Source organism: Pan paniscus, chromosome 18 (assembly GCF_029289425.2).
Source record: "Pan paniscus chromosome 18, NHGRI_mPanPan1-v2.0_pri, whole genome shotgun sequence".
Classification (NCBI taxonomy): Eukaryota; Metazoa; Chordata; class Mammalia; order Primates; family Hominidae; genus Pan; species Pan paniscus.
Genome location: NC_073267.2, coordinates 71,894,227 through 71,966,315, shown reverse-complemented (window position 1 = coordinate 71,966,315; position 72,089 = coordinate 71,894,227).

Here is a 72,089-nt window from a genome sequence, read left to right as displayed (position 1 = left end):
GGAATAGCCAAACTAACTCTTTTATTTTATATTTCACAGACCTAGAGACAAATTTCTACAGTGTTAGGTCCTCAGCAGTAAATCTGCAGATTCTTTAGCTTTGCCCTGATTTGATGTCTTGATTTTAAAAATAAGAGGATATTAGCTAATTAATTCAGTTTGCTGGATACCAGTGAGTGTATCATCTTCATATTTGGCCACTGTAACAGGCTACATTATTAAAGACCTAAAGAGATGCATCTGAAATTGAGATGACTCGGAGCAGACCAGTAGAGACCATATTTATAGGACAAATTTAGAATGCCTTGATTTATCTAAGCTTCCTCCACTTCCAGATATAACTTGATTATGGATTGTCTTGGTGAAGAGTACTCTGGTAGACCTCACTCTTAGTTCCATACAAGAGGAAACTCAAATGCAAAAAACCTAAATAGCATATTTTTAATCATTCTGAGCAACAAAAGTAAAAACTATCTCTGCTGGACAGAGCTAGTGAGTCCTTCCAGGGAAGAAATGGTGACATTCTTACAACCATCAATGCTCATGACCCCAGGCATTAGCAGTTGCGACAACATTGATGGGTCCCAGCTGCAGGGGTGCCTTCAAATTGCATTGGAGATATAACTTCTATGTTTAGCATTAACAGTGATTTTTTTTAAAAAAAGGTCATTGTGAATAATCAGAACATAAATGAGAAACAGCTTAGCCAAAAGGAATGGTCTGTGTACAGCAGGAAAGTATAAAGCTGAGACTCACATTTTTGTGTATTTGACTGTAGAATGCAAGCCATGCTAAGGATTTTAGAAAAGTTACCAAACTGCTTTTTCTCTCAGTATTCTCACCTTTGTGTCATCAAATACATAGGGCACTAGTGAAGATTATGAAATCTCGGCTGCTGGGCTGTGTGCTTTATAAACTAGTGCTCTAAAGATAGTAGCTGTATTACTAATATTACAATAATATGTCGTACAGCCTTGAGATAAACTAGAGAAAGGCTAGAATTCCCTAGAATGGAGGGAGCCACAGAACACTAATCTGTGAATATAATTGAGTTGTCATTATTTACTCCAATTTAGATAAGCTAAGACCCACCTTTAAATAAATTGGCCTGTTTCTGCTAAAATAAGAGTTTAATCCATTGGGTTTTTCCTAGATGGTATGTCTCCAATGTCTTTTTGTTGTTGTTGTTATGCTTAATCAGGTCTGTATTCTGGGTCCTCTAATGTGAGTGAACATTTCTAGTGACTCAAACAAGGTATCTCAGTGTCAGAAACCATTATGGCATAACAGCAGTTAAGTGTAGGTTTTTTAATGAAGTGAAACTGTTTCTCCTGTTCATTAAGTGCCAAGTGAAATGGGTCCTGGCTAACCTCAAGTTAATGAAGTAGTACCCACATTATTATATACATGCTAATAAAATAGGTATGTCAGTGAAAAACAGAAATGCTGTGAAATCCTATAGAATGCCATTGATAAGATAGGTTGAATGGATTCCTTCCTTGGAATCAAGTTTCCTGTAAAGCACGAGGTCATAGTGCTCACGTGGCCTAACAGCTTGTAAAGATAAGTTTGTGATAGAAACTTGTATTAGAAAAAGCTGTGGGAAGCTTAGCTTCTGCAAACCACAGGTGGATAGAAATTTGAGATCATCTGTTACAGGGTCATTTGAAAGAAAAAAAAAATGAGAAATCAAGAAGCAGTTAAGTCAACACCAAAGCAAATTTCTGCAGTTGCCCTTGGATAAAAACGCACTGTTGTGCTAACTCTTCCAAAAATGGTTACATTCAGTATTTATCAGTGACCTCTGGGTATGTCGATGAGCTAATAGCAATTTCCTTCAGAAAACACTTCACACTTGCAAGTCTAAGTGATGTCAGAGAAGCAACACAGATATATCATAAAAAGCTATCATCCTATCAGTTGAAATTACCTCTTCAGAAGAGAAAAAGTACTCAAAGGCAATGTTTCATCTCTGAACTCTCTCTTTCCTTAATAAGAAATAGAAGATCAAACATACAATATCTGCTTTTTAGGGGTTTGATTCTTTATGTGTTCCTGTGTGTGTGTAAATAGAAGTTGTAGTATTTATCAAGTCTAAATTTAAGGCAAAAATTAAACACTTCCCTCTTCTCCATAGCCTTTTTTACAACCTCCTTTTCCTAATAAGAACAGTCAAACACCTTTCCTTATATGCTGGACCATCTCTATCTGCTGCCTGGAATTTAAAATTATTTTCCCAGCTTCTAGGAGTGCTAAGTGAAGATGTCTGTCAGTTTTCAGCACTCACTGGAGGGTCGACTTAGTTTAAAGAAAAAAATTTTGCCCACATTTATGCCTCCTTTCAGAGGCAGCCTGCATCAAAAGACTGTAATAGTCCATTTTCATACTGCTATAAAGAGCTGCCGGAGAGTGAGTAATATATAAAGGAAAGAGGTTTAATTGACTCACAGTTCAGCATGGCTGGGGAGGCCTCAGGAAACTTATAATCGTGGTGGAAGGTGAAGGTGAAGCAAGACACCCTCTTTACAAGGCAGCAGGAAGGAAAAGTGCAGAGCGAAGGGGGTTGAGCCCCCATGTAAAACTATCAGATCTCATGAGAACTCGCTCACTATCACGAGAACAGCATGGGGGAAACTGCCCCCATAATCCAATTACTCTCCACCTGGTCTCTCCCTTCACACATGGGGATTATGGAGATTATGAGGATTACAATTCAAGATGAGATTTTGGGTGGGGACACCATATTAACAACCAATCAAAATGTGGGTATAAAAAGCACCTCCTGGCTGGGCGTGGTGGCTCACGACTGCAATCCCAGCACTTTGGGAGGCCGAGGTGGGTGGATCACAAGGTCAAGAGATCGAGACCATCCTGACCAACATGGTGAAACCCCGTCTCTACTAAAAATAATAAAAAAAAATTAGCCGGGCATGGTGGTGCACACCTGTAGTCCCAGCTACTCAGGAGGCTGAGGCAGGAGAATTGCTTGAATCTGGGAGGCGGAGGTTGCAATGAGCCGAGATCACGCCACTGCACTCTAGCCTGCCAATAAAGTGAGACTCTGTCTTAAAAAAAAAAAAAAAAAAAAAAAAGCACCTCCTCACCCCAACTCTGAAGGAACATCCCAGCTCCAGACTTCCCTATGAGTTTGGTCTATGTTGGGGATGCATTGCAGCCCAGCAGCTTTAACCTGATCTGGCTTTTGCACTTTCCTTTCCACAGTCGTTAATCTTCAAAACACTCCTTAGTAAATATCCTGGGTGCTAATCTCCATCCTGTAGGCTGTCTCCTGGGAAAACTACATGAATCTGCAACACCTTCTTCGCACTTCCACACAATTTTATGTGTATTTAGGTTTCTATCACAATAATCCCCTGCATTTTTATAATGATTTATGTTTTCCTATATGTTGACTAGTTTAATTTTCCTAAAGGCCCTGTGAAGTATGGCTAGTCTTCTCATATGCCAAATGAAACTTACAGAGGTTGAGAGCTTGTACACTGGCAGAATTCAAACCGAATGTAGCATTATTCTACGCACAATGAAATCACTCATATCCCACAATATATGACCTTCTGCACATCCATTTCTCCCCTTAGGAAAAATACCACACCTTTTTCATTTTTTGTATACCCACTGCTGTGTTCAGTACCTGAACAAGATTAGGTTTTTCTCTTTCTGAATTTTGGGAACTTGGGAAAGTTAATAACCTTGTTCATTGAAAGTATGAAAATTAAATTTTATTAAGATTAAAAAACTACCTCAAGGTTATATACTGGGTAATTTATGAAGTGGTTGTTCGAAACAAGGTCTATCAACTACAGAGATGGAAGAGGAAAAAAAATGCAGAAAAAAATAAAAATAAATGAGGGGAGAAATAAGTTATAAAATATATATGTTTGAAAACATATCAAACCAATCTCTAAATCTTCAAACAAAAGAGAATCTTCAATCTTTAGCTGATCAAACTTCACAGAATCTTCATCACTTCAATTCTTTACCTCTTTTTGCTGAAGATGCTCATCTGTCTGGAAAACATGTTTCTTCCCAGATTTCAAGATACAAGTGTTGTGGTCTCCACTGATTGATTAAGGACACCAGAATCCAATTTGCAGGAGAGTTCTTACTTCCTCATTAAGTACACATCACCATTAAATGCTCACTGTCAAGAATTCTTATCAGGCTTTTAGAGCTTTTCTGCACTGCCTGTGAGGTACTCACAATGTTGGAGATTAACAATAAAGGCACTTTTATGTCTACAGGAGTAGTTATGGCCAACAGTAGAAATGTACTTCCCAGAATAATTAAGACAATTATCCATGAGATCAATTCTAGGTAACGTAAAGGTCATTCCCATTGCAGGTTTTCCCAGTGAGGTACCCTACGCACTCCAAGTGGGGATAAGGGACCTAATGGAAAGATTATATATCAGATCTGAAGTATCATTTATGCAGCCTTCACAGAGATAATAAACATTGGTCATTCATTAGAGATGTTTAGCTTGTGAGTACTGCTACTCTCTCTGCAGTATTCCCTATTCACGTATTCTTATTCTGCACACAGACTTTAAAGTGTGCCTACCTCCTCAAGATAATGACTAAAATGACAACTGAAATTTGAATTGTACTTAGATTACTCTGAAAGAGGATTTGAGAAAAAGTTACAATTCCCCTCACCAGGTGTTTTCAGCAAACCAAGAATAAGTCTTTCTAAAGAGAAATACTACATTTGATATTATAGGTCCTCATATTTAATCCCTAAACATCTCAAAGAATAGTGCTTGAGCATGAACGGTTATTGAGAATTCCTTAATACTTTTTCAAAAACAACAATCTACAACATCAAGAGAGTTAAACCTATATTATTACATTGAATGGATTACCAGAAAAGAAATTCACTGTTGGTGTGCTTAGGAAAGGCTCATCAATACATATCAGCAATGTCAAGTTTTATGTACAGTACAAGATTAACAAGTTCATTTTTTTATTAAGCAAGCATATATTACGAGCCTTCAAAATAACAGACACTATACTAAGCTTCAGTAATTCACAAATGGTAAGAAAGAAACTCATCCCCCATATACTCATTCACACACTCATATTAACCATTTTGTTTAGAATGAATTGAGTGACTGCTACTACAGAGGCAGGCACTATTTTGGTAAGCAAGACAAAAAGTACTACTGGAAATAGAGTTTCATTCTAATAAAAGGGGCTATAAATGAAAAATAAATATATGAAGTAAAAGTGTCTCCTCCATAGTGAATGACAATAGTTTTAATAATTATAACAACAATAATAATATATAGTTGGCTCTCTGTATCCATGGGCTTCATATCCACAGATTCAACTAATAGGGAATCAAAAATATTTTTTAAATAATAGATGATGGCTGGGTGCGGCGACTCATGCCTGTAATCCCGCCACTTTGGGAGGCCGAGGTGGGTGGATCACCTGAGGTCAGGAGTTCAAGACCAGCCTGGCCAACATGGCAAAACCCCGTCTCTACCAAAAATACAAAAATTAGCTAGGCATGGTGATGAGCACCTCTAATCCCAGCTACTGGGGAGGCTGAGGCAGGAGAATCTTTTGAACCCAGGAGGCGAATGTTGCAGTGAGCCGATATTGTGCCACCGCACTCCAGCCTGGGCAACAAGAGTGAGATGCCATCTAAAAAAATTAATTAATTAATTAAAATAATAATAATAATGGATGGTTGCATCTGTACTGAACATGTACACAGTTTTTTCTTATTGCTGGTCTCTAAACATAGACTATAACAATTATTTACATTGTTTTAGGTATTATAAATACTATATATATGATTTAAAGCTTATAGGAGGTATACATGGATTGTATGCAAATACGATGCCTTGTTATATAAGGGACTTGAGCATTCATGGATTTTGGTATCCTCAGGATGTGCTGGCACTAATGACCCAGAAATACTGAGAGTGAGGATATAATTATAATTAACATTGACTATGTATAAGAAATATATATATAATGTGATAATTACAATGAATTTTTATTATAAATGTTGTGATGAAGGAAACACAAGAGGCTGAGGGACTGTAGAAAAGCAAACAAATAAATTGTGACATTTAACCTGAGTCTTTAAGCACCACTTTTTCAAAGAAACAAGGAATTATTGCAAGGAGAAATAAATAGCAAGATTAAAGCTAAGAGGTTCAGAAAAACTGGAGAGTGAGTGGAAGTCCTAGTAGCTCAGTAAGATCTGTCATTGTATCTACTCCTTCACAAACACGGTAAACCCTTTGACTTGCTTTCTTTCTATTATACTCATTTGGTAAATATCCCTACCTAGAAGGCACCTCATGACTGCACTAAGTAATGATTTTCCCTGCAGAGAAGCACAAGTGTGATAGTCTTTCTTTAATTTTGTGATCATAAATGCCAAATGAATACAATATCGCTCAGCAATCCGACTATACACTTCTATTATTTTTTCTCATCCCCCTCTCCTTAATTACTTCAAACATTTCCATCACTCCTCAAAACTCCTACACCAATCTTCTTATCCTAACTCTCAGCTAACCATTTAAGTCATAATCCACTAATAAAATAGAGACAAAGAGAAATTTCCTTCTATTGGCACCCCATAAACAACCAACATGTTCTGTACTGGAGTGTTGCCCTCCCTTCTGTTTCTTTGAATGGAAGATCTCCATTGAAAACTTCATCAAAAGCCAACCCCTCCACGATGCTCTGAGTTTTACATTCCCATGGATTCAAAGAGAAACTCTTTATACCAAGTTGGGTGAATAGGTACTGAATATTTGCTAAATATCAGGAACCAGGCACTCAGCAGTAGTCCAAATCAACTTATAATGAAAAAAAATTAGACGTGTCTAGTTGTGTGTGGGTATTTCTGGGTGTGTGTGTGTTCGTGCATCTGTGTATTGTAATTAGTTTTCTTAATTTCCTGTATATTATGTTTTAACCTCTTAAAATACCTTTCTGGCTGGAGAGAAACTGCCATTCCTGTGGCTAATCTGTTTTTAGGGATAGCAACAGGTCCAGCTGGGAGCGTGTCTTTGATGTGCAAACTAACCAGTGCAGAGACACGGATCTTCTATTTGTCTCCTATACTTTAGGAGGCAATATTTCTCTGTCTTAATCATCCCAGGGCCAGGTGCCAGGCAACTAGAGCTTACCCTTAAAGCTCAAATTCTGCCAAAAGTATTCACTCTAGCCAATCCTATCCTGTTCATCCCATCCTCATTGCCTTTTCCACAAAAACCCCAATAAGAGCAGTTGCCTGAACCTTCCCCTCTCTGCTGTCTTCTGCCTCTGAACCATCCTGTTATCTTTTTCATGATGCCCTCTGTGTTAGTCTGTTTTGTGTTGCTATAAAGGAATATCTGAGACTGGAGAATTTATAAAGAAAAGAGGTTTATTTGGCTCACATTTCTGCAGGCTATACAAGCCCGACACCAGCATCTGCTCAGCTTCTGGTGAGGCCTCAGGAAGCTTTCACTCATGGTAGAGGACAAAGGAAGAGCAGACACATCACCTGGCAAGAGAGAGGGAGCAAGAGAGATGCCAGGCTCCTTTAAACTATCAGATCTTGTGGTAACTAATACAGTGAGGAGAGGGCGCCCAGCCATTCATGAGTGATTCACCCCCATGACCCAAACACTTCCCACCAGGTCCCACCTCCAAGATCACGGATCACAGTTCAACATGAGACTTGAAGGGGACAGACATCCAAACTGTATCACCCTTCATGGTGTGGAGTGCCTCACGTCTCTAGGACCTGTGAGTTTTATAAACTTTGTTTTCCTGAGACTCTTCTCCTGTGGCCACACCTGATGGCTGACCATTTTATAAAAAGCATACAGAAAAGTGTATGAAGAGAGATACCAACAAAAAGTAGGAATATCAATCATTTTCTCTAATACTAATATTCTTCGCACCCTCACACCTTTGTACAAATCCCTATTAGAGCAGCTTCACTTGTGGAGGTATATTTACCATTATGCTAGTGAAGATGAAGCTTCAGGACCTCTCACATGCACAGACCTTACTAGCACCCAATGGACCCTAACCTATGTACAAATTTAAATTTGTATTTACAGCTTTGCATTCATTTTTTAAAGGCAATCTCTCAACATGCATAAGCCTCAGGTCCTACAAAACCAGGATTTGCATGCTTATGTGATATACATGCTTATGTATCCACAAACCTATAACTTTGATTGAAACCAGATTGCACCATGATATTGCAATATCTTACTGGTTCAGTCAGATATTCTCTTGTGATCTGAAATAGAGACATGCTGACTTAATTAGCAAGTGTTGAATACTAGAATATTTTTAACAAAATGTAATTGTTAGAACAAGTTTGCATTTACAGAAAAATTGTAAAGATAAGTACAGATATAGTTTCCCTCAACTCCACACCTTATTTTCTGTATTATTAAAATCTTACAATATGGTATATTTATTACAATTAATGAACCAATATTGATTAATTAGTGTTAACTGTAGTCCATACTTTATTTAATTTTCCTTTGTTTTTACTTAATGTCTGTTTGCTGTTTCAGGGTCCTATTTAGGATACAACATCCCATTAGTTGTCATGCGTCCTTAGGCTTCTCTTGGCTATGAGAGTTTCTTAGATTTTTCTTGCTTATGATAAGCTTGATATTTTTGAGGTAGCACTGGCCAAGTATTTTGTGGAACGTCACTCTACTGGGATTTGTCTGATGCTTTTCTCATTAGATTGGGGTTATGGATTTTCTTTGCAGGGGAAAGACCACAGAGATAAATTGCTATTTTCATCACTTCATATCAAGGGTACATACTAGCAACGTGACTTATCACTGTTGATGTTGAACTTGATCACCTGGTTGAGACAGTGTGTGTCAGGGTTTTTCACTGCAAAGTTATTCACTTTTGCCCCTTTCTGTGCTGTACTTTTTGGAAGAAAGACACTCTCTGAAGCTCACATCTAGGAGGTATGCTTTCTTTCCTTGAGGGTAGAGTAACTACATGCACTATTCTTCTGCATTGCAATTCTCTGCATGGGATATTTGTCTCTTTCTCCCATTTGTTTATGTAATCATTTATTTATATCAGTATGGGCTCATGAATATCGATTTGATGCTTTATGTTATAATATAATACTTCTTTATTTTGTTGCCCAAATTGTTCCAGCTTTGCCCAAATTATTTTATTGCCCAAATTGTTCCTGTTTTCAATTGGTGCCTGTGTCCTGGTGGTGTACCCGCAACATTGAGTGTTGTTGGTTGGTTGGTTGGTTGATTTTGAACACATCCTTATTTCCTGACACCACAAGATGCTCTATCTTGTATATTCCCTGCCATAATTCCAGAGTCAGCCATTTCTTCAAGGATCTATGATTCCTTTTCTTGAAGAGACCAGAGTTAGTAACCACAATCCGGGCCCTAGATGGGCCCATTGTTACTGGGGTATAGTTCATTTTAGGCCCTCCCTGCTGAGAGAGAGAAAGGAGATATATGTGTGTATACTAATTCATATATACAAATATCTACAAATATTTCTATATGTATCTGTTCCTATATTCAGCTAAAAATGAGTTTATACTGATGTCTCCAACTTTAATCCATACCACATGGATCATTCTAGTCTTTTCCCCCTTCTTTACCTGTAAACTTCTACTATAACAGTGAAAATCATGGCTCTTACCATCCACCATCTGTTTGTTTAATTATTTAGCCCTAGTATGTAAGCATAGCAATATCAGAATTGTTGCCTACATCCCTGTGGGAAAATAGTTTTTATAAAGTAGGTTACAATGCTTAAGTTTACTTTATATTTAGTTTTAGAGATTCCACTCATTTCCAAAGTTACTCAGGTAAGTACCATTTTTTCCCAATCCACTCAATTAGGTTGCTTTATACATTTGAAATACTGTTAGATTGTTTTGTCATATTGTGCATTCTATCTATTTTTCAACCCCTTATATTTTAAAAAATTGCATATATTGCATTTCACTCTTTGTATTGTAAAGTTCAATGGGTTACGAGAGATGCATTGTGTCATGTATGCATAAATTAAATATAATTCAGAATAATTGCACTATCCTAAAATATCCACAGTGCTTTACCTTTTATCCCTTCTCTCCTCCCAATGAACCAATAGAACCCACTAATATTTTTGCTGTCTCTTAGATTATTCCTTTTCCAGAAGGTTATATAATAGGAATTATACAGTATGTAGCTTCTTCTTACTGCCTTTTTTTCACATAGCAATATGCATTTTAGATTAATCCAGGCCTTTTTGTAACTTGAAAGCTTACATCTTTATCACTGAATAATATTCCACTATATGAGTGTTCCAAAGTTTGTTTATTGACCATTCACCTATTGAAAAATATCTTGGTTACCTCCAAGTGTTGGCAATAATGAATAAAGATACTCTAAACATTTGTGTGCAGGGGTTTGTGGGGACATAAATTTTTTAACTACTTGGGTAAATAACTAGGAGTGTGATTGCTGGACTGTGTCATGTAATTATTTAGTGTTGTAAGAAACTGACAACTACCTTCCAAGTGGCTGTATCCAGCAACAATGAATGAGAGTTCCTGTTGCCTCGCATCCTCACCAGCGATTAACTGATAAAGTCATTTTTTTAAATTCTAGGCATTCTAATTGTTACATAATTTTATTTCACTGTTTGTTTGCCTTAAAATTCCCTAATGACAAGTCATGTTGAACATCTTTTCACATACTCATTTGCCACTTGCATATCTTTTTTGCTGAAATATCTGTTCAGATCTTTTGCTCATTTTTAAAATGGGTTGTTTTCTTATTGTTGAGTTTTAACTGTTCTTATATTTTTTGATACAAGTTTTATTGCCTTTAAATTGTCTTTTCATTGTCTTAAAAATGTCTTTCACAACATAGAAGTTTTAAATTTTAATAAATTGCAACTTATCCCTTTTTATCCCTTTCATGGATTGTGCTTTTGGTATCGCATCTGAAAACATCACCAAACCAATGGTCATGTAGATTTTCTCCTATACTGTATTCTAAAAGTGTCATTATTTCATATATTTAAGTATATGATTCATTTTACGTTAATTTTTCTGAAAAGTGTAAATCTCTGCCTAGTTAGAATTTTTGGAATTTAGACATCAATTGGTCCAACACAATTTGTTGAAAAGACTTTTATTAGTCACAGTTCTCCAGAGGGACAGAAGCATTAGGATATATGCATAAATAAAAGGGATTTTATTAGGAAGAATTGGCTCACAGTATTACAAGGTGAACTCCCACAATAGGCCATCTGCAGGCTGGGGAAAGAGAGAAGCCAGTAGTGGCTCAGTCCAAGTCGAAAGCCTCAAAACCAGGGAAGCCGAGAGTGCAGCCCTCAGTCTGAGGCCAAAGGTCTGAGAGCCCCCAGGAGGCTGCTGGTGCAAGTCCCAGAGTACAAAGGCTGAAGCTATGAGTCTGATATCCAAGGGCAGAAGAAGAAGCAAGGCTCAGGCACAGGAAAAGAGAGAGCTAGAGAAGACTCAGCAAGCAAACTTACAGCCTTTCTCATCCTTGCTTTGTTCCAGCTGTGATGGCAGCCAATTGGATGGTGCCCACCCACACTGGGTGGTGAGGGTGGGTCTGCCTCTCCCAGTCCACTGACTCAAATGTTAAAGTCCTCTGGCAACACCCTAACAGACATGTCCAGAAACAATACTTTACCAGCCATCTGCACTGCCATCTAGGCATCCCTCAATCCAGTCAAGTCGACACCTAATATTAACCATCACAGCTATCCTTTCTCTACTGAATTACCTTTGTCCTTTGTCAACGGTAAATTGACTATATATGTGTGAGTCTATTTCTCACCTCTCTATTCTGTTCCATTGATGTGTTTTTCTCTTATTTTGCCAATTACCACAGTGTCTTGATTTCTATAGTTTTATACCACCTCTTGAAATTGGGTGTGTATTGCTACCTGATTTCAAACTATACTACAAGGCTACAGTAACCAAAACAGCATGGTACTGGTACCAAAACAGAGATATAGATCAATGGAACAGAACAGAGCCCTCAGAAATAATGCTGCATATCTACAACTATCTGATCTTTGACAAACCTGAGAAAAACAAGCAATGGGGAAAGGATTCCCTATTTAATAAATGGTGCTGGGAAAACTGGCTAGCCATATGTAGAAAGCTGAAACTGGATCCCTTCCTTACACCTTATACAAAAATTAATTCAAGATGGATTAAAGACTTAAATGTTAGACCTAAAACCATAAAAACCCTAGAAGAAAACCTAGGCATTACCATTCAGGACATAGGCATGGGAAAGGACTTCATGTCTAAAACACCAAAAGCAATGGCAACTAAAGCCAAAATTGACAAATGGGATCTAATTAAACTAAAGAGCTTCTGCACAGCAAAAGAAACTACCATCAGAGTGAACAGGCAACCTACAAAATGGGAGAAAATTTTCGCAACCTACTCATCTGACAAAGGGCTAATATCCAGAATCTACAATGAACTCAAACAAATTTACAAGAAAAAAAAACAACCTCATCAAAAAGTGGGCGAAGGACATGAACAGACACTTCTCAAAAGAAGACATTTATGCAGCCAAAAAACACATGAAAAAATGCTCATCATCACTGGCCATCAGAGAAATGCAATTCAAAACCACAATGAGATACCATCTCACACCAGTTAGAATGGCAATCATTAAAAAGTCAGGAAACAACAGGTGCTGGAGAGGATGTGGAGAAATAGGAACACTTTTACACTGTTGGTGGGACTGTAAACTAGTTCAACCATTGTGGAAGTCAGTGTGGCGATTCCTTGGGGATCTAGAACTAGAAATACCATTTGACCCAGCCATCCCATTACTGGGTATATACCCAAAGGACTATAAATCATGCTGCTATAAAGACACATGCACACGTATTTTATTGCAGCTCTATTCACAATAGCAAAGACTTGGAACCAACCCAAATGTCCAACAATGATAGACTGGATTAAGAAAATGTGGCACATATACACCATGGAATACTATGCAGCCATAAAAAATGATGAGTTCATGTCCTTTGTAGGGACATGGATGAAATTGGAAATCATCATTCTCAGTAAACTATCGCAAGAACAAAAAACCAAACACTGCATATTCTCACTCATAGGTGGGAATTGAACAATGAGAACACATGGATACAGGAAGGGGAACATCACACTCTGGGGACCGTTTTGGGGTGGGGGGAGGGAGGAGGGATAGCAATAGGAGATATACCTAATGCTAAATGACGAGTTAATGGGTGCAGCACACCAGCATGGCACATGTATACATATATAACTAACCTGCACATTGTGCACATGTACCCCAAAACTTAAAGTATAATAATAATAAAATAAAAAAATAAAAAAGAAATAAAAAAGAAATTGGGTGTGTATTCTAATTTTGTTCTCCTTCAGTATTGTGCTGGATATTCTTGGTTTTTTGCCTTTCCATATAAATGTTAGAATTAGTTTATCTACAATTTACTTTTCAGGATTTTGCTTAGGATTGCATGGACTCTATAAAGTTGAGAAAAACTGATACCTTAAAAATATCTAGTAATCCAATCCTGGAATACAGAATATCTGTCTCTTTATTTTGCTCTCATTTTATTTATTTCTTCAGAGTTTTGTAGTTTTCAAAATGTTAGTATTGGTCATATTTTGTTATATTTATACCTATTTCAAATTTGTGGTACAATTTTAAATGTTATTATTAGTTTTATTTTAAATTTTAAATTATAATGATCAATTCATGCCATGCAAAAGAGGAATTAACTATTGTATATTGACCATATATTTTTTGACCTTACTATCTTCACTCATTAGTTTCAGGATTTTGCTGTTGTTGTTCTTGTAGATCCACTGCTGTGTTCTACACAGATAATTATGCCATTTTGCTAAAGAGACAGTTTTACCTCTTCATTTTATTTACATACCTTTTTTTTTAATGGATTATTTAGTCATTGTTTTCTTACTTTCCAGTCTCAGGCAGAAATATCCAGTCTCTCATCATTGAGTATGATGTTAACTGTAGAGTTTTGTTTAGATGTTCTTATCAATTGAACAAATTCTTTTCTATTCCTTATTTGCTGAGAGTTTTTATCATAGGTGGGTGTCATATTTTGTGAAATGTGTCTTCTGCATCAATTAATACAACTGTATGATTTTCTTCTTTAGCCTGTAAATGCGGCAGATTACACTGACTGTCTTTTGAATTTTGAACTAGTCTTACATATGTGAAATAAATCCCATTTGATTGTGGTATATAATTATAAATTATAATTATATAATTATCTATTTATAAATACGTGGATTTGATTTGTCAATATGAGGAGATTTGTTTTATGTTCATGAGAGATATTGGTCAGTAATGTTTCTTTCTTATAATGCCTTTATCTGGTTTTGATATTAGGATAATCTTGGCTACATAAAATGAGTTAGGAAGTGTCCACTCTGCTTCTGTTTTCTGGAACAATGATAGAGAATTGAAATTATTTCTTTCTTGTGTGTTTGGTAAAATTCATATTAGTACAACCATATGGGCCTAGTATTTTCCTTTTTGGGAGGTTATTAATTATTGATAGGTGGTGAAAATTTAAATATCAGAGAGTTAGGACCAGAGTCAGCAATATAGTACCAAGACATATTCCATAAATTGTTATGGAGAAGAGAAAATAAAGCACCTCACATTGGGATATGTTCTCCAAATAAGAGACTAGGGTATATATGCAGAAATAACATATCATGGAGGGATGGCAGGAAGGAAACGGAGAGAATGGCAGATAAAGAGAGCGTGCTACCTTATCCTTTTACAAGATCAGATAATAAGTTAAAGCGAAAAAGAAAGTGAGTGAAGGAAAGTCCTAGACCTGAATCCCTTTTTTTCCAGTTTCAACCAATTTGAGTTTGTTTCTTTTCCTTTCTTCATAAAAACAGGATAAAAATAATTATTTCATGGATTTTTGATGAAGAGTAAATGCATATATATATATATAGAGAGAGAGAGAGAGAGAAATAAACACTGAATATACTACAAGTATAAATTTTCCATGTTTGGTACCATTAAATGATGCTTTTTTGAAGAGATATTTATCAAATTTACTCTAAAAGAGATAGATGTAACTTCTTAGAATATGTTTTCAATATTCTCAGTCAAATGTCATATAATCGTGTATACAAAAAAATGTAGGCACAGTAAAATCTAAAATCAGTATTTCCAGGCAACTGTTTAGGTTCTCTGAAAGCATACCAGTGTAGTTTTATAAAAAAAAATTTTTTGTATGGATTAGCTAGTCAAATAACAGTACAGATTACATGCAATGCTTTAAAATATTTTTAGTGCATTACACGTTTTAATTTCTAACAGTATTATTTATTCATCAAAATCTAAACTCCTATGTGTTTTGTTTTTACATGCTACATTTGGAATATTTAAAATTTCCCCATTTTAAAAGCTACTTATTTATTTTGGGGGAAGGGGCTAACTATTTATAATCTAGGCAATTATAAGGATAAAGCACGAATGTATTCATATATAGAGAGAGTCTTGCTCTGTCGCTAGGCTGGAGTGCAGTGGTGTGATCTCGGCTCACTGCAACCTCTGCCTCCCTGGTTCAAGCAATTCTGCTGCCTCAGCCTTCTGAGTAGCTGGGACTACAGGCGCACACCACCACATCCAGCTAATTAGTGTATTTTTGGTAGAGACGGGGTTTCACCATGTTGGCCAGGATGGTCTCGATCTCCTGACCTCATGATCCGCCTGCCTCAGCCTCCCAAAGTGCTGGGATTACAGGTGTGAGCCACTGCACCCAGCCAGTATTCAGTTATTTAAGGTTTTTACTGTAACCTTGCATCCTAATCGTCTGATGCCCACTTAAACATTTTTAAATGGTTTGTTTGTTTGTTTATAATTTCTATTTCTATTTTAGATTCAGAAGGTGCTTGTGCAGGTTTGTTTGTGGGTATACTGTATGATGCTGAGGTTTGATGTGCAATTGATTCTATTACCCAGGTACTGAGCATAGTACCCGACAGTTAGTTTTTCAACCTTTGCCCTCTTCCCTGTCTCCTTCTTCTAGTAGCCCCCGAGGTCTATTGTTGTCATCTTTATGTCTGTATCAGCACTCAATGTTTAGCTCCCACTTATAAGAGAGAATATGCAGTATTTGGTTTTCCGTTCCTGCATTAATTCACTCAGGATAATGGCCTCCAGCTGCATCGATAAGGTGATGGTCTGTTAATCATGTCTTTCTCTCTGTATTAATCCTAATTATATTGTCAGCATATATTACCTCTGACTCCTAAATAACTTCAAGAGAGAATTTCCAAAGAATGATCAATAGTGAATTCAATCAATTTGTAAGAGTTTTATATGAAGACACTATTTAGAACTGCTTTCCCTCATTAGGCAGTAGTTATTGATAATGTATGTTTTATGTATGATTAAATTTGCTATGTGATAAGCAGTATTATAGCTACAGAATGTATTTTTTTCTTCAGAAGTACCTGTGATCCTATTACTATTCATTGGGAGAAGTTTTGAGTAAAGGCTATTAGCCTCTTTGTAGTGTGAAAATGTAGGATTATTGAGGAAGGATGACTCGTTTATGAATCCTGCTATTCAACAGACATATATTTTTACAACACTAACATCTATTATAACAGCTGTTCAGTAATTAAGACGTGGGCTTTGCTCTCATAGAGCTTTAAGATTGCTAGGTGAATGTGGCATAATAAATATATATTTGGTCTCTGCCCCTGTTGCTGACATGGAGGTCTTACATTCCTTAGAATTTCTTGGGTAATAAGGAGGATGTTTTGTTCTAGTGACGCAACTCTTGGTGAGTTCCTGGATAGCTTCAGGATGGGAGCTAGTTACCAGAAGGTTCAAGCCATGTTCAGATTGGAACTTTTGGCCTCAACTGCCACTGCCCTTTCCAGGGAGGGAAGGGGGCTGGATATTGAGTTGATAATCTGTGGTGCCTAGATGATGAAACCTCCATAAAAATCTCTAAACTATTATGGGATCCAGAGATCTTCCAGCTTGGTGAACACGTCCGTGTGCTAGGAGGCTGCACAACCCAGTTTCATAGGGACAGAAGCTATTGTGCTTGGGGCTCTTCTGGACCTTAATTTATGTCCCCCTTTATCTGGCTATGTCTTTGTATGCTTTGTAATATCCTTTATTATAAGCCAGAAAAATGTTTCCCTGAGATGTATGAGCCATTATAGCAAGTTACGGAACCTGGAGAAGAGGAATTACTAGAATTGCCAATTTGTAGCAATTTGGTCAAAAGTATAGTTGACAACCTGGGACTTGTGATTGACATCTGAAGTAGGAGGGGGGCAGTCTTATGGGACTGAGCCTTTAACTTACAGGATCTGCACTGACTCAACATGTAGTATCAGAATTTAGTTAAATTTTAGGACACTCAGTTGGTTTCCATTGAAATTTGGAGAATTGGTTAGTGTGGGAGTCTATCACACTTTGATGTCAGAAGTAAAGTGATACAAATAATATGTATGAAAAAGAGTTTTATTTTTTTCTTTAGTGATACTCATGCATGAACAGGAAACTTTGTAACATTATCAAATAAAATGAAAAAAATAGCAGTGAAATTTACTCAGAACCAGGGTGAATAAATTTCACCAGCTTAGGGGAAAAAGTTATGGAAGCTTTCCTAGAAGAGATGACATTTTAGTTGAATCTTGAAGGATAAGAAATAGAAAATAAAGAGAAAAGACAAAAATGGAAAAGAGTTAGTGAATACGGAAGCAAAAAAATGCACAGTGTGCTCAGAGTTTTTATGCAGAATGTGTGAAGCAGAATTTGGTCAATACAGGTATGTGGGAAGCAGTCAAAATGAGAACATTTGATACTTGACTGTATTATTTAGGAAATGGGTACCAGCCCAGGGTTTTCAGGATTTGGTTAGCTTAGGGAGATTTCTGTTTTTAAATTTTCAGACTTGAGGAAAATCATAAGAGAATAATGTCAAAGAATATTATAGAGTATCCAGCATGGAATATCTCTACCTAATGACTGGACAGAGAATACATAGAACCTTGTGTTGTTCAAGAAAAAAAAACAACAACAAAAAACTTCAGGCCAATATTCCTGATGAACATAGATGCAAAAATCATCAACAAAATAATGGCAAATCAAATCCAGCAGCATATCAAAAAGCTAGTCTACCTTGCTTAAGTAGCTTTTATCTCTGGGACCCAAGATTGGTTCAACATATGTAAATCAATAAATGTGATTCATCACATAAACAGAACTAAAGACAAAAACCACATGACTATCTCAATACATGCAGAAAGGCTTTGATAAAATTCAATAATGTTTCATGTTAAAAATCCTCAAAAAACTAGGCATCAAAGGTACGTACCTCAAAATAATAAGAGCCATCTATGACAAATCCACAGCCAACATCATACTGAATGAGCAAAAGCTGGAAGCATTCCCCTTGAAAACGAGAAGAAGGCAAGCATGCCCACTCTCAATCCTTCTATGCAACATAGTCCTGAAAGTCCTAGCAAGAGCCATCAGGCAAGAGAAAGAAATAAAAAGCATCCAAATAGGAAGAGAGAAGGTCAAACCATCTCTCTTCACAGACAGTATAATTCCATATCTAGGAAAACACCAAGAATGTCCAAGCTGAGAGCCAAATCAAGAATGCAATCCTGTTCACAATAGCCACAAAACAAATAAAATACCTAGAAATACAACTAACTATGGAGGTGAAAGACCCCTACAACAAAAATTACAAAACACTGCTGAAAAAAAAATCAGAGATAACACAAACAAGTGGAAATACATTCCATGCTCATGAATAGGAAGCATCAATATTGTTAAAATGGCCATAGTGCCCAAAGCAATTTATAGATTCATTGCAAACCACCAACCAAACCAAATGTTTGATATTCCTATGACCAATGACATTTTTCATAGAATTGAAAAAAAAATTCTAAAATTTATTTGAAACCAAAAACAGCCGTAATAGCCAAAGCGATCCTAAGCAAAAAGAACAAAGCTAGAGCATTACACTACCCAACTTCAAACAATATTACAAGGGAAAAGTAACTAAAACAGCATGGTATTGGTACAAAAACAGAAACATATACCAATGGAACAGGTTAGATAACCCAGAAATAAACCTCCAGATCTACAACAATCTGTTGTTTGAGAAAGCTGGAAATAACAAACAATAAGGAAAGAACTTCCTTTTCAATAAATGGTGCTGGGATAACTGGCTAGTCATATACAGAAGATTGAAACTGGACCTCTGCCTTTCAACATATGCTAAAATCAACTTAAGATGGATAAAAGATTTATGTAAAACCCAAAACTAGAAAAAACATTAGAAAAAAACCTGGGAAATACCATTCTGGACATCGGTTCTGGCAAAGTCTTCATGATGAAGACTCCAAAAGCAATTGCCACAAAACAAAAAAATAACAGATTAACCCCAATTAAACTAAAGAGTTTCTGGACAACAAAAGAAACTATCAACAGAGTAAACAGACAACCTACAGAATGGAGAGAAAATATTTGCAAACTATGCATCCAGCAAAAGCTGAATAGCCAGAATATGTAAGGACCTCAAGAAGAAATAACAACCCCATTAATAAACTGGATAAAGAACATGAAGAGACACGTCTCAAAAGGAGACATACATGAGGCCAACAAACATATAAAAAATGCTCAATATCACTAATCATGAGGGAAATTCAAATCAAAACCACAGCAAGATACCATCTCACACCAGTCAGAATGGCTATTGTGAAAAAGTAAAAATAACAGAGGCTGGTGAGGTTGAAGAGAAAAAGTAATGCTTATACACAGTTGGTAAGAATGTAAATTAGTTCTGCTGCTGCGGAAAGCAGTCTGGAGATTTCTCAAAGAACTTAAAATAGAACTACCATTTGACACAGCAATCCCATTACTAAGAATATACCCAAAGGAATATACATCGTTTGACCATAAAGATACATGCATGTGTATATTTATTACAGCATTATCACAACAGCAAAGGCATGAAATTGATATGGGATCCTTAGGATGTCCCTTTGCCAGCTGGAAACCTCTGTGGCTGGTGGCATCTCTGCTTGAATTTTGCTTGCACCCACAGGGCTCCTTCTGCCACTCAGCCCAGCAGGTTGCATCTGGCTTTTTCTACTAGTCCCAATCCCACATTTGCCAAGGAAAAGCCAGGCATGGAATGGCAAGGGATGTGAGATTGAGTGAGCATGGGGCCTGGCCACTGTGCACAGCCAAGAACTCTGGCTGCTGTGGCAGAGTGGGCAGCTTCCAGGTGCCACCATGAACCACCGCTGCCATCAATCACCCCTCAGAAGAGATACATCTTACTGCCATTAAGATAGCGATGATGACTGCTCTTAACTGCCTCATGTTGACAGGGGGCACACTGTTTTGGGAAAAAGACAGTCAGATCTCTCTCAGAGGCCTGTCAAGGGTCTCCATTAAAAGGGAGCCATTGTCCAAGGCTGTATTTGCAATACCATTTGGAGTTTGATGGCCTGAAGGCAAGAAGAGAAGACAGCGGGTTCTTAAAAGACATGTATCAAAACAAAACAAAGGGTTAAAGACAGCTTAAAAGTCCTGAGGCTGCTTACACACCCAGATAACTGGTGGCTATAGTTATGCCTGCTAAGACTTGGATGCATGGGGCTTGGCTTTGGTTAGCTCCCTTGATCTTTTTTTTTTTTTTCCAAATAAGGAACCTCTGGGTTATTGGCACCATGTTTAGGGGCCAGATGATGGGGCATCACCTGGCAGGATTTGCAGGATAATTGCTCAGAACTAAAATATTGATCCAAATTTTGGTATTATTTTTATTTTGACAATCCTATGTAACTTAACATGCGAAATAATCTTGTTTCCCTTTCTTTTGGATGCTTTGGGGGCCCTCTGTAGCATCCTAAAGTTAGGGGTCAGAAAAGACAATTTTTAGGCTGCAATTTGATTTTGGAAAGCCTATCAAATATGTTAAAGGTTTAAAACACTAGATATTAAGGAAAATAATTCCAGGTTACCATAAGTTATTTATTTAGCCAAACTGATGACTCAATTTTTTTTTTTAATCAAAAACCTTAACTCATTAAGAGGGAAGACTTAACTTTCCAAACAACCTGCCTTTTGCTTCTTTTTTCAGTAGCTTATTCAAAAGGCAAACAAAAATCTCTCATTATCCTTTACTATGACACGAAAGCCTTATTCAAGAAGACAGAAAGCAAAATTTCAACCATGCATTAGTCTGCTATTAATATCAACCCAAATTTTTAATAAAACCTTACAGAAAAATCTATCCAACCTTAATCAGTTTGACCATGAGGTGAGATTCTTATAACCCTTTTATAGGCCTTTACAAATTTTTGTTAAATAGAAGATCAGTGACTTAAGAAAACTCTGTTGTGCTTTTATTTCAATGTTCAATTTATGGAAAAACCAAATAATACCCTTTTGAATTTAGTGAGTAAGTGCATATATAGAATTTCTTTTACAAGATTAATTTCTACAAACCTTCCACAACTTATTTAAACCTTTAGCTTTATCTTAACTAATTTAAAACAATTATTTAACCCTCTAAACAAGGTAAAAATTTACCTCCCATGCCTTCTTATAAATTATGCAGGTCAAATATTAGGCTGGCTAAATGCTTTAAGGTCATAAACTGCTTCTTTGGCTTTTGAAAATTGTTTGACACATGCACTTTACAGTTTGGTAAGTCTTGGGAACATATGGAGTTAACCACAATCTTAACTACGCTGGAAAAAGTGAGACCTTATCTGCTTCTAGTGCATAATTAAAATAACTTACCAGGGTTTACACCAAAATTAAACATTGCTAATAGTTACCATTATAACATGTAATTGAGATGACTGAAAATAAGTGTACCTGCAAGGCATGTAAGGAAAGTAAAATGTGTTTTTGGTAAAAGATTTTAAGAAGGCATGGAAATGGAAATATTGGCTTTGTTCCAATCCAGTTTCCTTTCACGGAGATCCAGCTGTTGCACAGGATTGGAGTAAGGTCCTGGGGTAACTGAAGGCATCTGGCTGAGGCCACACCTTGGCATTGCGTGAAGGCTCCTAGACTGGCTCCAGTCCCCAAAAGCCCATTACGGTATAATATTGTCTCTGTGCTTTGCAACAACATCCTTAACATTGTATGTAAAGACAGGATAACACCACCACAGTCTTGAAAGACAGAAAGAAAGTGCAACGGGAAGCACTGGAGGTCCAAGTACCAACTGGATTGGAACAAAGCCAACATTTCCAACACCCAAGGGTGATGGAGGACTGCCAGTTTCCTCCCCAGCAAGCTTATTCTCTGTGTCTTAAGTTCAGCAGCTGAGATAGTTCTTTTAACAGGCCGACAGAGGCCCTGTGTTTTTCTTTCATTTTGACTATTGTGGAGTTTAGGGACTCCGAAAAAAGGACAGAGAGTGGCAAGTCTGCTTTAACTCACCCTTCTGCAGATCCCCGACGAGCCCCTCCAAATGTCACAGGACACTTAGCTTGTGGCTTTGCCAGCCAGAAACCTCTGTGGCCAGCAGCACCTCTGCTTGAGTTTTGCTCACACCCACTGGGATCATTCCACTCACTCAGTCCAGCAGGCTGCCTTTGGCTTACACTATCAGCCCCAAGCTTATGCCTGCCAATGCAAGCCAGGTGCGGAGTGGCAAGGAGTGTGTGAGTGAGCGAGCATGGGGTCTGGCCACAGCACACAGTGAGGCACACCGGCTGCTGTGGCAGGGCAGGAAGCTCCAGATGCCGACACAGGTGCCAGCTTCATGCAAGGCTGTGGCTGGACCAGACATAACTCAAGTGGCTTTCGCTGTGGCCACCAGCATCTAGATGAGGTGAACGCAGTGACACCCAAAAGTACAGAGATGCCAGGAACTGCATAACCCCAAAGAGGGTGTTAGAGTGTATCTTGGGGAGTCCCAAGGTCTAGGCTCCCAGAAGGGCCACAGCTCTTCTCTCCTTCTCATTGCCCACAGTGCTGTGAGAGGTTGGGGAGTGTTTTGGGGGGTCATGTTTCAGCCCATTTGTGTTAAGCTCCTTCAGTCCCACCACCCTGCTCCAGCCTGCAGCTCCTGGGTTGGCCCAGCCATACCACTGCTCCTGTCACATGGGGCAGCTGCCTAGCGCTGGAAAAGGGCAGGAGGGCTATGGTGTTAGAGCATCTCTGGCTTGGGAAATCCCAAGGTCTGGTGCCCCAGCAGGGTTGACACTCTTTGCTCCCACTGTGGAGTGTGTCACCACCTGCAGGTTGGCAAGCTGGCCAGGAATATGTTACAGCTCCTTTCACTCCTGCCATTTGGTGGATCCAAAGTTCTTGTCCCACGTTGAGGAAGAATGAGGTTATGTGGACAACTGCAGGGTGAGCAAGGTGGAGAGGTGCTTTACTGAGTGACAAAATGGCTCTCAGGAGACCTGAAGTTGGTAGTTACTATCTGCAGGCAAGTGTCTAAATCTGGCTGAGTCAGGGGTTTTTATGGGCTCAGAAGGGAGGAAGCGCATGCTGATTGGTCCATGGGCATCCATGGGCAGGCCTGAAAAAAGCACCATACCACTGGCTAAAAGGCATCAATGAAGTTCTTACTCCAGGTTGCAGACTCCACACAGAAGTGACAGCCCAGCCCCAAAGGCTTCAGGCTGTCTCTGGCTTGAAGGTGTGGTTTCACCAGGAACTCACCCCTTCTTGCCTAGGGACTTGTCTGTCTCCCACCACCATCAACATGCCATCCATGGTGCCCAGACTATATCTGTGCCATGGGGCACCTGCATGTTCATGCAAAGCCACCCTCAGCCCCAGGGCCTCCTTCTGCACTTGTCAGTGCCCAAAGTCTAGAGGGGGCCAAGGAGGCAGGGGGCTGGCATACAGCACTACCTTGAACATGCACACACCCGGCCAAATCACAACAGCACCTGGGCTCAGCCACAACTTTGCTCCACACCAGAGCTGGCACTGGGAGCAGGGAGAGTCCAGGGAGCAGGAGCAGGCACTTACAAGCCTGCAGGGCTTCCTGATCCCCCGAGAGCACAGGGATGCCTGGATCTGGAGCCCCAGCTGGGCAGCTGCAGCTGCAGTCAGGAGCGTAGGCTCCTGCCCCACCCAACTCAGTAGGGTGTGGGGCTCCCACTGGGATTACCTGTTTCTAGCCCCCATCAGCTCCACAGAGTGTATAGCCCTGGACACACCTACCCTGCTGCAGCTGGCATCATGGCCTCAGCCACTCCAGATGGTCAGCCAGTCCCATTGGAATCAACCTAGATGCCTATCAATGGTGGACTGGTTAAAGAAAATGTGGTATATATACACCATGAAATACTATGCAGCTGGGCTGGGCATGGTAGCTCATGCCTGTAATCTCAGAACTTTGGGAGGCCAAGGCAGGCAGATCACCTTAGGTCAGAATTTCAAGACCAGCCTGGCTAACATGGTGAAACCCTGTTTCTACTAAAAATACAAAAAAATAGTTGGGTGTGTTGGCGGTCACCTGTAATCCCAGCTGCTCAGGAGGATGAGGCAGGAGAATCGCTTGAACCCAGGAGGCAGAGGTTGCAGTGAGCCAAGGTGGCACCATTGCACTCCAGCCTGGACAACAAGAGCAAAACTCTGTCTCAAAAAAAGGAAAAGAAAAGAAATACTATGCAGCCATAAAAAAGAATGAGATTGGGAATTGACAAAGATAGTCAGCTAGAAGCAGATACTGTACCCACTCTCACAGAGAGAAATAGAGGGGGCAAGTATATACAGCACCTTCAACTGAAACATCCAGGTATGCACATTGGGATTCATCAAAAAAACAGTTCAACCCACACAGCATGAAGAAAAGCAAGGCAGAATGACCACCCACTCAGGAGTGACACGGAGCTAGGGGAGCCTCTCCTGCCCAGGGAAGTGGTGAGTGAGTGAGCAACCCTAGGACTCACACTTCTCCCACAAATCTTTGAAACTCTCTGGTCAGAAAATTTCCTTGTGAATTCACCCCACCAGGGCCTGCAGTCTGACATGCAGAGAGCTATGTGGAGTCTTGGCAAAGCACCCACTCAGGCACATGTGGAGCCCCAGGAGCTTTAGATACCTGGGCTTCCTGGCAAAAGCAGCTGCAACTTTGGCAAAGCAGGAGGTTAGACCTGTATACGTATCCCTAAGAAAAGGAATCCAGGGGGCTTAGAAGGGACAGTCTGCAGGCCCTGCTTCCATGGTCCTTGCAGAATAAGTCCCACTGGCTTGGAAATCCAGCCAGCTACGAGTAGCAGCATTACATCTCCCTGGAATGGAGCTTCTAGAGGGAGGGGCAGGCTGCCATCTTTGCTGTTTCACAGCCTTAGCTATTGTTGCCTTTGGACTCTAGGGAGTCCGAAGTTACTAGGGAGTGAAGTGATCCCCTGGCACAGCCCAGCAACTCTACAAAGAAGCAACCAGACTGCTTTCTCATGCTGGTCCCAGATCCTATTTCTCTTCGCTGGGTGGAACCTCCTGACCCAGGTCTATAACCACCCCCACTGGTGTTTTCCAGCTGGCAGCAGTTTCAAATCTCCCTGGGACAGAGCTCATGGGCCACCATCTTTGCTGTTTCACAGCCTTAGCCTTTGTTGCCATCAGTCTTTGGAGAGTGCAAAGAGACCTGGGGCTGGATTGGACACCCAACACAGCACAGCTGCTCTATAAAAGAGTGGCCAGACTGCTTTTTTAATGCAGATCCCTGATCTTGCTCCTCATAACTAGGCCAAACTTCCCAACTAGGGTCACCAGCCACACATGCCGGTGTTTTCCTGCAGGCAGAAGTTTCAAACCTCCCTTAAATAGAGCACCAAGAGGGAGGGTCAGGTTGCCGTTTTTGCTGTTTAGCAGTCTTCACTGTTGATGCCTTCAGGTACTGACAAATCTGGGGTAACTAGGGACTAGAGCAGGCACCGAGCATACTGCAGCAGCCCTATAGAAAAGTGACCAGACTGTTTGTTATGTGGGTCCCCTTATCTCCTCACTGAGTGAGTCCTCCTGCTCTTGGTCTCCAGCCAACTCCTGCTGTGGCTATCAACCCAGTAGCAGCTCTGCAACTCCCTGGGACAGAGCTCCTAGTGGGAGGAGTGGGATGCTCTCTTTGCTGTCTCACAGCCCATGCTGTTGCTGTCTCCAGGCTCTGGAAAGTATGCAGGACCAGGGCTGCTCAGGATTCCCAGCAGAGAGCACTCACCTCATGAAAAAGTGTCCAGGCTATTCTCCACACAGGTCCTGGTAGTCACTCCTCCTCACTGGGCATAGCTGCCTGACTTGAGACTTCAGCACAACCACCCTGTCCCTACCTGACTACTTCAATAAGAATCAGTCCAGCATTACCCTGAGGAGGAGTTCCAAGAGTCAACCCACAACCCTTTTGCCACTGCAGTTGCAATGGTACCACCCTGTATTAGTCCATTCTTGCACTGCTACAAAGACCTGAGACTGGGTAATGTATGGAGAAAAGAGGCTTAATTTACTCACAGTTCTGCAGGCTTAACAGGAAGAATGACTGGGAGGTCTCAGGAAACTTGCAATTATGGCAGAAAGCAAAGGAGAAGCAAGCACCTTCTTCCCATGGTGGCAGGAGACAGAGAGAGAGAAAGGGGAGAAGGGTCACACTCTTTTAAGCAACCAGATATTGTGAGAAAACACTCACTATCACAAGAACAGAAAAGGGGAAATCTGCCCCTGTGATCCAATCACTTCCCACCAGGATTCTCCCCTGACACATGGGAATTATAATTTGATATGAGATTTGGGTCGGGACCCAGAGGCAAACCATGTCAGTCTGCCTTTGACCCCTCCAAAATGTCATGTAATTCTCACATTTTAAAGCCAATCATGCCTTGCCACAGAACACCCCAAAGTCTTAACTTATTACTACATTAACTCAAAAGTTCAAGTCCAAAGTCTCATCTGAGACAAGGCAATTGCCTTCCACCTATGAGTCTGTAAAATCAAAAACAAGTTAGTTACTCCCAAGATACAATAGGAATACAGACATTGGGTAAATGTTTCCATTGCAAAAGGAAGAAATTGGCCAAAACTAAGGGTGCACACACCCATGCAAGTCTGAAACCCAGCAAGGCAGTCATTAAATCTTAAGATTCCAAAATAATCTTCTTTGGCTCCATGTTTCATATTCAGGGCATGCTGATGCAAGAGGTGGACTCCTAAGGCCTTGTACAGCTCTGTCTCTGTGGTTCTGCTGGAAACAGTCCCTACAGCTACTTTCACAGGCTGGTGTTGAGTGCCTGCCACTTTTCAAGGTGCCCAGTGCAACCTGTCAGTGAATCTACAGTTCTGGGATCTGGAGGATGGTGGCCTTCTTCTCACAGCTCTGTAACACATTCCTGTCCAGCTTGCCAAGCTGCAGGTGGTGACACACTCCTGGAGCCCCAGTGGGGACTCTGTGTGGGGTCTCCAACCCCACGTTTCCCCTCTGCACTGTCCTAGTAGATGTTCTCCATGAGCGGTGCACCCCTGCAGCAGACTTTTCCCTGGACATCCAGGCATTTCCATACATCCTCTGAAATCTAGGCAAAGGTTCCCAAACCTCAATTCTTGACTTTTGTGCACCTGCAGACCCAACACCATATGAAGGTTGCCAAGGCTATGACTTGCACCCTCTGAAGCCATGGCTTGAGCTGTACCTTGGCCCCTTTTAAAGCCACAGTTGGAGCTGAAGCAGCTGGGATGCACAGCACCATCTCTTGAGGCTGCACAGAGCAGCCGGGCCCTGGACCTGGCCCTCAGAACCATTTTTCTCTCCTAGACCTCCAGGCCTGTGATGGGAGGGACTGCCATGAAGGTCTCTGACATGCCCTAGAGACATTTTCCCCATTGTCTTGTCTTTAACATTTGGATTCTCTTTACTTGTGCAAATTTCTTCAGCCAGCTTGAATTTCTCCACAGAAAATGGTTTTTCTCTTGTATCACATGGTTGGGCTACAAATTTTCCAAATTTTTTTTTTTTTTTTTTTTTTGAGATGGAATCTCACCCTGTTGCCATGATGGAGTGCAGTGGTGCAATCTCAGCTCACTGCAACCCCTGCCTCTCGGGTTCAAGCAATTCTCCTGCCTCAGCCTCCTAAGTAGCTGGGACTACAGGTACATGCTACCACGCCCAGCTAATTTTTTGTATTTTCAGTAGAGACAGGGTTTTACCATGTTGGCCAGGATGGTCTTGATCTCTTGACTTCGTGTTCTGCCCCCATTGGCCTCCCAAAGTGCTGGGATTACAGGTGTGAGCAATGTGCCCAGCCTTTTCTAAACTTTTATACTCTACTTCCCTTTTAAATATAAGTTCCAACTTCAGACCACCTCTTCTTTCATGAATATGAGTGTATACTTTTATAAACATACAGGTCACATTTTGAATGTTTTACTGCTAGAAATTTCTTCCATAATATACACTAATTTATCACTCTCAAATTTAAAGTTCCACAGATCTCTACAGCAAGGGCAAAATTCTGCTAGTCTCTTTGCTACAGAATAGCAAGAGCAACCTTTATTCCAATTCCTCATAAGTTCTTCATCTCCATCTAAGACCACCTCAGCCTGGACTTCATTATCTATATCACTATCAGCATTTTGGTAAAAACCATTCAACAAGTCTCTAGGAAGTTCCAAAGTTTCCCACCTTTCTGTCTTCTTCTGAGCCCTCCAAACTGTTACATCTGCCCATTACCTAGTTTCAAAGTTGCTTCCAAATTTTCAGGTACCTTTGTAGCAGTACTCCACTTCTGGTACCAATTTTCTGTATGAGTTCATTCTAACACTGCTAAAAAGAACTACCTGAGACTGAGTAATTTATGAAGAAAAGAGGTTTAGTTGACTCACACTTCCATAAGCTTAACACGAAGCATGGCTGGGAGGGCTCAGGAAACTTACAATCATTGTGGAAGGTGAAGTGGGAGAAAGCACCTTCTGTACATGGTGGCAGGAGAGAGAGGGAGTGGGGAGTGTAGTGTGCCACACACTTTTAAACAACTAGGTCTTGTGAGAACACACTCAATATCATGAGAACAGCAAGGGGGAAATCTGCCCCCATGATCCAATCACCTCATACCACATCCCTCCCCTGACACATGGGGATTACAACTTGACATGAAATTTGGGTTGAAACACAGAGCCAAACCATATCATGCCCTAACAGCACTTGAGCTATGGAAAGACAAAGGGCCTAGTCACTATACTGGCACTTCCAGCACACTGCAGTCACCACACAGAGAAGAGTCCAACCCCTCTTTCCTGGGAATACCTTCCCCTCAATCTTCACCAGGCAGGGCCTCCAACCATGACTGCAGAACAGTTGCTCCACCCACTGCTGAGCATATCCATTGATAGTGGCTCAGAGTCTCCCTGGAGAGAGGCTCCCAGAGGCATCTGACAACTCCTCTGCCACTACATCAGCAGTGATTCTAGCCCTGCTGTTCCTGGCCTGGGGATAAAACAAAGAGCTTGAGGGCTATGCCCAAGCTTACAACATGCCACAGTCACCATCCAAAGAGAAAACCAGTCTGTCCTCCCAGTGAGCCTTTGACCCCACCTCCCCAACAAGGTGAGCTCCAAGCTCACACCAGCAGTGCAGCAACCCCACCCCACTGGCTGAACACTCCTCGTAGCAGCTGTTCCACATTTCTTGGAGGTGGAGCCCCAAGGGGCAACTGAAAGTCACTCTGCCACTGCCGTTGCAGTGGTACTACCCCTGCTACCTTTGGACTAACAAAGGAGCAAAGACCCTAAGTGCCTCATTTACATCTTCAGTAAGCAGCAGTCAACCCAAGGAGAAGAGGCCAAGTTGTCTCCCATAGGTCTCACTCACCCCCTCTGCTCATCAGCAGGCAGCAAACCACTGTCTTGGGCCCACAGCACAGATACCCCATCCCAGGAGTGATCATACTGAGCAATTGCTGACCTGCACCTCTCTTGAGTAGAACCTCCAGTAGACAAGTAAAAGACCCTTGGCCACAAGTACTGCTATGTTTCCTTCCTCTGCTGCCTCCAAGTTGTGGGGGAAACATAAACCTGGAGATTATCCCAAAGCTGTGGTGAGCAATCCAGGAGTGCCAAGCCATGGTCTGTAGCCAACACTCAAGTGGGAGAGGAGGCCACTCTTTGAGAGCATTGAGAAGGAGCACAGCTGCAAATTTGAGAAAAATTAGGGGATTCACATGACTGAGCAAGAGCCTACTAACTGACCACTACACCTAAGCACCTCCTAATAGATCACACCCCAAAGCTTCAACACCAAAATACCTCACTTACATGCCTTCCTGTGAAACCAAAGACTAGAAGTCAGCTACAAATGAAGACCCTGCACAAAGCCTCAGCCTTGTGAAAACATCTAGAAAAGAAGACTACTGACTGTACTCAATCTACATCACAGTTAAAGGAACACTAACACACAGAGATGAGAAAGAAGCAATGCAAGAACTACAGCAATTCAAATGGCCAGTGTCTTATATTTTCAACGTGATAGCACTAGTTTGCTGACAAGAGTTCTTAACCAGGCTGAGCTGGCTGAAATGACAGAAATAGAATTCACAATATGTATAGAAAAGAAAATCATGAAGATTCAGGAGAATGGCAAAACTCAATCCAAGGAAACTAGGAATTGCAATATAACAATACAGAAAAAAATAGCCAGTATGAAAAAAGAACCCAATTGATATGATAGAGATGAAAAACACACTATAATAATTTTACAATGCAATCACAAGTATTTGCAGCAGAATAGAGCAAACTGAGGAAATAATCTCAGAACTTGAACTGGCTCTGAAATAAGACAATGACAAAAATTAAGAAAAAAGAATAAAAAGAAATGAAGAAAATATTTGAAAAATGTGGGATTATATGAAGAGGCCAAATCTGTGAATCACTGGCATCCCTGAAAGGGACAGAGAGTAAGCAAACAACTTGGGAGATATATTTCAGGATATTGTTCATGAAAAATTTCCCCAACCTCACTAGAAAGGCCAATAATCAAATTCAGAAATACAGAGAACTCCTGCAAGATTCTACACAAGAAGATCATCTACAAGACACATAGTCATCAGAGTTTTCAAGGCTGAAATGAAAGGAAGAATGTTAAAGGCAGCTAAAGAGAAAGAGCAGGTAACCTATAAAGGGAACCCCATCAGGCCAACAGTGGACCTCCCAGCAGAAACCCTACATGCCAGAAAAGATTGGAGGCCTATATTCAACATTCTTAAGGAAAAAATCTTCAACCAAGAATTTCATATCTAGCCAAACTAAACTTCCTAGTAGAAGGAGAAATAACCTTTTCAGGTAACTATATGCTGAAGGAATCCGTTACCACCAGACCCACCTTACAAGAGCTCTTGAAAGGAGGACTAAAGATGGAAAGATCATTACCAGCCATTATAAGAACACACTTATGTACACAGACCAGTGACACTATAAAGCAATCACACAAACACTCTGGCATTATAAACAGCTAACAATAAAGTGACAGGATTAAATCCATACATATCAATACTAACCTTTAAGGTAAACAGGCTAAATGTTCCAATTAAAAGGCACAAAGTGGTAATCTAGATAAAAAGAAAGACCCAATGATATGCTGTCTTCAAGAGACTTATCTCATGTTCAGTGACACCTATAGGCTCAAAATAAAGAGATGGAGGAAAATCAACCAAACAAATGGAAATCCAAAGAAGCAGGAGTTGCAGTCCTAATTTTACACAAAGCAGACTTTAAACCAAAGCATATCAAAAAAGACAAAGGGTTTACATACAGAATACATTACATAATAGTAAAGGGTTAAAATCAACAAGAAGACTTCATTATCCTAAATGTATATGCACTCAACACAGGTGCATTCAGAATCATAAAGCAAGTTCTTAGAGACCTACAAACAGACTTGACTCCCATACAGTAGTACTGGGAAACTTCAACACCCCACTTACAGTATTAGACAGGTCATCAAGGCAGAAAATTAACAAAGATATCAAACCTGAACTCAACATTGGACCAAACTGATCTTATAGACCACTACAGAACTCTTCACCCTAAAACAGAATATACATTCTTCTCATCATCACATGGGACATACTTTAAAATCAGCCATTTAGTTGTACATAAAAAAAATCCTTAGCAAATGCAAAAAAGGAAGAAAAACCAAATTCTCAAACCATAGCAGAGTTAAAATAGAAATCAAGAGTTTAAAAATCACTCAAAACCATGCAATGCCATAAAAATTAAACAAACTGCTCCTGAATGACTTTTGGGTAAATAATCAAATTAAAGCAGAAGTCAAGAAGTTCATTGACACTAATGAGAATAAATACAAAATATGCCAGAATCTCTGGGACACAGCTAAGGCAGTGTTAAGAGGGAAATTTATAGCACTAAAAGGCCACATTGAAAGGTCAGAAAGATCTCAAATTAACAACCTAACATCACAACTAAAATAATGAGAGAAGCAAGAGCAAACCAACTCTAAAGCTAATAGAAGACAAAAATAACAAAAATCCAAGCTGAACTGCAGGAGATCAAAACATGAAATTATTCAAAAAATCAACAAATCCAGCAGTTTGTTTCCAAAAAATAAATAAATCAGATAGATAGACTACTAGCTGGTCTAATAAAGAAGAAAAGAGAGATGATCCAAATAAAAACAATTATAAATGACAAAGAGGATGTCACCACTACCCCACAGAAATATAAATAACAATCAGAGACTACAATGAACACATCCATGTACACAAACTAGAAAACCCAAAAGAAATGGATAAAAGATGGATGCATTCCTGGACTCGTACACCCTTCCCAGACTGAACCAGTAAGAAATTGATCCCCTGAACAGACCAATAAGAAACTCAAATTAAGTCAGTAATAGCCTGCCAACCAAAAAAAAAAAAAAAAAAATGCCCAGGAACAGACAGATTCATAGTCAAATTCTACCAGATGTACAAATAAGTGCTGGTACCATTGCTACCGAAACTATTTCAAAAAATTGAGGAGGAAAATATTTTATCTAACTCATTCTATGAGGTCAGTGTCATCCTGATAACAAAACCTGGCAGAGATGCAACAAAAAAAGAAAACTTTGGGCCAAATATCCCTGATGAACATTGATGTAAAAAGTCCTCAACAAAATACTGGCCAACTAAATCCAGAAGTACATCAAAAAACCTATCCATCACAATTAAGCAGGATTCATTCCTAGGATGTAAAGTTGGCTCAAATATAAATGTGATTCATCACATAAACAGAATGAAAGACAAAAACCACATGATTATCTCAATAGATTCAAAAAAGGCTTTTGATAAAATTCAACATTTATGTTAAAAACTCTTAATAAACTAGGTATTGAAAGAAATACCTCAAGATAATAAGAGTCATCTATTGCAAACCCAAAGCCAACATCATACAGAATGGGCAAAACCTGAAAGCATTCCCCTTCAACATAGTATTGGAAGTTCAGGCCAGAGCAATCAGGCAAGAGAAAAAAATAAAGTACATTCAAATAGGAAAAGAGGAAGTCAAACTATCCCTATTTGCAAATGACATAAGTCTATATCTACAAAACCCCATAGTCGCTATTCAAAAGTTCCTAAGCTGATAAAAAAACTTAACCAAAGTCTCAGAATACAGAACCATTTTGTACAAAAATCACTAGTATTCCTATACACCAACAGAAGTGAAACCAATAGCTGAATCAGAAACACAATCCCATTTACAACTGCCACAAAATTAATAAAATAATTAAGAATATGGTTGACCAGGTAGGTAAAAAATCTGTACAATGAGAATTACAAAACACTGCTCAAAGAAATCAGAGATGACACAAACAAATGGAAAAACACTGCAAGCTCATAGACAGGAAGAATTAATATCATTAAAATGGCCATGCTGCCCAAAGCAATTTACAGATTCAATGCTATTCCTATCAAATGACAAATGTCATACTTCACAAACGTATAAAAAACTATTTTCAAATTCATATGGAACCAAAAGTGAGCCTGAAGGGCCAAGGCAATCCTAAGCAAAAAGAACAAAGTTGGAGGCATCATGTGACTCCACTTCAGACTACACTACAGTGCTATAGAAACCCAACAGCATGGTACTAGTACAAAAACAGACACATAGACCAATGGAACAGATAGCTGAGAAATAAGGCCAAACACCTACAGCCATCTGATTTTTAACAAAGCTGACAAAAACAGGCAAATGGGAAAAGACTCCTTATTCAATAAAGGGTGCTGGGATAACTGGCTAGCCATATGCAGAAGATTGAAACTGGACCCTTTCCTTACACCACATACAAAAATCAACTCAACATGAATTAAAAACTTAAATGTAAGGCTCAAAACTGTAAGCACCCAGAACACAACTGAGGCAATACTATTCTGGACATTGGAATGGGCAAAGATTTCATGACGAAAACACCAAAAGCAATTGCAACAATAGCAAAAATTGACAAATGAGAGCTGACTAAACTAAAGAGTTTCTGCACAGCAAAAGAAACTATCAACAGAGTAAATAGACAACCTGCAGAATGAGAGAAAATATTTGAAACTATTAATTGACAAAGGTCTAATATTCAGCATCTATAAGAAACTTAAACAAATTTACAAAAAAAAAAAAACTTATTAAACTAACAACCTTATTAAAAAGTGGGCAAAGGACATGAACAGGCACTTTTCTGAGGAAGACATGCACACAGCCAACAAGGATATATATATATATATGTATGTATATAATATATATATAGTATATAATATATATTATATATGATGTGACCTTATATATATAATATATATGATATGACGTGTGTGTGTATATATATGTGTGTGTGTGTGTATATATATATATATATATGCTTAACATCACTGATCATTAGAGAAATGCAAATCAAACCCACAATAAGATACCATCTCACACCAGTCAGAATGGCTATTATAAAAACTCAAAAAATAACAGGTGCAGTCATGGTTGTGGGGAAAAAAAGGATCATTTATACACTGTTGGCAGGAGTATAAATTAGATCAACCATTGTGGAAAGTAGTGTGATGATTGCTTGAGGAACTAAAAACAGAGCTACCACTTGACCCAGCAATTTCATTACTGGGTATATACCTAAAAGAATACAAATTGTTCCATCATAAAGACACATGCATGTGTATGCTCATTGCAGCACTATTCACAGTAGCAAAGACATAGAATCAACCTAAATGCCAACAATCAATGGAAGACTGGGTAAAGAAAATGTGATACATATACACCACAAAATACTATGCAACCATGAAAAGGAGCAAGAACATGAATAGAGCTGAAGGCCATTATCTTTAGCAATCTAACACAGGAACAGAATAATAATACCACATGTTCTCACTTATAAGTTAGAGTTTAATGATGAAAACACATGGATACAAAGAGGGGAACAACAGACAATGGGGACTACCTGTGGATGAAGAGTAGAAGGAGAGAGAGGAGCAGAAAAAATACAACAAACCCCTGTGACATGAGTTTATGTATATAACAAACCTGCACATGTACCCGTGTACCTAAAATAAAAGTTTATTTTTTCAAACAAAGAGATTATGACCTTTGCAGTAACCTGGATTGAGATGGAGGACATTATCCCTTTAAGTGAATTAACAGAAGAACAGAGAACCAAATACCGCATGCTCTTACTTATAAATGAGAGCTAAACATTGAGTACACATGGACACAAAAGCAGGGGTCTATACTGCACTGAGGTGAGAATTGAAAAATTACCTATTAGATATGATGCTGATTACCTAGGTGACAAAGTTATCTGTATACCAAACCCCCATGACATGCAATTTACCCATGGAATAAACCTGCACACTTACCCCTACAACCTAAAACAAAATTTGGGTAAAAAAAAGAACCTTCTGCTGTTGTTGTTTCTTTTCCATTTTAAGATGTTCCCATATAAGATGTTGAATTAGAAAATATCGTGTTAAGCCTTCATTGCTTTCTTGGGTTTTTCTTAGGGCCTAGAACACACTAGGTGATGCTTATTTCATTTATATAGTGACATTACAACTTGGCATAAATTTCTATTCCTTGGGTGTTCTCTCATAGACTGTAGCTGAGTGAGAATGATTGAGGGTAGAAGTGACTCAATCTGCCCTTTTGTCCTGAATTGGGTTGTCAGGTGATTTGACTTTTCCCCAGTTCATTTAATTGTCTTGATTGTTTTAATCTTATGTAGAAAAATTTACAAAAGAAAATATTCTACAACTAGAGTTACAAAAAAGTAGCAGAGGTGATTTACTTAGAGACTGCAGCACATTTAAATGCATAATTACTCCTTTGATTGTAAGATCTTCTTTAATTTCCAGATACATATACATGGTTAACATAACTTTATCACCTCATTAAAGTCTTTCCTGAGTCCTCCCAATGAGACCTTTACTGAAAATATTCTTCACAAATTGCTCTCTCCCCCATTCACTCTGTAACTTGTTTTTCCTAATTATTCTCCATGGAACTTAAAATCTCTCTCTGTATTTCCATCTCTTTTATATAAAAGTGTTTATTGCTTGAATTCTCATTAGAATATAAGCTTTATAAATTTATAATTTTTTCTAGCCCCATTGTCTAAAACATGTCTGCCATATACTAGGCTATCAATTAAAAATTATAGAATGAATAAATCATTTAATAAATTACTTTTCTTCATGGAAGTTTCATCCAGTTTTAATGTCTTTATTAATAGCCTACACCGAGCTGGAAATAAAGATAGGTTGATATAATAAGTTAAAAAAATAGTAAAGTTGCTGAGTACCTACTAATTGCCAGGTACTCACTGATTTTAAATAACAACCATATTGAGTTTGTTCCGTTATGATCTCAATTTTTATATGAGAATTCTGAGGAATAGAGAGCTAAGAAACTCACTTAGAATCATACCACTATCATACAAAGGGCAGAGGTAGATTTCAAACCCATAATCTGACCTATTTTCTTATCTTTTATACTATTATTAAAGAGATTTAGACTCAAAAAATTAGGTATAGAAGGAAGGTACCTTCGTATAATAAAGGCCATATATAACAAGCCCATGGGTGAGATTATACTCAGTGGCGAAAAGCTGAAAGTCATTTCTATAAGATCAAGAACCAGGCAAGGATGCTTACTCTTGCAAATTCTATTCAAAATAGTACCACAATTTTTAATAGAAATTCAATAGTACCACAAGTCCTAGCCAGAGCAATTAGGCAAGAAAAAATATAACAAGTATACATACTTCAAAGAAAAAAGCAAAACTGTCTGAGTTTTCAGATAACGTAATCTTACATTTAGAAAATCCTGGACTTTATTAGGTACAATTGGTCAAGTGTCAAATTAAGTTCAGAATTTATATATATATATATTTTTTGCCTTGATGTTCTGTCTAATACTATCAGTGCAGTGTTAAAGTCCCCCACTATTACTATGTGGCTATGTACTTTATAAGATCTAGAAGTAGTTGTTTTTTAAATCTGGGTGTTCCAATGTTGGGGGCATATATATTTAACATAGTTAAGTTTTCCTATTGAATTAAACAATTTATTATTATGTAATGTCTTTCTTTGTCATTTTTTTAAACTTTTGTTTTTTTAAAATCTATTTTATCTGATAAAGGAATAGTGACCCTGGTTCTTTTTGTTCCCATTTGTGTGACACATCTTTCTCCAACTCTATTTCAAGCCCATGAGCGTTATTATGTGTGAGATAAGGCTATTGAAGACAACAAATGGATGGGTCTTCTTTTTTATATACATATACAACTTGAAACTGTACCTTTTAAGTGAGGGATTTAGATCACTTATATTCAAGATTAATTTGAAACTGTACCTTTTAAGTGAGGGATTTAGATCACTTATATTCAAGATTAATATTGATAAGTAAGCCTTTTATTCTATCATGGAGTTGTCAGCTGGTTGCTTTGTAGTTTCTCTTGTGAGGCTGCATTGTAGGGTCTGTGGGCTCTGTACTTGTATTTTTTGTGGTAGCAGATATTGTTCTTTTGTTTCCATGTTTAGAACTCTCTTAAAGATCTCTTGTAAGTATGGTCTAGTGGTAACAAATTCCCTTAGCCTGCTTGTCTAGAAAAAAATTTATTCTCCTTCACTTATGAAGCTTAGTGTGATGGGATGTGAAATTCTTTGTTGGAATTTCTTTACTTTAAGAAGGCTGAAAATAGGCCCCCAATCTCTCCTGGCTTATAAAATTTCTGCTGAGAGGTCTGCTATTGGCAAATGGATTTCCTTTGTAAGCAATGGACCTTTTTACTCTAGCTGCCTTTAACGGTTTTTCTTTCCTAGTATGAACATGACCCTATGGTGACTTTGTGTGTCTATGCCTCTGCTTTGCATCTGGGAGTTGGAAACAATGGTATTACTCCTCCCACAGGAATATGTTCATAGTGAGGGATTCAGGAGTCAGGCTGGATTTGAATCCTGGTATGTGTGCTTACTTTCTTTGTGATCTTAAGCAAGTCACTGTCTCTCTAAATCTGTAAATTGAGGGGATTAATAATTTTGCAGAAATGTACATTCCTTGAAGGAGGAGGCTTAATAGACCAGGAAGAAAATATAAATGCTTGGCCAACTCTCCTGCAGCTAAGACATTCAAAATCTGATTCTAATAACCAAGCATCTGCTTTTAATTATTGAACACACAGATGGTTCACAAAAAAACTATAGGGACCCCAGGGAGCATTCTGGAATGTAGGGGATGATTTCGGTTGTCACCATTACTGGGCATTGTTCTGGCTCTTGGAAGTCTTGGTCCAGGGACGCAAATGTCTTAACCATATGCAAAATATATCCACACAATGCAGCATTATTCCTTGTCTCATTCAGTTTCCAGATGTAGCATTGGACATTCATGAAGAAAGAATGATATTCAAAATATTTTGCAACTGTTACTGTAACATAAATTATTATATTTCCATATATGCTTCAAATTTTTAAAATGTTTATTTTATTCTCTAATCAAAGTGATCTATCAATGCATACAGGTTTTTTAAAATTGTTTGCCAAGAATATGAACTGAAACAATTCATTCTCAAATCGGTATAATCATCTTGTTTTATTTAGACTATGTGATGTGATTTCTTGATTGTTTGTCACTATTTATAGTAACGATGACCCTAACTTGGCTGTGGTTTGATACAACTAACCACAGCAAATATTTTCAGCAACTTCCCATTAAATTGAGACTCTTTAACTAACTTGAAGCCTCAACAGATTCAGTATTAACTATAGTGTTTTGGGGTTTTCTCCTCTCCATACTGTTCTGAACTAACAGTGGATACATTAAAAACTTTTTCTAACCTTTAAAAAAGAAAATACCTTTGCTTTAGCATTAACTTTTGACAGTCTGGTGACTATATGCCTTGGTGATGTCCGTTTTGTATAGTATATCTCACAGGTGTTTTCTGGATTTCTTGTATCTGGATGTCTACCTCTCCAGCAAGATTAGAAAAATTTTTCTGTATTTTTTCCTCCAATATGTTTTTGGGTTTTTTACTTTTACTCCTTTATTCAGGAATGACAATAATTTGTAGGTTTGGTTGCCTTACGTAATCCCTTATTTCTCAAAAATGTTGTATATTATAGTAAAAATTATTTGTTCTTTATTTATGACTGACTGGCTTAATTCAAAAGACCAGTCTTCAAAATCTAAAATTATTTTTTCTGCTTGCTCAAGTCTATTGATAAAGCTTTTAAATATATTTGTTAATTTCTTAAGTGAATTATCAGTTCTAGAATTCTGCTGGATTTCTTTTTAAGATGTTTATCTACTCCTTCATTTTCTGGATCTAATAGACATCTACAGGATACTTTACCCGTCGACCGCAGGATATACATTTTTCTAATCTGCACATGGAGCATACTCCAAGATCAACCACATTCTCAACCATGAAGCAGGTCTCAACAAATTAAAAAGCAGTTGAAATTATATCAACTATACTCTTTTACCACTGTGGAATAAAAACAGATAGAAATCAGTGCCAGGATTTCTCAAAATAACACAACTAAATGGAAATGAAATAACTTTGTCCTGAATGATTTTGAATAATCAATAAAATTAAGAAAGAAACTAAACAATTATTTGAAACAAATGTGAGTAGAGGTACAACATAGCAAAACCTCTAGGATACAGCAAAAGCAGTACTAAGAGGAAAGCTTATAGCACTGAATGTTTACCTCAAAAATTCAGAAAGATTTCAAATTAACAATCTAACATTGCACCTTGAGGAACTAGAAAAATAAGAACAAAATAACCCCAAAGCTAGCAGAATAAAAGAAATAACTATAATTAGAACAAAACTTGGTAAAATCGAAACTCAATAATCCATATGAAGAGTCAATGAAACTAAAAGTTTGCTTTTGAAAGAATAAAAAAGATTGATAGACTACTAGATAAATTAGTGAATAAAAAATAGAGAAGATCTAAATAAGAACAATCAGAAACAACAAAGGTGATATTAAAGCCAATATGGCAGAAATACAAAAGATCTTCAGAGACTATTTTGACTACTTCCATGCACAAAAATTAGAAAGTCTAGAGGAAATGGATAAATACCTGGAAACACAAAACCTCTGAATATTGAACCAGGAAGAAACTGAAGTCATAAATAGACCAATATTCAGTTCTGAAATTGAATCAGTAATGAAAACCTGTCAACCAAAAATTGCCCTGAACCAGATGGATTCACAGCTGAAGTATGCTGGATGAATAAAGAACTGCTGGCACCTATTCTTCAAAAACTATTTCAAAAAATCAAAGATGGAGGACTCCTCCCAAACTCATTCTATGAAGCCAGAATCACTCTGTTAACAAAATATGGCAAGAACATAACAAATAAAGAAAACTACAGATAATATCCCTGATAAACATAGATGCTAATATAATAAATAAAATACTAGAAAACTGAATCTGACAGCACCTCAACAAGTTAATACAACACAATTAAGTAGGCTTCATTCTTGGGATCCAAGGCTAATTCAAGAAACACAAATCAATACATGTGATTAACACACAAACAGGATTAAAAACAAAAGCCACATGATCATCTCCATAGACACAGAAAGACTCTTAAATAAAATCCAACATCCCTTCATGATAAAATTTAACAATCTAGGCATCAAAGGAACATACCTCAAAATAATAAGAGCCATCTATGACAAACGCACAGCCAACATCATACTGAATGAGAAAAAGCTGGAAGCATTATCCTTGAGAACTGAAACACGACAAGGACGCCCACTCTCACCACTCCTATTTAACATAATACTGGAAATTCTAGCTAGATCATTCAGGCAAAATAATGAAATGAAAAGCATAAAAATAGGAATAGAAGAAGTCAAACTATCTCTTTTCACCGATAATATAATTCTACGTAGAAAGCCCCAAACACTTTGCCAAAAGGCTCCTACAACTGATAAATGACTTCAGCAAATTTTAGGACACAAAATCCATGTACAAAAATGTGCAGAATTTCTATACACCAATAACGTTCAGACTGAGAGCTAAACCATGAATGCAATTTTATTTACAATAGCCAAAAAATTATTACCTAGGACTATATCTAACAAAGGATGTGAAAATTCTCTACAAGGAGAGCTCCAAAATACTGCTAAAAGAAATCACAGATGACACTAGCAAATAGAAAAACGTTCCATGTTCATGGATACAAGGAATTAATATTGCTCAAAACAATCTTCAGATTCAATGCTATTCCTACTGAACTAGCAATGTCATTTTTCAACAATTATAAAAAACGATGCTAAAATTCACATGGTACTAAAGAAGATGCCAAATAATTGAAGCAATCCTATGCAAAAAGGAGAAAGCTAGAGCCATCACATTACCTGATTTCAAACTATACTCGAAGGCTACAGTAACCATAACAGCATGGTAGTGGTACAAAAGTAGACACAGAACAATGGAACAGAACAGAAAACTCAGAAATAAAGCCACGTACCTCTAGCCGTCAGATGTTCAACGAAGTCAACAAAAATAAACAGTGAGAAAGGGGTTTCTTATTTAAAAAATGGTTCTCAGATAGTTGGCTAGTCATATGTAGAAGAATGAAACTGGATCCCTACCTTCCACCATATACAAAAATTAATTTATGATGGATTAATTATTTAAATAAAAAGCTTCAAATTATTTGAATCCCTGCAGAACCCCTAGGAAACACTATTCTGGACATTAGTCTTGGGAAATAATTTATGACTAATTTCTTAAAAGCAATTAAAAAAAAACAAAAATTGACAAGTCAGACCTAATTAAACTGAAGGGCTTCTGTACAACAACAAAAATATCTACCAATAGAGTAAACATATAATCTATAGTTTGAAATAAAATATTTGCAAACTATGCATCTGACAAAGGTCTAATATCCAGAATATGTAAGAAAATTAAATAATTCAATGAGCACAAAATAAATGACAATATTAAAACAATATGAACAAAAACTTCTCAAAAGAAGGCATACTAATGACCAAGAAACGTATAAACAAATGCTCTGCATTACTAATCATCAGGGAAACGCAAATTAAAGCCACAATGAGGCTAGTTATAGTAGTTCATGCCTGTAATCTCAGCACTTTGGGAGACTGAAGCAGGAAGACTGCTTGACTCCGGCAGTTTGAGACCAGCCTGGGCAACTTAGAGTGTACCCATGTCTACTAAAAAAAAAGGAAAATTGCCGGATATGGTGGTTCATGCCTGTAATCCTAGTAGTTTAGGAGGCCAAGATGGGCAGATCACTTGAGGTCGGGAGATTGAGACCAGCCTGGCCAGCATGGTGGAATGCCGTCTCTACTGAAAATACAAAAATTAGCCCGGCATGGTGACACATTCCTGTAATCCCAGCTACTCAGGAGGCTGAGGCAGAAGAATTGCTTGAACCCAGGAGGTGGAGGTTGCAGTGAGCCAAGATCGCACCATTGCACTCTAGCCTGGGGTATGAGGGAAAAACTCTGTCTCCAAAAAAAAAAAAAAAAAAAACAGAAAGAAAGAAAGAAAAGGAAAAATCAGCCAGATGTGATGGCACATGCCTGTGGTCCCAGCTACTTGGGAGGCTGAGGCAGGAGGATTGTCTGAGTTCAGGCGGTCAAGGCTGCAGTGAGTCATCATCGTGCCACTGTTCTTACCCTGGGCAACAGAGACTCTGTTTCTAAATAAATAAATACTTTTTTTTAAAAATGAGATACCATCTCACACTAGTCCGAATGGCTTTAATTAAAATGTCATGAACAACAAATGCTGGTGAAGCATTTGAGAAAAGGGAACTCTTATAAATGTTTGGTTCGAATGTAAATTAGTTCCACGACCATGGAGAGCAGTTTGGATATTTCTCAGATAACTTAAACTAGAACTAACATTTAACCCAGCATTCCCATGACTTTATATTCTCTTTGGGTTTTTCCCCAAGGAATATAAATTATTCTATTATAAAGACACAGGCATGCGCACATATGTTCATTGCAGCGCTAGTCACAATAGCAAAGAGATAGAATCAACCTAAATGTTCATCAATGATAGACTGCATAAAGAAAATGTGGTGCATATACACCATGAAATACTATGCAGCCATGAAAAAGAAAGAGATCATGTCCTTTGCAGGGACACGGATGGAGCTGAAGGTCATTATTCTTAGCAAACTAACACAGGAACAAAAAAACAAATACTGAATGTTCTCTTTATAAGTGCGAGCTAAATTATAAGAACATGTAGACACATAGAGGGGAACAACACACATTAGGGCCTGTCAAAAGGTGGAGAGGAGGAGGAGGAGGTAGATCAGGAAAAATAACTAATAGGTACTAGGTTTAATACCCGGGTGATAAAATAATCTGTACAACCAACTCCCATGACACAAGTTTACCTATGTTACAAACCTGCACATGTACCCCTGAACTTAAAAGTTTAAAAAGTAATACAGTAAATAAGTTAATTAAAGTTAGTAAAATATCAATTACAAAAAGAAATAAAAAAATACCCTAGACCCCACCAAAAAACTGTAAAGAACAAACAAATTCAGTAAAGTTGCAAGATAGAAAATGAACGTACAAAAATCAGTACTAACCATTCAAAAAAAATCAGAAAAACTGTTCCATTTATGATAGCATTAAAAATGTTTAGGAATAATTTTATCCAAGTAAGTGAAATATCTTTACAGTGGAAACTACAAAACATTGATAAAGAAATTATAGGAGACAAAAATAAATGGAAAGATATACCATACTCATAAATTGGATGAATTAACATTGTTAAAGTATCCTTAATACCCAAATCCATCTAGATTCACCACAATTACTAGCAAATTTCAAATGATATTTTTCACAGAAATAGATAAGGTAATTCTAAAATGTATATGAAATCATAAAAGAGCCCTTCTCCATAGACAAATGACTCTTCAACAAAAAACCCTAATGCATTCCATGCATTTTACAATTACTTGATCTTTGACAAAAGTGTCAAAAATACACAATGGGGGAAAGAAAAGTCTCTTCAAAAAATGGTGATGGAAAAACTGAATATCCAATTCCAAAAGAATAAAATTAGACTTTTATCTCACATCACGTACCAAAATAAACTCAAAATGGACTAACCATTTAAATGTGAGAGACTATAAAACTACTAAGAGAAAACATAGAGAAAAAGATTCTCGACATTGATCTGAGCAGTGATGTTTGGATATGACCCCAGTAGCACAGATGACAAAAAGCAAAAATAGACAAATGGGATTGCATCAAAATGAATGGCTTTAACACAGCATAGGAATCCTTCAACAAGGTGAAGAGACAATCTACAAAATGAGAGAAAATATTTGTAAACCATCTATCTGGTAAGGCATTAATATCCAAAATATATAAGGAACTCAAATCAATAGCAAGAAAACAGACTCTGGTGGAGTCTAGGGTTTTTATATTTTCTTCCTTCGTGGGGGAAGGGGAATTGATATTTTGCCAAGTTTGATTAATTAATTTTATTAGTTTTCAATTTTAAGTTTAATTTTAAAAATAAGCAAAGGATCTGAACAAATATTTCTCAAAATAAGACATACAAATGGCCAATAAATAGATATAAATATGCTCAACGTCACTAATCATCAGGAAAATGCTAATCAGAACCACAATAAGATATTCCCTCACATCTGATTGAATGACTATTATCAAAAAGATGCAAGAAAATAAGTTTTGGCAAAGATGTGGAGAAAAGGGAACCCTTGTACACTTTTAGTGGGAATGTAAATTTATACAACCATTTTGGAAAATGGTACAAAGGTTCCCCCAAAAAATTAAAAATAGGACTACCATACAATTCAACATTCCCACTTGGTACATGTCTAGAGAAATAAAATCACTATCATGGAGAGATATCTGTGTTATTGCTGTCATGAATAATGCTGCAATTATTCACAATAGCAAGATATGAAAACAACCTAAATTCCATCAGTTAGTGAATAAATAAACATAATGTGGCATGTCTGTACAATGGCATATTATTCAGCCTCTAAAAAAGGAAAATAGTGCCCTTTTTAACAGCAAGATGAACCAAGAGGACATTATGTTAAGTGCAATAAACAAGAAACAGAAAGACAAATATCTATCACATTATTTCACTTATATGTAGAATTTCAAAAAGTTGAACTCAAAGAAACAGAGAATAGAATTGTTGTTGCCAGGAACTGAGGTTTGAGGAGATGGAGAGCAGAGAATAGCAAGATGTTGGTCAAAAGGCCCAAAGTTTCAGGAGGTTCAACAAGGCAAATAATTTACACAATTTTTTTTTTTTGAGACGAATTCTTGCTTTGTCGCCCAGGCTGGAGTACAATGGCACCATCTTGGCTCACTGCAACTTCTGCCTCCCAGGTTCAAGCAATTCACAGTTCACCTGTCTCAGACTCCCAAGTAGCTAGAACTACAGGCTCACGCCACCACACCCAGCTAACTTTTGTATTTTTAATAGAAACGGGGTTTCACCATATTGGTCAGGCTGGTCTCAAACTCCTGACCTGAGGTGATTCACCTGCCTCGCCTCCCAAAGTGCTGGGATTACAGGCGTAAGCCACCACACCTGGCCAGTTCTATCATTTTTAAAAGGATTTAGAAAAGAGATAAGACTAATCTCTAACCAATCAGATTGAAATACAATATATGGATTAAATGTAATTCAATGATCTATGGGATCACAGGCAATTAATTGTGGGTATTTTTTTTTAAGAAATTGATGTTTTTTTAATCTTTCTGGAGATCTAGATTTGGTGTATTTTAAGGTAAATTTCTGAAGCTACACAAATTCACATATTTTAGGGCAACTTGCTGTATTCTGAAAATAGTGCCTAAAGAGAACCAAACTGTCCATGTCCGAGCAGTCATAAAAAGAATAAGATCATGTTCTTTGCAGGGACATGGATAATATGGTATATGGAAGAAAAAAACAAACACTTTTTTTTAACCCTCTTAGCATCAGTAGATAAAACATGCAAGTTAAACTGAAAAATTGCCAATCAATGGAAGAAAGGGTGTGTTGGGCTGTTATTGCGTTACTACAAAGAAGTACCTGACACTGAGTAATTTATAAAGAAAAGAAGTTTAATTGGCTCATGGTTTTGCAGGCTGTACAAGCATGGTGCTGGCATCTGTTCAGCTTCTAGGGAAGCCTCAAAGAGCTTTTCTCATGAGGGAAGGAGAAGCAGGCACTGGAGTATCATACGACAAGGGCAGGACCAAGGGAGGAGGGGTGAGGTACCACACACCTTTAAATAATCAGATCTCGCTATAATTCACTATCATGAAGACAGCACCATGCCATGAAGGATCTGCCCCCATGACCTAATCGCTTCACACCAAGACCCACCTCCATCATTGGGGGTTATATTTCAACGTGAGACTCCAGGTGACAAATATCAAAACTATATCAAAAGGTATATAAATATTATTTGCTTTTTTTTTTAAACATGCACAGAGGAGTATATAGAGAAGAAATGAAGACCCAAAGAAGCATTCAAAACCTGGGGGCTTATATACCATTCTAGCAAAGGGCAAAATGTTGTAAGAAAAGACCAAGGGAAAAAAGTTTTGGTCTCTCATGGTGGTACATTATCGGATTGTAATTATATGAGGGAAAGTAAAGAAAGATAGGGTTACTCTGTAAGATGTTGTTTATGCAGTCTCATCTGGGTACTGTTCCCATCTCTGCCGATAAAAGTTCTTCCCCTTCTGATACAAGAGAGGGAAACACATTCACAAAGAAAATTTATGCCCTGCTTTCAGGCAGATAAGGGAAGGGTAGAGGGTACTTCTGTGTCTTTTTTTTTTTTTCTACATTGCCTTCAGCTCAAAATAATCCTTATGCTAAAATGGCATATTTTGGGGTGGCATATTCTGATTATCTTCATGGTTTATAGATGATAGATCCAAAAACAGCACCAGAGTCTTTGGATTCCAAATGCAATAGTCTTCCCATTTCATCAAGCCTGAATGACTCTTCAAATTGGTTTCATGAGTTAGCTCCACTCATCAGCCACCTCAAAGCAACTGATTTTAAGCCTTTTTCCAATCCCTACCTCTTACCATGATGACCATGGAAATGGATTCTGGAATATCAGTTTAGACTTGCTTGCTTCAATTCCTCCTATCACCCGCCTATCATCCTTTCACCTATTTCCTGCATGGACACTATTATGAAGAGTAGAAGGATGTTGTCAACACTTATTAATAAAGGAAACAATTTATTATGCTGTTATTTATGTTCAAAACATTTAGAAAATGTATATTAAAAAAACAACCAAGTTCTCCTTTTGCATCAAAGGACAGTTAACAATGTCAAATCACCAATTAAGGGAATGAATTTGAAAGCCTACGTTTAATTGCATTCTTATAAGTCACTTGAAATAAATAGAAATAATGAATGGGTTTAGTCACCACTTTTGTACCAAACAAATTCCATTACCTACAACTACTAAAAGATTAATTATCAACTGAGAGCTACATGAGCTATATTTATTTTAGTAATATATCTGTGTTACAAGCTTATCAAATTCTCCTTTTCTAACTAATTCATTTGCATAAACTTCAGATTATTGTCTAAGGAAAAAATGAAGACTCACGGGCATCTCAAATAAATATGAGTAAATGGCTCTTTTTCTCAGTTTCTTCTATGTTAAGGTGAAGTAAAATTCAAGTTTATTGGGCAAAATTAGCTACCAATGTGGTTAGCAAGTCTAATTAGAAATCTAAATGCAATTAATTTTGTAAATTGAAAATGTTCTTCTGTACTGCTCTCCAAAATTCTTTTTTTCAAGGGTCATTCATCTTTATTTGACTTTCAGACCATATTATATTTATATTTTAAATATATATATATGTATTACATATAAAGTAAAAAGTGTAATTGTCCTAAAAGGATCAACTTTTGCCTGAGGAATGTAGCAATATTTGGTGCTGTTCAAAGACCAGAAATGGCTACTTGCTGCTGTCAATCACTGATGCTTCTATATTAACTATAGTTGCAGGATTTTTTTTTAATTTCTTCTTCTGTCATTTTCACCTTTTGATATTCTTGTAAGCCACCCTATCCATAACTGTAAGCCATCCTATCCATATCTGGGATTTACAGCACAAACTGAATTTCCTTTGTCATCCAGAGCACCATATATGAATGAATTAAGAATTTGATTTAACAAAATATTCCAGGAAATCTATAACTTTGGAGCACAGCCTGACTTGGGGCTGGTTGCTTTGAAAATAATATAACAAGAAAAAATTTCAACTGTTTTCACTAAGTAGTGGGATAATCTTTTTTTGTTTGTTTTTTTTTTTGTTTGTTTGTTTTCTTCTTCCTTTTTTGCATATGTATTTGTGGCTGGGCAGCTCTCTTTGTTGAATATTGTACTAAAGAGAAATGCATTTGGTCAAGGTTACGCTACATACATACATAGGCACCTGGATGATAGAGCTGGTCAATACACACAGCTCACAAGGCCACTTTCCTTAGGAGTATATATGTTCAGACTAAAGCAAGTAGATGCTGCCTATCTTTGTAACTTGGGTCTATGTGCACATATGTAAGTCTGACCTCTCATTAGTTAGTGATTTTGTTACAGGTAGTTAGATAGGCAATAAGCAGGGCAGGAGAGGGCTCTCCCTGCCACCCACTAGGAATGCCCTGTGATGGTTCGTCAATTACCGCATTGCCTCTCTAAAAATGATAATTCGGTAGCCACGGAGAGACAATCTCCTGATTGTCCACACACGTTAACATTAAAAATGTTAATTGAAGCTGGGTGCAGTGGCTCACGCCTGTAATCCTAGCACTTTGGGAGGCCGAGGTAGGTGGATCACCTGAGGTCAGGAGTTCAAGACCAGCCTGGCCAACATGGTGAAACCCCGTCTCTACTAAAAATACAAAAATTAGCCAGGCATGGCGGCGCACTCCTGTGACCCCAGCTACTCCGGAGACTGAGGCAGGAGAATCGCTCGAACTCCGGAGGCGGCGGTTGCAGTGAGCCAAGATTACGCCCCTGCACTGCAGCCTGGGCGACAAAGCAAGGCTCCGTCTCGAAAAAAAAAAAAAAAAAAAGTTAATTGAATGAAGACACCAGGGAGAAGCAACTTCCTGGGCATGCGTGTTAAGAGACAAAAATGAAAAAATGGCAAAGTATGATCTTCCAGGGGCACATTCCACCGGAAAAGTGAAGAAAGCCTCAGATGGGCATGCGTATGACTCCCTAAACACACTGCATGTGCTCAGTTCCCAAGGGCTAGGAGGGCACCCCGCATGCAGAGAAAAAGGCGAGCCCATAACGTCCTAGGATCAAGATTAAAGGATCTTTTTCTCTGCCCTTTTCTTCTCTTGGACCTTCAGGCACCCACTTGGATCTCTTCCAGATGTTCTTTCCTTTGTTACCTGTTCTAAAGCCTTTTAAATTTCCACTCTTGCTCTGAAACTTGCCTCAGTCTCTTTTTTTCTGCTTTATGCCTCTTGGACGAATTTTTTTTTCTGAGGAGGGAAGAACTGAAGTTGCTGTGGACCTGTATGGATTTGCTGATGGTTACTCGGGGTAATTTGGATCTCTTCCACCGGTAACAATTTTACCCCCTTTTTCATTTAATTATTTAAAAACACCTACATGAACATACACACACACACATACCTTACCCATTAAGAATGAGTGGAAGTAGTACACACTGATCCTTAACATGTGAAAATTATTCTGTGTCGTAAGCAGTCTCTCATTAACTCCTTACCACACTATTCTTTCTAGTAAGACTGGCTAATTATTATATGTGGTCTTAGAATTTAATCCTTAATCAATTTATTATTTCCTGCTGCATTTTGAGGTATCTCTTCTGGACAATATATCTAACTGGTCACACACTATAAAATACATTCTTCATACATTTAAGTATAAAATGATGTAATGACATATGAACTCACCACGCAAGATGATCAGATAACATTATGCCTACCTTAGTTTTTAAAGTATCTTTTCCAGGAGTCACTTTTACTGTTCTTTGAGCTTTCTGAGTTTTCTATTAACATTTATTAAATATAAGTTGATGATTAGCTCTTGTCAGTAGGCTTTCATGAAAGATGTTTCTATACAAGTATGCAAATCCATTACTGAAACTCATTTGATTTAGTAGTGTCTTATAGTTACCAAATGCAGAGGGACATTTTTTTCAACTTATATAACAGAGGAAAAGATGCAGTTTCAGGAATCTAAACGTAATTTTCTTTAAAAAATGTTACCAGTTTTGTAATTTCCACATGTATGTTACCACACACAAGTTTTATGGATCAATTTAAATGTTAAAACCCACCTAACGAAAGAAAAAGATTTCAGAGATACTTGAATATATATTAATTTAAGAATCTGAGGTTAGTCAATAGAAAGTTATTCCAGATGTCATGTTTCTTAGGACTGCGTTAACATTCTGTTTTCTCCCACCATTCAAATACCTACTCTCCAAATTCCTTGGTAAAATAATTGGATTATAGAATAACTTCATAGTTCTGTAAAATAATTTAATTGTCATAACACCTCTAGTTTCTCTGTGAAACCAAAGGTTTAATTTGCTTCTGTTGTAGCCTAATTTCTGCTTGACTTTTTAAGGTACTGATAGTCAATGGAGAAAAAGTAGGCGACATGTTAAAATGTCATCAAAGTAGCATTCTATTTTAAACAAAGACATATTTTCTAATTCCAATGACAACGATAAAGCACTCCAGGGTGTGCTTTAATGGGCCATTAGTTTTCTTCTCGGGTGGTTGAAATTCTTTGGCCTATAGCCTTATGCTCCCCTGAGTCTCTGGGCCTCTATTAGACCCATTAAAAACACCCTGGAATGCGTTTTTTGTCTAATGTGATTATTATAAAAATGTCCAAGCTACACTTTATTCCCCAATTTGGAATAGCACTGGCATTTCACTTTCCTAAATGTTGACATGGGGGTCTGCAGAAAATATAGTGCAGACAATCAATTAGAAAGTAAAAAGGAAACTTTCAGGCCTGTGTCAGTGGGTGCAAGAGGAAAAAAGAGAAATATCTGAGTTAACTAAGTAGGAGTAATTTTCACACCTGTTAAATGTATAGGGGTTTGAACAGCTTTGGCAAATCTCTGCAAATCACAAGCTTGACAGATTGTTCTCATCTTATTCACATTATTTTCCATCCTTCTCTGTAGTAGACCGAGACTCCTTTTTCTGTGTGCCTCTACTTCAATACAAATACACATTTATTTTATAACACTAGTAAGAAAATAGACCCTGTAATAAGAGAAAACTAACTAGCTTTCAGCATCAAAGAGAGAAGAGGCCAGGAGTGGCATGCTGATTTTACTGGCCAGCAAAATTTCTTTGAAAAAAGCATTGTTCCCTATTAAAAATGGTTCTGGTGGAGATATCAATATGTTCCTGTTTTTCCTTTCAGTGATGGAATCCAATCCATCAAATTATCAAATTCCATAAACTAATCATGGTAACTGATCTACCTCTATACAGTTACTAGTGTTAAGATTATCAAAAATAGGCCAGAAAACCTTCCTTACAATTTCATACTGGGAAATTTAAAGAAATAACTGATGTCTCTTCTTTAGAATTACAAGCAGTAAAATATAGCCTTGGGAGTTTTGGTAGCCTTTGTTCTTGCCTTTGTTCTATTTTTTGGCTTTATTGTTTTTGCATTGTTCTGTGTTAGAATGATAGATAGATAGATAGATAGATCATTCGATCGATCTGAGAGGGAGGAGAGGAAGTGGAAGATGGAGAAGGAAGGATAGAGTGAGGAAGGGAGAGAGGATGGGAGAAAGCCTGATAAGTTAATGTGAACCATTTGGCTTAGCTATGATTGAAGGAAGACTAGTCTTTACAAGCGTCAGTTACGTTATCAGAAAGGGGTACCGATCCACATCCTGAGAGAGGGTTCTTGGATCTCTCACAATAAAGAATTTGAAAAAAAATAAAAATAAAAATAAAGAATTTGGAAGGAGTCCACAGAGTACAGTGAAAGGAATGAAAGACTAGCTACTCCATAAACAGATCAGGGCATTTCCAAACGCAAGAGGAGAAACGTGTCCACCTTAGGTCCAATGCTTTTTTATATATAACAAAGCAAAATAAAATCACAGGGGAGAAGTGCTCTGCTACAACAGCTTGTGACAGGATTGCTAATCTTTTTGTAATTACTGTCTTCTTCAGGAATCTATATTATTATTTTTAAAGTGAAACTTAAACTAAAAAAATGCTTTTGTCCTTAAGACATTGGAATATGAGGACATTTCCTAGGTCTATTATTTCCTGGGCCTGATAAGTCCTGGGTCTGTTCAGTAAATATTATTAACTTGTTCCCTTACCTGCAGATATCCCGTGACTAAGAATGCTTAACCTTCTGGGAATGCAGGGAATAGGTGTCACTCATTTTACCCAGCAGCTATTCAAGATGGAGTCACTCTTGTTTGAGCACCTCTGACAACATGAACTAGTAAGTTACCTTTTCTGCTTTCGTTATGCAGGTTTTTTTCCTAGCTTGAATGGAATGTATATTGGCTATTGTATTAGACTTAAATTGACATTCTCTCTAGAATTTTCTAGTTTTTTGTTCATCATGATGTGTTCTTTCGTTCTGATGACTCCTCCATCTTTTTCTTCCTCCAGGAGATGTCACATCCAATTAAGAACACATTTTCTTTCTTGCTGACCTTCTTCTTCTCAAAATCTGATGCTGTCCAAAGTTGCAAATGTAGCCAATAATGGGGTCTCTTTTTATTCTGACAATGTTTAAAGTCCTAGACAGTAATGTCTTTCATTGTCACAGGAACTAAAAAGGAGCCACACAGAGACTCTTTAGCATTACCTATGAAAGTCAGTGTGATGACCACATTGGAGACATGAGCATTGATAATTCCTCTTCCAGGGTCATTCCAAGAGTTTAGAGTAAGTAATAGATAGCCATATTAAAACTGTGCATAAGTGATCCAACATGGATCCCATTCCTGCTATAGTTAATATTTTCTGGTTAAAGAAGCAAAATTAGTGTTTTCTCATTGAAAGAAGTTTAAGATTTTCACCCTTGTTTTGGACAAACTGAGAAACAAGCAGAGATGTCCAGGAAGAGAGGACTCATGTCTCCAAGGCAGGATTCTTTCTTTGTTTTCTCTAGTCAGAAGCCCTTTCTTTCTTTCTTTTCATCTGATTTTCTTGAGACCTGTCAGTGCCTGACATTTGGTTCTTGCAACTTTTATCTTTTCAGTGATGTTCATCCTTTCTCCCTACAGCTTCCTCCAATTCATCTAGAATTTCTAAATAGTAATGCTCATGACTAATAATGTCCCTTTCCCTCACTGTGTCTAACTAGGGCCCTTTTGCACAATTATTATTCTGTAAATGTTTAATGAATGAGGGGATTACTGAACTAATATAAATTGTTATGGCAATTAGTAAATTATGGGCAATACTCAAACAACACCCTAACAAAAACCACAAATCTTAAAACAAAGCCTATGGTTGTTGCAGAAGAAAATAGAACATCTTTAAAATCGCTATCCTTGTAAATTGGAAATTCTCTGATACAGATCAAAACTTTCTCCAGAGCACTTTAGACTACTCGTTCAATGGCTGTCTTCCCTAGAAGATTATGTTTCATGAAGACATGAACTAGATGAGTCTCTTCAACTATTTTCTACCAGTGCCTAACAGAATTCTTGTGCTGTATTAAGTATTTACTGTGTGTTTTTGAATAGATAAATGAATGAGTAAAGAAATGAATTAATTCTATGCATATTTTCATATTAATAAATATGTGCAGTACATGTTTATTAATAATGATTTATAGATAACTTCCGATTCAGTGAAATGAAACCACCTTTGAAACTTAAATTCTCCTGTCTGAGCTTTCACAAAATTATTTTACTTTATTAAAAAAATGGCATAATTTCTTGGATTGTTATTTGACAATCTTTGACTCCAAGGAAGCATGCCGAAATAGGCAAAGTTTCCAGTGTTTCAAAATTGGACCTATAAGTAAAGGATATTAAAATATTTAATAAAAATGAGTCAATTAAAAGAAGTTTTTTTCCTGAGATTATACTCTTTCTACTTTGCTGGTGTTAAGATGTCCTCTGCTTTAGAAATAATGATAATCGTAGTCAGGGACAATTTTAGAAACATTTAAGTGTCCTTAAAAATATATGTGTGTATAACCCTGCATTAGCACTGTAGTTTAATTTTATTTATCTATGAAACACCTTCTTAAGTCATTAAGTTTCCACCTGCATAAAATTTGTTAGTTATTATTAGCAAGTAGTTCAACAATCATTTTCACTTTCATGGCTTTAGTGCTGAACTACTTAGCCAATTCAATCTTGACTCATTCTTGAATAGCTGAATTAAACAGATTTTGCAGGGGGAAATAATCAATCATAATTAAATAACTAAACCTTGATGCTATTCACTCTAGAACAATCTTTTCAATAAGAATTATCTATATCAGGAAAACTCAATTGCAAATCAAGGTTCTGACTTTTTGATTTCATATTTAGAGTTGTATCTGAAACCACTAATCTGTTTTATTACTGTCATCTTCATACATGTGGAATATATCCAGGATGCACCTGATGCCAGACTTTCTTTGTAAATAAGTTTCAGGTCTTTGTGCTTTTCTTGCAACTGCCTTTTCCAGACATCAAATTTTTAAAGTCAGAAAATCAAACCATCTATAGTAGAAAAAATTCTTCCATTTTTACATAATATGGTAACAAAAAGAAATGGAGTTATTTCATCTGTGTAGACTGTTAAATTTTTCTTCCTCATATTTAATCTATGCCTAAGATGCTGACATAATGACAGGATGGAAAGTTTCTTTAAAGTGCAATTTCCCAAGCCTGATCATTAGATTTTCATTTATTTATTTATTATTTTAACTGTAGTAAAATACACATAGCATAGCATTTATTGATTTAAGTGTATAGCAGTATTAACTGCATTCACATTGTTGTGCAACATATCTCTAAAATTTTCTTATAACTTGCAACACTGATGCTTACTCATTGAAAAACAATTTTCCATTTTCTTCCACCTCCAGCTCCTAGCAACCACCACTCTACTTTGTTTCTATTTGCTTGACTACTTTACATATATCATAAAATTGAAATCATCTGGTGTTTGTCTTTTTGTGACTGGCTTATCTTACTTAGCATAATGTCCTCAAGGTTCATTCATGTCCTAGCATGCAGCAGGATTTCTTGTTCCTTTGTTTTTTCAAGGCTGCATCATGTTCCATTGCACGTATAGGCACATTTGTTTTTATCTGTTTCTCCATTAACAGATATTTGTATTGCCAGCACCTCTTGGCTACTGGGAACAATGCTACAATAAACATGAGTATGCAAATATCTCTTTAGGATCCTGCTTTTAAGTATTTTTGGATACACAGTATATCAAGAAGCATGATTTTTAGATCATATTGTTGATGAAAAGAGTCAAACTCTGTAAAATATTTAAAGAGATTCATTCTGAGCCAAATAGGAGTGACCATGGCCCATGACACAGCCCTCAGGAGGTCCTGACAACATGTGCCCAAGGTGGTCAGGGTACAGCTTAGTTTTATATATTTTAGGGAGGCATGAGACATCAATCAAATACATTTAAGAAATACCTTGTTTTTGTTCAGAAAGGCGAGACAATTCAAAGTGTGGGCTCCCAGGTTATACGTAAATTTAAACATTTTCTGGTTGACAATTGGTTGACTTTTATCTGAAGACCTGGGATCAAAGGAAATGTTCAGGTTAAGATAAAGGATTGTGAAGACCAAGATTTATTGTGCAGAGGAAGCTAGCAGATAGCAGACTTCAGAGAGTGAGCAGGTTGTAAAATGCCTCTTATTGGACCCTAAAGGGGTGCCTGGCTCTTAGTTGATTATCTCCTGGATCTGGAAAGGAAGGAAGAAAAACAAAGGGGAAAGGAGATTCTCTATAGACTGTGGATTTTTCCCACAAGAGACTTTGCAGAGCAATATCAAGGTGTGGCAAGGAAATATATTTTGGGCTAAAACATTTTGATTTTCTTCCTTGCCATGCCAGAGTCACCTTGGAAAGTAAGTCATGATATATAGGGTTAAATAAAACCCATCTGATGAGAATTTATGGTTTGTAGGGCATGGCTTCCCAGACTCCTTAGATAGGAATTTGGGCAAGATAAAAAAAAATCATAGCTTAATCCTCAATATGATAATTATATTTTTAATGTTTTGAGAAAACTCCACACTATGTTTTATAGTAGCTGTACTATTTTACATTCCCACCAGCAGTGAACAAGGGTGATAATTTTTTTACATTTTCAACAACACTTGATATTTTCTGCTTTTGTATTAGAGGCCATTCTAATGGTTATGGGGTGATTTTTCATTGCAGTTTTGATTTGTATTTCTCTAATAATAAGTTATTCTTAGCATCCTTTCATATGTCCTTTGGTAATTTGTACATTTTCTTTAAAGAAATATTCACTCAAGTCCTTTATGCATTTTTAAATTAGATTATTTTTGTTGTGGCTGGTGAGTTGTAGTTTTTTAAATATTTTGGATATTAACCCCTCATCAGGTACATATTTGCAAATATTTCCTACCATCCCACATGTTGCCTTTAGGTTCTGGTGATTGTTTTCTTTGATGTGCAAAGATTTTAAGTTCGATATAGTCCCATTTGTCTATTTTTTTTTTATTGCCTGTGCTTTTGGTACCATGTTAAGGAAATTATTGCCAATTTCAATGTCATGAAGTTTTCCCCAGTATTTTTTTTCTAGAAATTCTATAGCTTAAGTCTGATGTTTATTTGAATTAATGTTTGTTAGTTTTTAAATATGATGAAAATTATGGATCCAACTTTATTTTTTGCCATTTGTTCATAAGACTGTCATTTCCCTTTGTGTGGTCTGGGCACCCCCTGCTGCAAATCACTTGAATGTATGTGTGATGGTTTAAGTCTGAGCTTTTCATTATTTTCATTTGTCTATATGTGTTTATATGACAACACCAAACTGGTTTGATTATTGTAGTTTTGTGATTTTTTTTTTATTCTGAATGTGTGGGGCCACCAAAATTGTTCCTTTTCAAAATTGTTTTGATTACTTGATGTCCCTTGAGATTCCATATAAATTTTAGGACTTTTTTGCTATTTCTGAAAAAAAAATGCCATTGGAACTTTGATGAAGAGTGCATTGAGTCTGTAGACTGCTTGGGTTTATATTGAATTGTAACATTGTTAACTTTCATGAACCACGAATGTCCATTCTAACCCATGAAGATGTGTGTCTTTCCATTTAGACATGTGTCTTCTTTAATTTCTTTCAGCAACATTTTGTAGTCTTAGTGACTACTTGATTTTGTCTACTTGATTAAGTTTCTTCCCGGTTATTTTGGGTACTATTGGATCCTATTGGATCCTATTGTAGAATACTTCGAATACTACTGTAAATAGAATTGTTTTCTTATAACTTTTTTCAGATTGCTCATTGTTAGTGTAGGAAAAAACATGACTGATTTTTGTGTGTTGATTTTGTATCCTGAAAACTTTACTGAATTCATTTAATAGTTCTAATAAGTGTGTGTATACAATCTAAAGATTCTACATATGCATTTTATACATATAACATTATGTCATCTGTGAAAAGAGCTTACTTTCCTTCTTTCTGTACAATTTAAATGACTTTTTTATTGCCTAATTGCTCTGACTGGGACTTCAATTACTACTTTTAATAGAAGAGGCAAGAATGGGCATTTTGCCTTGTTCCTGCTCTTAAAGAAAAAATAGTTCAGATTTCTACCATTGAGTATGATGTTAGTGGTGGCTTTTTTTTTTTTTTTTTTTTTTTAATATGGAGTTTCACTCTATTAACCAGACTGGAGTGCAGTGGCATGATCTGGGCTCACTGCAACCTCCACCTCCCAAGTTCAAGCAATCCTCCTGCCTTAGCTTCTCTAGTAGCTGGGACTACAGGCACATGCCACCACACCCTGCTACTTTTTGTATTTTCAGTAGAGACGGGATTTCACCATGGTGGCCAGGCTTGTCTCTCTTAACTCCTGACCTCAAGTGATCTGCCAGCCTCGGCCTCCCAAAGGGCTGGGATTACAGGCATGAACCTCTGTGCCCAGCCCAGTTGTGGACTTTTGATATATGACCTTAATTATGTTGAGGTAGCTTCCTTATATTTAAAATGAGTTAAATATTTTCATTATGAAAGTTTTTTAATTTTGTTTAATGCTTTTTCTTCATCAAATGAGATAATTCAGTATTCATTCATCATTCTGTTAATGTGGTGTATTACACTGGATGTTTTTTCTATGTTGAACCATCCTTGCATTCCAAGAATAAATCCTACTTGGACATGGTGCATAATTCTTTTACTCTGCTGTAGAATTCAATCTGCTTGTATTTTATTGAGGATTTTGCATCAATACTTATCAGGTACCTTAGTCTATAGTTTTCTTATAGTATCTTTTTCTAGCTTTGGTATCAGGGCAATGCTGGTCACATAAAATGAGTTTGAAGTGTTCCTTCCTCTTCTATTTCAGTGAAGCATTTGAGGAAGACTGCTGTTAATTATTCAGTAAATGTTTGGTATATTCAGTGAAGCTACTCGGTCCTGGGCTTTTATTTGTTGCCAGGTTTTTGATTACTGATTCAACTTAACTGATTATAGATTTGTTCATATTTTTAAATTTTTAAAAATGATTCAGCCTTGGTAGATTGTACACTTCTATAAGTTTACTCATCCATTATAGGTTATACAATTTTTGGCATATAATTCTTTATCAACATTTCTTATAAGCCTTTATATTTCTGTATCATCAGCTGTAATACTTTATCTCTGATTTTGGTTGAGTATTCTTCTGTTTTCTTAGTTAATGTATCTTAAGGTTTATAAATTTTGTTAATGTTTGTAAAAAGCAAACTCTTGTTCTTCTTAAATTGTCCTATTGTTTTTTAATTCTCCATTTTATTTCTATTTTAATTTTATTACTTACTTCATGTACTAAATTTGGATTTAGTTTGTTGTTTTTCTGCTTCCTTGAGGTATAAAGTTAGGTTGTTGATTTAAGGCCTTTTTTCAATTTTGGTGTAAGTTTTTTCTGGTATTAACTTCCCTCTTAGTACTGCTTTTGCTGCATTCTATAAGTTTTGGTATGTAATATTTTGTTTTCACTTGTCTCAAGGTATTTCTAATGTTCTTTATGATTTCTTATTTTACCTATTGGATACTTAAGAGTATGCTGTTTCATTTCTATATATTTATTGTTTGTTTTCTTTATGCTATTTATTTCTAGTTACATAACACTCATTGAAAAAAATACTTTGTATGATTTCAATCCTCTTAAATCATTAAGATTTGTTTTGCTACCTACCTTGTGTTCTAGATTGTAGAATGTTCCATGTGTGGTTTTATATGTCTATTAGTTCTAATTGTTCTGTAGCATGGTTCAAGTTCTCTGTTTCCTTACTGATCTTCGGTCTTGTCATTCTATCCATAACTGAAAATGGGATATTCCTATTACTATGTTGCCAACCTTTCTCTTTCATTCTGTCAATTTGTGCTTAATATATTTGAGATTATTAATGTTATGTGCATATATATTTATAATTATTATGTGTACCTGGTGCATTGACCCTTTTATGTTCATATAACGTTTTACCTTGTCTTTTGTGACACTTTTTGTTTTAAAGTCTACTTTGCCTAATAAAAGTATAGGTACTTCTGCTCTCCTTAGGTTCCTCTTTGCAGGAAATATCTTTTTCCAATTTTCATTTTTAGCCTATTGTGTTCTTCAGTCTAACATAGATCCCTTGTACATAACATATAATTGGATTCTGGTTTTTTAAAATATTCCCCCAATCTATGTCTTTAGATGAGAGAGTGTAATTCAGTTGCATTCATTTAATTTTTAATTTATGCATAACAACTATACATATTTATGGTGTACCTATTGCTGTTTTGATACATATAGTGTATAAGCAGATTAGGGTAATTAGCATATCCATCATCTCAAACTTTGTGTTTGTGTGTGTTAGGAGCATTTAATATCCTCCTTTTAGCTATTTGAAACTACATATTATTGTTAATTATAGTCACCCTACTGTGTTACAGAACATTAGAATTTATTAATCCTATTTAGCTATAATTGTGTGTCCTTTAACATATCTCTCCCTATGTTTCCCTTCCTCTTACCCTTCCCAACCTCTAATATTAATATACTCTGTTCTGCTTTTTATTTCTATAAGATTAACATTTTTAAGCTTCCACATATGAATATGAACATGCAGTGTTTAACTTTCTGTTTCTGGCTTTCATTTAGTCTAATGTCTGCTAGTTTCATCCATGTTGCCAGGAATGACAAGATTTTATTCTTTTTATGTCTGAATAGTATTTCATAGTATATATATATATACCATATTTTCTTTATCTATTCATCTGTTGTTGACATCTAGGTTAATCCGTATCTTGGCTATTGTAAATAGTGCTGCAATAAACATGGAGGTGTGGATGTATCTTCATTTCTGTTCCTTTGGATAAATGCCCAGTAGCAGGATTGCTGAATCATATGGTAGTTCTATTTGTAGTTGTTGGAAGAACCTCCATACTATTCTCCATAATGGTCATACAAGTTTACATTCCCACCAAAGTGCATTAAGAGTTCCCTTTTCTCCATATCCTACCAGCATTTGTTAATTTTTATCTTTTTGATAATAACCATCCTAATGCATGAGATGATACCTCATTGTGATTTCGATTTGCATTTTCTTGATGATTAGTGATATTAAGCATTTTTCATATTTTGGTGGCCTTTTGTGTATATATATATATATATTTTTTGAGACAGAATCTGGCTCTGTCATCCAGGCTGGAGTGCAGTGTCATGATCTCAGCTCACTGCAACCTCTGCTTCCCAAGTTCAAATAATTCTCATGCCTCAGCATCCTGAGTAGCTAAAATTACAGGCATACACCATCATGCTTGGCTAATTTTTATATTTTTAGTAGAGACAGCGTTTTGCCATGTTGGCCAGGCTGGTCTCAAACTCCTGACCTCAAGTGATCCAGCTGCCTCAGCCTCTCAAAATGCTAGGATTACGATGGTGCCCAGCCTGTATGTCTTCTTTTGAGAATTGTCTATTCAGATTATTAGACCATTTTTAATTGAATTTTGTTGTTGTTGTTGAGATGTTTGAGTTTCCTGTGTATTCTGGATATTAACCACTTTTCAGATGCATAGTTTACAAATATTTTCACCCATTCCTTTTTTTTTTTTTTTTTAAGGGAATCTCATAGTTTCTTAGTCTGGAGTGCAATGGCGTGATCTCAGCTCACTGCAACCTCTGACTCCCGGGTTCAAGCAATTCTCCTTCCTCAGCCACCCGAGTAGCTGGGATTACAAGTCTGCATCAACACACTCAGATAATTTTTTGTATCTTTAATAGAGATTGGGTTTCACCATGTTGGCCAGCCTGGTCTCGAACTCCTGACCTCATGATCCACCTGCCTCAGCCTCCCAAAGTGCTGGGATTATGGGCGCCAGCCATTGCGCCAGGCCTTTTCATCCATTCTTTAGGTTATCTTTTCACTCTGTTTGTTTCCTTTGCTGTGCAGAAGATTTTTGGCTTAATGTAAGTCCATTTGTTTATTTTGTTTTTGATACCAGTGCATTTGACATTTTTCATAAAATCTTTTCCCAGACCAATGTCCTGACATATTTCCTTTATGTTTTCTAGTAGTAGAATTTGATTTTGTGGTTTATATTTAGATCGTTGATCCATATGAAGTTGATTTTTGTATACAGTGAGAGGTGGAAGTCTAGGTTTATTCTTCTTCTGGATATCATTTATCCATAAGATAATTTATTCATAAGATAAGATGATCTACAGCATCATTTGTTGAAAGTACTGCCCTTTCTTCATTGAGTATTCTTGGTGCATTTGTCAAAAATCCTGGGGCAGTAGATATGTGAATTAACTTCTGGGTTCCACATTCTGTTCTATTGGTTTATGTTTTAGTTGTTATGCCAGTACCATGCTGTTTGGGTTACTATAGCTTTATGGTATATTTTTAAGTCAGGTAGTGTGAGGTTTCCCATTTTCTTCTTTTTTGCTCAGAATTTCTTTGGCTATTTGAAGTCTTTTATGAATCCATAAGACTTTTAGAATCTTTTTTTTTATTTCTTTGAAGAATTTCATTGGTACTTTGATAGGGATTGCATTGAATCTCTAGGTCGCTTTGGGTAATATGGTCACTTTAACAGTATTAATTATTTGATCCATGAGCATGGAATGTCTTTTCATTGCTTTACATCTTCTCCAATTTCTTTTGTCAGTGTTTTCTGGTTTTTCTTGTGGAAATCTTTCACCTACTTGGTTAAATGTAGTCCTGCATATTTTTTCGTAGCTATTGTAATTGGGATTGCCTTCTGGAATTCAGTTTCAGTGAATATTTTGTTTATGTATAGAAATGCTAATGATTTTTCTATGTTGACTTTGTATTCTGCAACTTTACTAAATTCTTTTATCAGTTCTAAGAGTTCCTTGGTAGAGTTTTTAGGTTTTTAATTTATTAGATCATGTCATCTGCAGAGAGGAACAATTTGACTTTCCCATTTCCCATTTCCCATTTGGATGCCCTTTGTTTCTTTATCTTGTCTTATTGCTTTTGCTGAGACTTCTGGTACTATATTGAATAGGAATGGTGAAAGTGGGCATCCTTGTCTTGTTCTAGTTTCTAGAGGAAAAGTTTTAAACTTTTCCCTTTTCAGTATGATATTAGCTCATCATACTAACTTAAATACATGTAATATATGGCCTTTATTTTATTGAGGTATTTTTTCTATATCTAATTTATTGAGAATTTTTATCATAAAATGATGTTGAAATTTATCAAATGCTTTTTCTGCATCTATTAAGGTGATACCATAGGTTTTGACCTTTATTCTGTTGATGCGATGCATCACAGTATTAATTTTTATATGTTGAATCATCCTTAAATCTCTGGAGTAAACCCCACTTGATTATGATGTATTATCTTTTTGATGTACTGTTGCATTTGGTTTGCTAGTATTTTGTTGAGGATTTTTTTGTCTGTGTTCATTAGGAGTATTGTCCTGTAGTTTTCTGTTTTTATTGTGTCCTTGTCTGGTTTTCATATTAGGGTTATGCTGGCCTCATATAAGGAGTTAAGAATTATCTGTGCTTCAACTTTTTAATAGTTTGAGAATAATTGGTATTATTTCTTTTTTAATGGTTCAGTGTAATTCATTGGTAAAACCATCTAGTCTTGGAGATTTTTTTTGTTTTAAAATTTTTTATTACTGATTCAATCAAGTTATTTTTATTAGTCTGTTCAGATTTTCTATTTCTTCTTGCTTCAATCTTGGTAGGTTGTATGTGTCCAAGAATTTATCCATTTCATCTAGGCTTTTGAATTTATTGATCGATAATCATTCATTGTTCATAGTCATTTCTAATGATATTTTGTGTTTCTGTGGTATCCATAGTGATATCTCTATTTTCGTTTCTCATTTTGTTTATTTGGGTCTTCTCTCTTTTTTAAAAATTTTGTCTAGCTAAAAATGTGTCAATATTATTTATCTTTTCAGAAAAATAACTTTTTGTTTCATTGATCTTTTGTATCTTTTTTTCTCAATTTTGTGTATTTCTGCTCTAATCTTGATTATTTCTTTTTTCTACTAATTTTGATTTGGTTTGTTATTGCTTTTCCAGTTCTTTGAGGTGCATTGTTACTTATTTGAAATCTTTCTAGTTTTTTGATGTATTTTTTTACTATAAACTTGCCTCTTAATATTGCTTTTGTTTGCCCCATAGGCTTTGGCATGTTATGTTTCTATTTTCATTTGTTTAAAGGCATTTTAAAATTTCATTCTTAATTGATTTCTTCACACATTGGTCATTCTGGGGCATGTTGTTTAATTTCAATGTATTTGCATAGTTACATATGTTCCTGTTGTTATTAATCTCTAGATTTCTTCTACAGGGACCTGAGAAGATAGTTGATATGATTTTATTATTTTTCTTAAATGTTGAGGCTTCTATGTGCTAATGAAATAAATGTGTTTTCTGCATCTATTGAGGAAAATATTCTCTAAATGTCTGTTAGGTCCCTGTGGTCTATGGTACACTTTTAATCCAGTGTTGTTTTTCTTATTGTTGATCTTTTGTCTAGATGATCTGTTCAATGCTGAGAGTGTGGTGTTGAATTCCTCAGCTATTTTTGTATTTAAATTTAAGATATTATAATTACTGGTAGGGAAGAACTTACTATTACCATTTTGCGTTTTTAAAATCTATTTAAATCTATTTTTTCCTCTTTCCTTGTCTTGCTGCCTTGTTTGAATTTCACTGAGTTTTTGTAGTAGCATAATCTGATTCTTTTCATATTCCTTTTTGTGTATCTTTTACAGATATAGCAGTCTATTATAAACTGATAACAATTTAATTTCAATCACATACAAAAAGTGTACTTGTTTATATCTATGCCCCTCCTTTTATTTTACTGATATTACAAATTGCATCTGCTCATATTGTGTATCTATTAATTTGTTATTTCTATGCTTTTGTCTTTTAAGTTCTACACCAGAATGAACAATGATGCATACACCAATGTTGTAATGCTACAAGATTCTATACTTGTTTACACATTTACTTTCACTAGGAAGTCATGCATTTGTTCATGTTTTTATGTTGCTGTCTTGCAAACTTTGATTTAAATTTGAAGGACTCCCTTTAGCATTTCCTGTAGGGCAGGACCAGTGGTGATAAACTTCCTTAGTTTTTATTCATCTAGACAAGCCTTAATTTCTTAATCATTTTGAAGGACAGTTTTGTAAAATACATATTTCCTGGTTGACAGTTTTTTGTTTTGTTTTTTCTTTCAGCACTTTGGATATATCATTCTACTCCAATCTGGCCTGCAATGTTTCTGCTGATAAATCCAGTCATAATCTTATGCAAGCTCCCTTATATGTAATGAATCATTTGTCTCTTTTCTCTTGATGCATTCAACATTTTGTTTTTGTCACCAACTTTTGACAGCTTGATTGTAATATGTCTTGGTATAGGCTTCATTTTACCTTCATTTCTTTTTTCTTTTCTTTTTTTTTTTTGAGACAGGGTTTCCCTCTGTTGCCCAGGCTGGAGTGCGGTGGCAGGATCTCTGCTCACTGCAGCCTCAACCACCTACCAGGCTCAAGCAATCTTCCTCCCTCAGCCCACCAAGTAAATGGGACTACAGGCACGCACCACCACACCTGGCTAGTTTTGTATTTTTTGTAGAGATGGAATTTCACCATGTTGTCCAGGCTGGTCTCTAACTCCTGGGCCCAAGCAATCCATCTGCCTCAGCTTCCCAAAGCACTACGATTACTGGGTGAGCCACCACACCTGGCCTACCTCTTATTTCTTAAGCTGACATAATGCATATAATGGTCCACTTGCTGGTGTCCCGTAGTTTCTTAGATTATCTTTTTCTTTTTTCTATTTCTTTTTCTTGTTTTGTTTTTTTTTTTCTGTTTTTTATTGTTGTTGTTGTTGTTTCTTTTTTTTTTTTTGGTTCTCTGCCTCAATAATTTCAAATTATCTGTCTTCAAGTTTGGTAATTCATTCCTCTGTTTGTTCACGACTGCCATTAAAGCCCTCTAGTAAATTTTTCAATTCAGTAACTCTATGCTTCACTTCGAAAGTTTCTGCTTGTTTCTTTTTTACGGTTTCTATCTCTGTTGATATTCTCAGTTTTTTATGCATATATTTTATTTTATTGTCTATCTGTGTTTACTTTTAGCTCATTGAACATCTTTAAAGCAGTTACTTTGAATTCTTTGTCAAGTAATTTATAGATCTGAAATTCTTTAGGGTTGGCTTCTAGAGATCTATTTTGGTCTTACAAGTGGCTCATGCTTGCCTGTTTCTTTGTAAGCCTCATTGTCCTTTGTTCAAATTTGTGCCTTTGAAGAAAATAGCCACCTCTCCCAGTTTTTAGTTATTGGTTTTATATATGGGAAGACTTTCACCAATCAGACCTGCTAGAGATGATGGGGTTCTCTCAAAAGTTATCTGGGAATGCATCTTCTTTTGGTTTGTGCTGTAATTTCCCAGCTAAAGAGTTTTCCCCTATTGTTTTTAGTTGTTCACAATCTTTTGCTTCCTATAGTGTCTTTTTAGAGTAATGTAGTCTCTGATGCTGCAACAAGCTACTACCCTCACCTTTGTTCTCAGCAGTCCCACCAGCATCAATATTTTGCCAGTTTCTGTTAGCACTCCACATCAAACAAGACAGACACCAGTCCCTTGGGAAGCCTTCTGGAAAGACAAAATGTTGGATGTAGGTTCTCCTCTTCTATTTCCCTCTTAATGAAGAAGCCATGAGTTGGGAGGTTGCTAAGGGAAGGCGCTATTGTGAGTAAGTGTAACAAACTTTTCCAAACCCAATTTGATGAGTTTCTTTTTGCCCGTGTACTCTTCTGGGGTGCTATAATCCCTTAATTGGTTTCTAGAGTTCTCAGAAAGGCCGTTTGATCTGTATATTGCTGTTAATTCAGTGTTTCCATGGAAAGAAAGGGTCTGAGGCTTCTTATTCCACCATGTCAGTGGTGTCATTCCTGACCACCATATTTTGATTCAGTATATCTGAGTTGGTACCAGCACCCCAGATAATGCTGATGTGGGAGGAATACAGAGCACATATTTGGGAATACTCTTTTGTACCAATATTTCTCAAAATGGATGGCACATTAGAATCACAGAAAATGTACTGATGTTTAGACTTCACTCTCAAACATCCTAATTTACGTGGTCTTGGATGGACTTCAACTTGACTAGTTTAAAATATTTTCCAGGTGATTGTAATGTGCAGCCAGGGCTGAGAACCACTATTGTTATGCTACTTATTGATTAACTTTCGGAATCCATTAGGGCAGCTCATCTCTTTCAGTAGTTAAGTGTTAATGAACATATAATTTAAACATGAATGAAAACTCCATTTAATGTCAGATTCTTCTTCAGCTCAGTTCTCCATGTTATTAACTAGAGTCAAACCATTTAAAAATAACACATGTATTTGGAAAGGACTATAAATCTACTACCGCTAGGAAAAGCAACTATGACTCAATCCCATTAAAAGATGAAGAAATTTAACTTAATTTGTTGAATAAAAACAGCTGACTATTTTCTTCTGCATTAGTGAAAAGAAACAGGCTGGGTATGATGGCTCACATCTGTAATACCAGCACTTTGGGAGGCCAAGGCAGGCGGATTGCCTGAGGTCAGGAGTTCGAAAGCAGTCTGGCCAACATGGTGAAACCCCATCACTACTAAAAATACAAAAAAATTAGCTGGGCATGGTGTGCACCTGTAATCCCAGCTACTCAGGAGGCTGAGGCAGGGGAATTGCTTGAACCAGGGAGGTGGAGGTTGCAGTGAGCCGAGATCACGCCACTGCACTTCAGCCTAGGCGACAGAGCAAGACACTGTGTAAAAAAAAAAAAAAAAAAAAAAAAAGAAATGACAGACAAGTTCAACTCTTGGCACACACACGTAGTTTATTAGATAACACAATTAAAATAGGGTAGAAAGAAGCATTCCTTCCTTTTTGCTTTTCCAGAAGGTTTCCAGTAGTGTTTGAATATTGCTATAGCTCTCACACTGTTACAAAATCCAGAGTTCCCATGAGGTTTTTAGAATTCCTTCCAACAGAGGTTTCTGCCAAATGATTTTGAAAGCAAATGATTTTGAAAGCAAATGATTTACAAAGTTTTTTCAAAGACTTATTAAAGTAGCAAATAAGGTGAGATAGGTGTTAATTTGGGGATGTGTTCATATTTTTGAACTTAAAAAAAGTAACAGTATTGAAAGCAAAGGGAAAACAGATTATTTACACAATTCACTTATTTAAACAAGCAAACAAATAATCTATATTTTTCCCTTCCACTATCCTAATGGATACATTACCACATTATCCTAAATTGCCTGTCTCCCAGATTGACAAGGGGAGCATGGAAGAGAGAGCAAGAGATCTTCCCAGTGAGCCTTGGCTTCCATTCTGGGCTTGATCTCCCTGAAAGCACACATTTCCATCTGATGTATCCTGCAGATTACCCAGTATATCTAAGCTCACTGGCTTTGTATTTGTTAAACTAATGACAGCTTCCTGAACCAAGAAGTTATACCATTTAGATTTTAAAGCTGTGTAGTCACGTAAAGATGTTTTAAGAAATTACTCATTTTCCACAATTTTCTCAAATACAATTTAATTTCTGGCATTTCTAACAAAAATCTTATAACACACTGCCATATTTTCTTATACATGACTGCATTGTTCTTCATACCCTAATCCTAGGATCCAGTATCTCCACTATTCCAGTGGGATTTAAAAATAATAATAATAATATGTAGCATGAACTGTGGGTAGTGTTGCTTTTTATTTAATAAGAATAAGTGGTGTTTATTTCCTATTTAAGAGTAAATGACAGCTTATAAAAAGTTTTGCTAATGCTAAGATCTTAGAAACATCATCATTCAAGCATTTATTTCTGTACCCTTAATATGATGTTTCTTTTCATGAATCCGATTCAAGATCATATAACAACCTTAACCAATTCATTAGTAAATTCTAAAAGGCCTCTTCTTGTTCCATTCTACATTGTGTAACACCATTACCTACACAATTTTTCCAGAATTTCTCCAACTGGAAACATTGTTCTATGACTGGATTGTATATTCTCAGTGCTTCCCTGACTCTCACTTCTAGGATTTCTTGAAAAGGGGGATACAGAGTCAGATAAATTCTGAACATGAAGTTATTTTTAGCTGTTTTCCTCTGATGATTCATGCAATTTTTGTCTTGCCTTCCCATCCCTGCTGTTTTCTAACAAGGCTATATTTGCCCTATCAAAAAAGTCCAGGACGCAAAAGGGCTGAAGAGTCTGGAAACACATATCATAAACCTTCACATCTGCAAAAAAATAAACAAGCCAAGCAACTCAAACTCACGCTAAAGTAAAAGCCAAAGCCAAAACCACAAGCCAGTACAACCAAACAAATGTAAACTTCCTTTATCACTCTGGACACTTTATCAATTTTCCTGCTTCAGCATCCAGTTGTTGTAACAATATTTTTTATACTATGGAAGTTTTTTTTCCTTAAAAATTTAAAAAAGGTACAAATTGCAACAGATATACAGTTCCCTATTATTGAAACTTCAATTTATATCAAACTGACAGTTGAAAGCAATTTTTTTTCCATCAGCCTGCAAAAACTCATCTAAAATGACCTTTCTGAATAATTGATGAGAAGTTTTTGTGTTTGTTGCAACTTTCTAAGCTGTGCACACCACACTGTAGCCAGATTACTTCAATGGACTTTGCAAAACCTAATTTGTAACTCTTCCTGTCAGCTTTTCTATAAGTGGTGGCATTTGTTAGGGAACGCCACTACAGTCAGCAAAGATGAGGCAGTATTAAGACATATTTTACCTGTTTCATTTACTTTCAAATTAAGCCCATTTGTTGAGTAATGTCCCATATGCTGTATAACTAATGATGAAAATCAACATATATGGTTCAGTTTTCCCATTCCCTCAATGTTAGAAGAGTACTAATCAAAGACAAATGATGATTAAAGGGTAGTTTTTCTGTATTCCCTCCTATTTGCACTATCTAGTGTGCATGTACATGTACACTCTTTAGTGATAAAATAGTTTAGCTACAAAGAATGAATACAATTGCTAGAACACTCCATGAGCTCTACTTATTATATTATCTACAAGAAACCAGAAAAATAGCAAAAGTGATTTTTGGTCACCTAAGTTAATCTGAAAACTGTGTCTGCAAATTAGCCAGTCATATGCTATTAACTAATTGTGTTAATTATATTTCTTATTCAAATAGAGAAATAAAACAGACGGCAATAAAAATTACCATAATTATATTGCCCTGCCTCAGTCCTTAGCCCAAGGAGATTTTTCAGTAATTAATTACATATAAATGAAGAGGTAGATAATGACAATCTATAGCTATGTCACTCTTATAAATTTATAAAATATTAAATGTTTTGACAAAATTGAGATTATAATATATTCAAACTTTTATATTATCAAATTTATTTTGTGAAATATTTTTCTTTCTTTTTTTTTTTTTTTTGACGAAGTCTCACTCTGTCGCCAGGCTGGAATGCAGTGGCACAATCTCGGCTCACTGCAACCTCCGACTCCCTGGTTCCAGTGATTCTCCTGCCTCAGCCTCTAGAGTAGCTGGGATTACAGGAACACACCAACACGCTCAGCAAATTTTTGTATTTTTAGTAGAGACGGGGTTTCACCATGTTGGCCAGGATGGTTTTGATTTCCTGACCTCATGATCCGCCTCCCTTGGCCTCCCAAACAGCTGGGATTACAGGCATGAGCCACCACGCCCAGCCATTTTGTGAAATATTTCACAAACACAAATATCCAACTTCAGACTACAATGAATCTTAACATTATGGTATGTTTACTGTAGTTCCATCATTTAAAAAAATGTATATATTTGAGATACAATCAAAGCCCTCTGAAAACAAAGCCTCTGGTTCTATTACCCTCTACAAAGGTAATCACAAATATGAATTTAATGTTTATCATACTCATGCATGTTTTAATATTTAATACATGTTTATATATCCCTAAACATAATGTAGTCTTGTATTGGAAGATTTTAAAGCTTAAATACATTAAATCATGTTTTATATGCCACTCTGCAACTTGCTACTCCTTCCCATTATTCAGTTTAGGAATTTATCTTTTCTGATAAATATATCTCAATTTGGTGATTCTTACATATTGGTGGGTATTAGAATCACCTGGGAAACCTGGAAAAACTACAAAGTCCAAAGTCCTATCCTACTGGAATAAGGTCAGGTCTCTGTGTTTTTTATAAGCTTTGTAGGGCTATTCTGATACACATCAAAGTGTGGGGATCACTATTCAACTTTACTGGCCATTGTATTATATGTAATTATATATTATATAACTATATCAAAATTTATTCATTTTTCTTTTGCTGAACATTTGCTATTTTCATTCTCTCTCTTTTTTTTTTTTTTTTACAAGTAATATACCATGTGGGATACTAAGTATTGCAATGTTGGCCTCCCAAGTTGTCATAGTAACTTACACTCACTAAGGTGCCAACCAGTTTTGGTTTGTCTGAAATATTCCTCTGTTCCACGGAGGCAAATTGTTGTATTTGATCACCCTAAAGAGAGAGATATCTTCACTTACCTGAAAACATTAGCATAATCACATTATTTAAAAGAATATATATGAATAATATACAATATATTATATATATTATATATAATATGGCCATGCAGAGGTGTGCATAAAGAATTGATAATTAGATAATTATCCATTTAATTAAACAAAACTGGGATACATTTTGTTTTAGGTTGTATTTCATTGATTACTATTGTGACTGA